The following is a 70,612-nucleotide window of genomic DNA, read 5'->3' as shown; positions in this document are numbered from 1 at the left end:
CAACTATTTTTTGGTTTTGCATATAATACATAAAAGTTCTGTTTTTAAGGCCTCTAAATAGTTTGTTAAGAGTGTTTTAAGCTTTGGGGTTGTTTGACCCCTCTTAAGCCTTGTTTGGCCCTTGTTTTGTGCTATTTTGTGTGAGCTCCAGGACTTTGGTGTTTGGGCCTCCTCACCACTGAAATCTTGAGGGATTTCAGTGGTAAGGATGGTGCCTTGAGGTCCCAAGAAGAAGAGGGCCACCCCCTCTCCTTGTTGTCCTTCAAAAGGACCATTTTTGCCTCTTGAGGGAGCACCTAGCTTAGGCTCTTGTTGACCATGCCTTAGCTGTCATTTATGCTTATTTTGCCATGAAATAGCATTGTTTTAAGTTGGTTTTGGTACACCATGCTTGCTTAGCATACGTGCCTTGTAATGCCATTTTGTTGCCTTAACATGCCTTAGGTTGTAAACCATTGTTCTAGCATGTTTTAGGCTTGGCTTTGTGAAGCTTTCATGTTTATTTTGCCATGATTAAGGTCTGTCCTTAGTTGTTTGGGTCAACTTTGGCATGTATTGTATAGCCCCTTTGCATTTTGGCTTGTTGGCCTTAAGGGTGTGAGTGTATAACATGCATTACTTGCTTTAATTTAGTGGGTTGGGACCATTTTCCATGTTATTTCAGTCCACTTAGTATGCTCGTATGCTTGCATTTCATGGTCTCTTTGATGTGTCAAAGGCTTGTGTTGCATGCTCCATGTTTTGGTCATTGTGCATGCTTTTGAATTCAAGTTGTTTAGATGCTATCTAAGTAATCTTTTGGGCTTTGTTTTATGTGCTAAAACTCTATTTTGGGTCATTGAATTCATGCAATATTTGGTCTTGTTAAGCGTGGTTCAATACCCCTTTAGCTTGCTTTGAATCTCGGACTTTGCTTGCATACCTTGATTGCATTGTTTGGGTTGGTTTGGCACCATGTTCTTGCATGATTTTCAAAGCTTAATTTACATGCTAATTGTCCATGTTATGCCTCTTTCAAGTGTGCTTGAGAGTGGCCCTTTTGTGCTTAAGTATTAGCCCTTTAACATGGGCATGTGTGTGCGTGTGTTGGCCTCCATGTTTGAGCACTTTGGCCACTGATTTAGGCTTGTTTGAGAATTGTCTAATCATGTTTAAGTCCATCTCTTTGCTTGTTTGCATACTCATCTCGCATGGTTGCTTGCATACTTGCATGTACACATTGCATTGCCATGTTGCATCCTTAGCTCGCACGCCTAGGTTGCATTGCATTGTGCATGCATTGCCTCACCTCTTGAAGTGAGTCATGATGGAGGTAGAAGCCCCTTGGTTTGACTATGTGTATTGCATTACATTTGAAATGAAAAATGCACAACTTGGTCTCTTGGGTTATCACGCATTGAAATGCGCGCTTGATGGTCCGAGAACCAAGGACCATGTCCCTTTGAGTCATAAACATGATAAGGGATATGGTTAGTGCATACATTGCTTGAATTGCATTACCATGCAAAGTCCTGTCCTCTGCTGCTGTTAAACAGATTCTGCAGGAACTTTTTGCCGATCAACTGCATAGAGTGCTGACCAGCAATCCATATGTGGCCGATGGATTCATTTTTGGCCGATCGACACCAAATCACAGCCGATGATGATCCCCCCCCCCCAGCCGGTGGCATTCCCCAACACCTAGTGAGCACATCTTGAGACTTTGGCAGTTTTCAGAGGGGTAGAGCAAGGAAAACAGAGGCAGCTTGTGCATGGCAGTGGACTTCCGAGCAAGACCCGAGCACGCGTGCATTGAGCCCTCTTCCCGAGGCCCTTTTTCTTGCTTTTTTAAATCAATTAGTTTGTTTAATTAATTTAGTTGGTCTGTAATAATTAATTAGCTAGGATAGTTAATTCATTATTTGAATTATATTATTCTTTGGTCCCTCCGAGCGAGGGCGAATTTGTAATAAGTGTGGGTGAGTGTGTGCATGTCTTCCAACCTCCACTTCTTTCTCCCTTTTACTTACCCGCTTTGATGGTTAGTAATAGGTCATGTTTAATTTAGCATACCTTATGCTATGCATGCGTGCATTATTCATCAGTATTGCATGCACCGGGCTCGGCGCATCATGCTAACTGCATTAGTATTTCAAATCTAACTTGAATAGATGCTACTTGTGCATTTTCACATGTCATTCATAGACTAGCCGAGCCTACTCTAGTGACATTCCGTATGCGTTGCATTAGACATTTAAACATGGACTTGGATCATGCACTGATTGCGAACGAGTTCTTTGTTTTGGCATGGAGTTCGATGTAAGTATTTATGCTTTAGCATCCTTGTATGCGTGTGAGTGTTGCCATGATAACATGATTACCATGAGGCTAGCTGCTTATGTGATTTAACTGCTTGAATGCCTGTGGGTGAAGGTTGGATTGTCTGAGTTGAAATAGCTCATTGAAATCCGTGTTTTAGCCTACTTGCGAATGGCAAATTCCAAAACATTTTTTCAAAACAAACGGATATGCAATGCTTATTCCCAAATTAGGCAACCTAGTCTATACTTTTCTACTGTGCACATAACATAGTAATTCTAGGCTAATAATCGGGATAAGAACACATAGCGTTTTCAAAAACGGATATCACGGTTAACAGAGGCCGATCTTCGGATCGGGCGAGAGGGGGTGCTCATAGCTAACCTTCCCCAATCGTACCCTAGCTCCCAAGTCGAGACAACTTTGGTGATGACAGGCACGTGGCCTTTGGCACCGAGTCAGGGTTTCCTAAATTCCCCCTTAAAAAATATTTAGGTGGCGACTCTGTATCTGGAAAAGTAGTCCATGTTTGGCACTTCTTTTCAAAAATCTGTTTCTCAAAACGATTTGCTGGATTTGGACTCTTTGGTTCAGATTAAGAACCGTGACACAAATCGAGTCCGAACTGTAGCGGGGTCCCTCGCGGACGTGCTACACTTATCAATTGACCCATTAGCCTTCATCTTTCTTCTAAAGATTTACTTACTTCCCAAGGCCTTATTGCCTGGGGGTTGATCAACCAACTCCTAAGTATGGTTCTGTAAGATGTAGTCAATTTCACTCTTAATAGCTTCTTTCCATAAGGGACTTTCAGGTGAAGTCACGGCTTCATGGAAAGTCCGAGGTTCTCCTTCTAACATATAAGACAAGAAGTTCGAGCCAAAAGACTTTGCAGTCCTAGCCCTCTTACTCCTTCTTGGCTCATCTACATCCTTAGCTTGATCATCAACTTGATCATCTAAGTGATCATCTGTTTGATCAGCTATGTGATCATTGTCACTTTCAACCTCTTTCATAGAACTTAGAATACATTTTCAAAGAAAGATGTATTTCTTGATTCCATGATAGCATTCTTGTGTATATCTGGAATAGCAGACTTAACCACAAGAAATTGACATGCACTGCTATATTGTGCATAACCGTTGAATACAAAATTAATGGATTTTTAGGCTCATCCTAACCCTCTTGGGTTTAGGTATTCCCATTTTTTGCATGACTCCCTCACATTTGTAGAATTTATACAAAGGCTTTTGGCCTTTTTCGAAAATTCATACAGAGTCTTTAAACAATTTCTTGTGTCACAATGATTATGAAACTCTCAAAATCATACCACTAGAATATCCTCAACCGAATTAGGCACTCAGACATATTTGGTCCAACCTATCATTTTGAAGCCAATAGTCTTACTATTAGGAAACACAAATCCAGTGTTCAATAGTTTACTATTCGGAACTTCATAACATGGCCAATAGTCTTATTACTAGGAATCACTAATTTCTCAGCATGTGGTCAGTAGACTTTGTACTACTAAGAATCACAATGTCTTAACCTGTGATCAGTATTCACTTTACTACTAGGAATCACAACGTCCTAACAAAGGATCAATAGACTCTCATTATTTGGAATCATCATGCCTTGACATATGATCAGTAGCCTCTCTACTACTAGGAACCATCATATCTTGACATGTGATCAGTAATCTGTTCAATACTAGGAACCACAATCTCATAACTATGTAGCCAATGGTCTAACACTTCCTAGGAACCACCAATTTTCTATCTCTGCGATCAGTGATCTTGTATTGACTAGGAGCCACCAAATTAAGAATATATTTGGAATTTAAAAATTCAAAAATATATTCACCCACCCTAACGAGTTGCCTCATCTTTGCTTTCAAGCAAAGTTACATAGCAATCATATATGCTATTGTTAGACTTATTTATTTTGATGATTTATTTAATTATATTTTAATTTATTTGAAAAAGAAAAATAGAATCCAAAATTTATTTTGATGATTTATTTAATTATATTTTAATAGAATCCAAAATTTGTTTTGATAATTTATTTAATTATGTTTTAATTTATTTGAAAGAGAAAAATAGAATCAAAATTTATTTTGTCCCATTATTTCTCACCTAAACTTTTATCCTAAATATTGTTTGAATGTATTTAATATTTGCTTAAATCAAGAATTCATTTCAACCCAAAAATAATGCCCAAACTAGAGGTTCAAACAGCTCAAAACAAAGGTTCAAATAGCCTAGCACAACAGCAGGCCAAAAGGTTCAAACAACCCAACACAACAGCAGACCAAAAGGTTCAAATAGCCTAGCACAACAGCAGGCCAAAAGGTTTAAGTGAAAGATATTCAAATTAGTAATGATAGAGTGGAAGATATTCAAATGAATACAATGGCTATAAACTCCTATAAATTCAAATGAACATAATGGCTATAAACGGCTATGAGTTTCATTATATATACTAAAGCCTCTAATGTAAACAAGTTACAAAAAATCAGAAAATATTCTTTGATCTATAATCACTCACATCTATTCTCTGAAAAATTCTGAGAAGTGTTTTTCAATTTTTGTTTATGTCCTCTTTCAAAAATTATACACTGATACGTATAGCTTTAAGCACATCTTTCCTGTGTGAGGTTTACAGAAAAACCAGAGCTTCATTTTTATATCTATCTTTGAGAGATAATTCTTGTAACTTTCTGTGAAAGTAAAAACACATTCTTTTCAACCTTGTAAGAGTGTAGTACACTCAATGTTTTTGATTTAGAAAATCTGTGTAAAATTCGTGGAGGATTGCTCCATCTGTGAAAAGGTTGCTAGCAGCTTGTGAAGCTAGAGAATAGTGAAAAATCTCAAGTGAAACTTGAGGAGTGGACGTAGGCCGAGTTGAAGCTGAACTACTATAAATTTGTTTAGCTCTCTCTTCCTTATCTCTTTATTTTATTTAAATTGTCATAGCTATATTTCATATTTTTATTGTGCTAAAATCATTAATTGACATAATTGTTAGAACACTTGTTTTAATTATTTTTATTTCATCAACTATATTTATTTATTGTGCTAGCCATAATTTTTATTAGGATATTATTATTTTTATTTGTAAAAACCTAATTCAGCCCCCTCTTAGGTTGTTTTTTGGGTAACAATTGATATCAGAGCCTAGACGCTTGTTTTAGATTTAACCATCTGGGAGTTTCGATCCATGGCAACCTTAGCTGAAGGACAAGCCACAAATAGGCCACCATTGTTTAACGGAAACAACTATAGTCATTGGAAGGATAAGATGACCTTATACCTACAAGCCACTAATTATGCCATATGGATTATTGTCACCAAAGGTCTAAAAATTCCTACCAAATTAGTAGACAATATTAGTGTACCTAAAACTGAAGATGAATGTGATAAGACGGATCATAAATTATTGCAAGTCAATGCTAAAGCCAAACTCACCTTTGTTTGTGGATTAGATTCTAAAGAGCATAATAGAATTTCAAGTTATGATTCGGCAAAATAAATTTGGGACAAACTTAAGGTAACGTATAAAGGTACAAACCAAGTGAAGGAATCTCGTATTGATATGCTTGTTCATAGTTATGGATTGTTTAAAATGAACTCTGATGAATCTATTTCAAGTATGTTTACTAGATTTACTGAAATTGTAAACTCTTTGAAATCTCTTAGCAAAACTTATACTAACAATGAGTTGGTGAGAAAAATTCTTAGGTGTTTACCAAAGAATTGGGAAGCAAAGGTCACGGCCATTATAAAAGCCAAAAATCTCTCTATACTTGGATTGGATGAGCTTATGGGTTCCTTTATGACTCATGAGATCACCATGAAAGGACATGAGGATGTTGAAAATAAAAAGAAAAGTGGAATTGCATTCAAAGCCTCATCAAATGAAGAAGAAGATGAAAACTCCAGTGAGGATGAAAGCTATACCATGTTTAGTAGAAATCTCAAAAAGCACTTCAAGAAAAACAATTATGGAGGAATAAGACCTTTCAAGAAAGAGTACGACAAAAATAACAAGAAAGAGCCTATTATTTGCTATGAGTGCAAAAATCCTGAACATATGAAGATGGATTGTCCAAAATTGAAGAATCATGGAAAAGATTACAAAAGAAACAAAAAGGCTATGGTAGCAGCTTGAGGAGAAAATGAAGATGAAAGCTTAAGTGATGAAATTGAAAATGAAGTAGCCAACTTATGTCTCATGACTCTTGAAGATGAAGACTCTACTGAAGATGAGGTAGCTACTCTTTATGAAGAACTTGAAAGTGCATTCCATGAACTACAAGATGAATTTAGAAAAGTTTGTGCCAAAAATAATGTGTTGAAGAAATCTGTTGCATCTTTATCTATTAATGTAGAAGAATTAAAGAAAGAAAAAATTGTTTTAAAAAATAATTTTGATACTATCTCTAATGAGAAAATTACTTTAAAAAACAATATTGATGATTTAACAAAAACACTTGAAAATTTTGTAAAAGGTAGAAATAATCTCAACATACTTCTTGGAAATCAAAGATGTGTTTTCGATAAATCGGGTATTGGATATGACCCTATTAAAAAATAAAAGAATCTCAATATAATTTTTGAAAAGGCACCTCTTATGACTCACCCTTATATTACTTGTTATTATTGAAGAAAGAAAGGCCATTATATATCTTTTTGTCTATTCAAAAATAATATAAACATAGGAATTAAAAGATTTGGATTGTTAAGGGATCTAACAAAACTAACCAAGAAAGACTCAAGAAACTATGGGTACCAAAAACCAACACTTGATTGTCATCTTGTAGGTTTGCTTTAAGTCGAAAGCTAAAAAAGGGAAGTGGTACCTTGATAGTGAATGTTCCAGACACATGACCAGAGATAAATCATTCTTTACTAAACTATCATCGAAAGATGGAGGATTTGTTACTTTTGGAGACAACAAGAAATGAAAAATCATTGGTATTGGTAGCATCGGTATTTCTCCTAACCCTTCTATTGAAAATATTTTACTTGTTGATGGACTTAAGCATAACCTACTTAGTATTAGTCAATTATGTGATAAAGATAATCAAGTTATTTTTGATAAATCACATTGCACAATTAAAAGCACAAATGATCATAAAACTTTATTCGTTGGTAATTGCCATGATAATGTTTATATTTTTTTATCTTAATGATCTCTATGCTAGTGATGTTAAATGTTTATATGTTAATAATGAAAATAGTTGGTTATGGCATAGAAGACTTGGTCATGCTCATACGGATTTAATTGCTAAACTTTTGAGAAAGGATTTGGTCATTGGACTTCCAAAGATTAAATTTGAAAAAGATCATCTTTGCATTGCTTGTCAACAAGGAAAACAAACTAAAACATCATTTAAATCAAAATATCATATTTCTACAACTAGACCTTTACAACTATTGCATATGGATTTATTTGGTCCCTCAAGGACATCTAGTCTAGGTGTAACAACCCTCATACTGTTTACTGATTAAGGACTGATTGATTACCGATAATCACCGATTACTGCTAAACGGAACTGATGATGACTGATAACTGACTGATAATTGAACTGATTAAAGTACTGAACTGACTGACTGAAATTGGAAACTGAATTGACCGAGTATATGTTAGTTAATTGCATTCTATTTGTTTGATTGTCTGATTATCTGTTCATGTTTATATGTTTAAACTGCTATTTGAAGGCCTTATCGGCGGCCGAATCTGAAACCGATTAGTGTTCTGTGACCCTCGTAATTTACGTGATTTTATTGTACAATTATCTGAAAATTGATTAGGTATGATTAAATTAGATTAAATAAGCTAATTAAAGAGTTGGATTTAATTACAACCTTGCCACTAAGTGGGCCACTCACACACACACACACATGAGCCTTGTAAACACTCCACGTATTGATTAAACCCACACTTCTTCTCACATTTTGAGCCTCAACCGACCCTAGAGAGAGAGAGGCTTGAGGAGTTGGTTTTCATCTTGAATTGCTTGGAATTGCTTGAGAAATTGTTGAAGTGATTGCATATTTGAGCTCCCTTCTTGAAATACAAGACTTAAGGTAGCTCCATTGTCTTCTTATTCATGTTTTAAGTTGAATCTTGCATGATTTATGTCATATTGAAGGAGTGTAGAGCCAAACATGGTTTAGATGGCGAATTGTAGCTTAATTGTTGCATGCATGTACATATATTGAAGTTTTGAGGTTGTAGTTCATAATGCCTCACATGCATGTCCATCTTTTGGTCATACTCCATGAGTTCATCTTGTTTTTGAAGGTTTGAGCTCTTTTGAAACAGCATTGAAGCTTTAAAAAGGATTTAAGATCATGCATGTCATGTTTGAGGAAATGGTTTGAAAATGGGTTTGAATATGGTTTTAATTGACTCACCTTTGGGGCTTGAATTCATGAATTGAGCTTTGAATCTTGTTATACATTGAATTTAGTGGTGTTTTCCAGAATTTGGGCCCAAGAGGTCGAGTTTGGAGTGGTTGAATGCTTGGTTTGAGCTTGGGAGGCAAATCTGGAAATTTCAGATTTGGCTTCCTCGCTCGAGCGAAGGATTCCCCGCTCGAGCGAGCACCTTTGTCCAGGGCTCCGCTCGAGCGACCATCGAGCGACCATCGCACGTAAAATTTCAGCATCCAGTACTTTTACTGTTTTGCAGACCGCTCGAGCGAAGGATTCCTCGCTCGAGCGAAGCCTTTGATTTTGGACTTACGCTCGAGCGTAGAAGGTCTCGCTCGAGCGAAGCTCCTATTTTCAGCAAACTTTGCGAAATGTTTTCTAAGTGTATTTTTGCATCCTCATCCCATCCTAGGCATTCTTAGGCCTAGTTTAAGGCACCTTAATGAGGATATCATTGTAGAACACACCAAGGCAAATTAGGGATTAAGTTATGAGATTTCCCAACTGTGTAGCTTAGTGTGTTCAACCTGTGAACTGTGTAGGGTTGGCAACTGGGGAGACACGCTCTAGCATACTGTAGCCCAGAACTCTGTGAGTAACAATTGTGTAAAGATATGTTCAACTGATTATCTTCTGAATACTGAACTGAACTGTTTACTGAACTGGTATTATTTACTGAATGAATGTATGTCCTTTATTTCTGAACTGTACTGTGGCATCCTTAGTATCTACGGTTTACTGTTACTGTTACTGTCACAGAGATCTCTGTCGGTTTCCTTGTGGAACCACTACTGTTTACTGACTGATGGCCATCATTACTGTTCGGTCTTTTAAGACCTACTGTTACTGTTATGCTAATGGATGTACCACATATGACTGTTTACTGTACTGAGCAACTGAATTACTGATTGAAATGAACTGTTTTCATTACTGTAAGGACATTCATTCTAAACCCCTTTACGCTTTATGTTATTCACTGGGCTTTAGCTCACTGCTCATATATATATGTAGGTGTACAGGCACCAGACCGCAGCTAGAGGCGTCAGGGTTACTCCAGTTTTGTCAAGCCAGCCTTTGTGCCTCACTGTGAGGTTCCGAGTTGCCATGCTATGGCTTGGGGGTGTTTTGTCTGTTTTTCCCCCTTCTGTACTGTTTTACTGTTTTGTATAGACCGTACTGTTTTGTACAGACGGAATGTTTTCTGTACTGTTCTGTAGGGTTGAGTCCCTAGTTGAATGGATGTGAATATTGTGTATACTGTTCTGTACTGTTTATGTATAAATGTGTGAAAAGCCTTTTTGCATACAGACTGTCACAGCTCAATGGACACTATTTATTTACTGCATTGGCTTCCGCCAGGCCCTGTACTCTGTTTTACTGTATTACTGTTCTGCAGGCCTTCGGTAATCTCGGATTACTGGCCGGTTACGGTACTAAACCCATAGGGCCGGGTTTGGGTCGTGACACTAGGTGATAAACATTATTGTCTTGTTATTATTGATGATTATTCAAGATTTACATGGGTTATGTTTTTAGCATACAAAGATGAAACATTTTCTTCTTTCACAAAACTCTGTCGCAGAATTCAAAATGAAAAAGGCTTTCTTATTACTAATATTTGAACCGACTATGGTAGAGAACTTGAAAATGAGAAATTTGAATTGTTTTGTGATGAGCATGGTATTGGACATAATTTTTCAGCACCTAGAACTCCTCAACAAAACGGTGTAGTAGAAAGGAAGAAAAGAACTTTAGAAGAGATGAGTAGAACAATCCTTTGCGAAAATAATCTTTCTAAATATTTTTGGGCCGAAGCCGTTTATACCGCATGCTATATTTTAAATCGTGCATTAATTAGACCTATTCTCAAAAAGACTCTTTATGAACTTTGGCATGATAGAAAGCCCAACATTAGTCACTTGCATATTTTTGGTTGTAAATGTTTTGGGCATAATAATGGTAAGGATAACTTAAGTAAATTTGATTCAAAATCTGATGAAGCAATTTTTCTTGGTTGTTCCTTAGCTAGCAAAGCTTATCGTGTTTTTAATAAAAGAACTCTTGTTGTGGAAGAATCTATAAATGTGGCATTTGATGAAACTAACATCTTTGTTCAAAAGCAAATTGTTAGTGATAATATAGATTTGAAACCAAATGTGAAAGATTCAAGTATCTACAAAGAAGAGAACCAACCATGTAAGTTGAACAAAGAGATTGAACAACCCATTCTCTCACCTCAAGAAGAAGGAGGAAACAATGATGATTTGCCAAAAGAATGGAAGTTTGTTCATAATCACCCTAAGGATTTAATCCTAGGTGACCCTACAAAAGGTATTGAAACTCGCTTTTCACTTAGAAACATTTGTAGTAACTTGGCTTTTCTCTCACAGATAGAGCCTAAAAACTTTCAAGAAGCCGAATTCGATGAACATTGGATGATAGCTATGCATGAAGAGCTTAACCAATTTGAGAGAAACAAAGTGCGGGAACTTGTACCAAAACCTAAAGATCATACCATTATCGATACCAAATGGATATTTCGAAACAAGCTTGATGGATCCGACATAATTATAAGAAACAAGGCTAGACTTATTGCACAAGGATACAATCAAGAAGAAGGTATTGATTTCGATGAAACCTTTGCTCCGGTTGCTAGATTAGAAGCCATTCACATGTTACTTGCATTTGCATGTTTTAGAGATTTCAAACTTTATCAAATGGATGTAAAAAGTGTCTTTCTTAATGGTTTTATAAATGAAGAAGTTTATGTTAAACAACCCCCAGGTTTTGAAGATCATGCTTTTCCAAATCATGTTTTTAAACTATCAAAAGCTTTATATGGTTTGAAACAAGCACCTTGTACATGGTATGAGCGATTAAGTAAATTTTTGATTGAAAATAATTTTTCTAGAGGTACGATTGACACAACACTTCTTGTTAAAACTAAAAATGATGATTTACTTATTGTGCAAATATATGTGGATGATATTATATTTGGTGCTACTAATAAAACCTTGTGTAAGGAATTTGCTAAGTGTATACAAGGTAAGTTTGAGATGAGCATGATGGGGGAGCTAAATTATTTCCCTGGGCTTTAAATCAAACAATGTAAGGAAGGAATTTTTATCAACCAAGCGAAGTACACAAAAGAAATACTCAAAAAGTTTGGTATGTATGACTCAAAAATAGCTGGAACATCTATGAGCACATCCATTAAGCTAGACAAGGATGAAAAAGGTAAGTCCATTGATCAAACAAAATATCGAGGTATGATCGGTTGTCACGACCCAAACCCGCCCTTATGGGTTTAGCACCGTAACCGGCCAGTAATCTGTGATTACCGAAGGCCTGCTTAACAGTAAAACAGTAATACAAAGTACAGGGGCTGGCAGAAGCCAAAACAGTAATTAAAAGATGTCTAATGAGCTGTGACAGTCTGTATGCAAAAAGACTTTTCATAACATATTCACATTCGAAACAAAACAGTATGTACATACATCATATACAGATATTCAGGTTAGGGACTAAATCCCTACCATAACAGTACAGTACAGGTACACATATCATTCAGTCTATACAGTGTTACAAAACCAGATACAAAGGGAAAAACTAAAACACCCCAAAAAGCCCTAGCTTGAAGGACTTGGAACCTCGCAGTGAGGCACGGTGGTTGGCTTGACAAAACAAGAGCTAATCCGACGCTACTAACTCCGGTCTGGTGTCTGAACACATACATATATATATAAACAGCAAGCTAAAGCCCAGTGAATAACATATGCGTAAAGAGGTTAAGAATGAATGTCTTTTTAGTATTGAAAACAGTCGTTTATCAGTATATCAGTCATTCAGTTTGTGGCTCATAATTCATGCCATAACAGTCATTCAGAAACTATAATAGTCATATGTGGTATATCCAATAGCAAAACAGTACAGTAGGTCTTAACAGACCGAGTAGTCAATGATGGCCATCATATCAGTAAACAGTAGTGGTTCCAAATATGGGAACCGACAGAGATCTCTGTAACAGTAGCAGTAACAGTTCAGTAACAGTAAATTGCTATGGATACCACGAATACAGTTCACAAATAGGACAAACATTCATTCAGTAAACAGTGTCATTTCATAAAGCAGTACAGTTATTTGTTCAGAAAATAATCTCAATTGAACATATCTTTACAACATTGTTACTCACAGAGCACTGGGCTAAGCAGCTAAAGCGTCCTCGGATGCCAACCGTACACAGTTACAGAATGAACACATACTAAGCTACACAGTTGGGAAATAATAACTTAATTCCTAAATTGCCTCGGTGTGGTTCTACATCAATAACCTCATTAAGATGCCTTAAACTAGGCCTAAGAATGCCTAAGATGGAATGAGAATGCAAAGATGCACTTTAAAACACTTTTCAGAAATTTCAAAAAACAGGGGTCTCGTTCGTGCGTGGCTTTCTACGCTCGAGCGTGACTTTTTACGCTCGAGCGGACATGCAGACAAATGAGCTCCGCTCGAGCGTGACTTCCGTCGCTCGAGCGGACTGTAAGCTACAGTAAAAGTACTGGATGCACAAAAATCACACTCGACGGGCGCTCGATCCACGCTCGAGCGTGAGACACAAGTCCTCGCTCGAGCGTGAACTCTCTCGCTCGAGCGGACTGTAAACACATGCAAAGTACTGGATACACGAATTTCACGCTAGAGCGTCACTTTCTACGCTCGAGCGGACTTCATGTATTCAGAGTGTATGCTCGAGCGTGAAGTTCCTCGCTCGAGCGTGGGTCCAAAATCTGGAAATTCCAGATTTGAACCTTAAGCTCAAAACTCAACTTTAAATCATCAAATTCAATCCTCTTGGGCTAATTTTCTGAAAAACACTTGCAAACTCATAATATGACATGTTTCAAAGATCAATTTGAGAAATCAAAGCCCAAGGGTAGTTCAATTAAGCACAATTTTCAAATAAACTTCAAGAACATGACGAACAATGCAAATTCAACACATGCATGGGTTCCTTGAAATTCCAATGCTCTAAAACAAGATCAAATGCAAGATTTAACTTCAAAACATGGTGAGTTCAAAGACTATAACAAAAATGTGGACATGCATGCAAGAATTTCTTTGAAAACAACCTTAAACTTCATGATATACACATGCATGCATGATATAAGCTTCAATTCAACAATCTTAAACCAATTTATGACCTAGATCACTAAAATTCCATGAATCAAGCAAGACACAACTTCAATTCACAAATGAGAGGATGAAATTTCTACCTTATGTCTTGAATTCAAGATGTAGAAGCTCAAATATGTAAATGCTCTTCAATTCCTTTAGATTCAAGCAAGACTTGTAGGAATCAACTTAATCTCCTACTCTCCCTCTCTCAGTCGGTTTGGTCTCAAGAATGAATGAGGAAAAGGTGCTAAGACAATACAAAGGGTGAGAGAATGAGTGGTCTAGCACAACCCACTAAGTGGCAAAATGGAAATAAAGGCAAACTAATGTGATACAACTCTAATTAATCCAATTTAATCATACCAAATCACATTTCAATTAAACATGCCACAAAATCACATAAATTCTAATTAGCACAAAACACTAATCAATTTTAGATTCGACCGCCGATAAGGCCTTCAATTTGCAATTTAAACATAATACATGAACAGATAATTTAACAGTCAAACCGATAAACACGCATTTAAACTAACACACTCAATCAATTCAATTACTTATCATGATCAGTCTCAGTTTAGCAGTAATCAGTAGTGTTATCAGTAAATAGTAGTGAGGGTTGTCACATCAGCTCACTTCTTTATTTAACTGCAAGTAGACCCAATATTATGTTTAGTGTTTGTATGTGTGCTAGATATTAATCAAATCCTAAGAAATCACATCTCAGTGTTGTTAAAAGAACTTTTAGATATCTTGTTGGCACTCAAAATTTGGGACTGTTTTATCCTAGAGGTGTTGCATTTGATTTAATTAGTTACTTGGATGTCGACTTTGCCGAATGCAAAATTGATAGAAAAAGCACCAGTGGCACTTGTCACTTTCTTGGTAACTCATTAGCATCTTGATTTAGCAAAAAGTAAAATTCTGTTGCTTTATCAACGACCGAAGCTGAATATATAGCTTCCGGAAGTAGTTGTGCCCAAATACTTTGGATAAAACAATAATTGGAGGACTTTGATTTGCATTATGATCATATCCCTATTTAATGTGATAATACTAGTGCCATTAATTTAAGCAAAAATCCGGTTCAACACTCATGAACAAAACATATTGAAATTCAACATCATTTTTTAAGACATCATGTTCAAAAAGGGGATATTGTACTTGAATTTGTAAACACCGACAAGCAATTGGCGGATATTTTCACAAAACCCCTAAGCGAGGATCGCTTCAATTTTATTCGTGATGAGCTTGGAATGTCGATTTCTACTTAAAAAGTTTTGTTATGACTGTGAAACTTGAATTTTTGTTAAAATGATATATGTGTATTACTACATTGATATGGAAACGTTTATATCAGTTGAATGCTCTCAAGTCCTTCATAAATTTATTCTCCTTAACAGTTTGCTATTCTCAACTATGTAATTTTTTTGGGGTTCTGTATCTTGAGGTAAAATTAACTTTGCATACATTGATTTTTTTTTTAAACCTTCATGGTATTTTTTTTTGCATTACCATTCCAGCAACACCAACGTCCCATTAAGTTTAATTTCTGCTGGTATTATTTTATTTTAATTAATTTAATTTATTTTATTTTGCTATTAAGCGTAATTTCTTTTATTTTTATTTTTTTTCTCATTATTATTTTTTGTTTGGGCTTAATTTTTTTTTTCTTCTACTTTTTAATTTCATTTTTCAGAACTTAAACATAAAAACAAAAACAAAATACAATTATTTACATTAAAAAAAAAACACCCATCATTTTTTTTTACGGCCATACGCCGATCAAAATAAACATATTTACATAAATAAAAAAAAACCCTTCATTTTTTTTACGGCCATACGCCGATCTTACTTACTCGCTTCTTCCATCATTTTCTTCATCTTTTTATCACATTGGGAGGCCCTTGAAGGCCCTGCCCCCGTGCTTTCGTTGAGAGCGAGCACTCCCCGCCGACTATCAGAAGCCAAGAACGACGCTGCTCCAAATCGAGCCATGGAGGTGGTCTTCCGTTTAAGCTCTTTATTTTCGGCCTTCAGTGCGCCAATCTCTGCTCACGCATCCTTGTACATGCGTTGGAGCAGAGAGAGTTGGGCGTTGACCTGGTGGAGCTTACTCGTTCTGTTTTGTAGTTGATGTGCCAATTTTATGACTGCAGTCACCATCTCCATACAGGACATCAGTATGAAATGATTGGCTTCAATGTCTGATTGAGCTGCCATTATTTGCTCAATCGACATCATAGGAAGGTTGGGAAGAGTAGGAGTCGGGGCACTTGGCCCAACAGCACTTACAGGATCATTCAAGTCCGGAAAGAGAGTAAGGGGACGGGACGAGGCCATGTAATAGGAGAGAGAGATGTAATCGAAAGGAGGGTCATTTTTGGCAGCCTTTTTGCTCTGCTCAGTCTCTTTGTTCTATCTCTCTCACGCATAAGAAGAAAGAGATGGAAGCTCATGAGGAAGAAGAAGGCAAAGAGAGTGATTAAGACGAAGATAGAGGAGAAGAAGACAAGAGGGAGAGAGAGCCGAGGCAGCTGATTGACTCGTCTCGCTTTTGTCGGTCGGCTGATGCAAAAGTGAGGCCGCGTGTCCGACGTGATTTTCGATGGAAAAGAGAGACGTGGGCGAATCATATATATATATATATATGTATATATATGTTTTGATTATCTATTTTTTTATGCCATTTATCACTATCATTTTCCTCCTCCTCTTCATCCTCCAGATTCTGACCCATGCTTTCCTTTTGATAATGTCATAGGGGGAGAAAACTTATGATGTTATGATGTTATGTATTATAGTATTATTTTCAAATTATGGTATTATTTGAAAACTAATCTAATGATTATGTATTTATAGTTTGATATCTAAGTCTCATATCATGTCTCTAATTAAACCTTATTTATTACACATGTGCTAACCTATGTATTTAGAAATGAATTCAGGGAGCATGACTTGAGAGTGAGCTTTTCTTACTCCCAAATCAAATCAAAACATCATTGCGTGCCATCATAAAAAAGGATAAATTGTTAGACTTATTTATTTTGATGATTTATTTAATTATATTTTAATTTATTTGAAAAGAAAAATAGAATCCAAAATTTATTTTGATGATTTATTTAATTATGTTTTAATTTATTTGAAAGAGAAAAATAGAATCAAAATTTATTTTGTCCCATTATTTCTCACTTAAACTTTTATCCTAAATATTGTTTGAATGTATTTAATATTTGCTTAAATCAAGAATTCATTTCAACCCAAAAATAATGCCCAAACCAGAGGTTCAAACAGCCCAAAACAAAGGTTCAAACAGCCCAGTACAACAGCAGGCCAAAAGGTTCAAATAGTCCAACACAACAGCAGACCAAAATGTTCAAACAGCCCAGCGCAACAGCATGCCAAAAGGTTCAAGTAGAAGATATTCAAATTAGTAATGATGGAGTGGAAGATATTCAAATGAATACAACGGCTCTAAACGGCTATAAATTCAAATGAATACAACGACTATAAGTTTCATTATATATACTAAAGCCTCTAATGTAAACAAGTTACAAAAAACCAAAAAATATTCTTTGATCTATAATCATTCACATCTATTCTCTGAAAAATTCTCTGAGAAGTGTTCTTCAATTTTTGTTTACATCATCTTTCAAAAATTATACACTGGGACGTATAGCTTTAAGCCCATCTTTCTTGTGTAAGGTTTATAGAAAAACCAGAGCTTCATTTTTATATCTATCTTTGAGAGATAATTCTTGCAACTTTCTGTGAAAGCAAAAACACCTACTTTTCAACCTTGTAAGAGTGTAATACATTTAATGTTCTTGACTTAGAAAGTCTGTGTAAAATCTGTAGAGGATTGCTCCATCTGTAAAAAGGTTGTTAGCACCCTGTGAAGCTAGAAAATAGTGAAGAATCTCAAGTGAAGCTTGAGGAGTGGACGTAGGCCGAGTTGAAACCGAACCACTATAAATTTGTTTGCATCTCTCTCCCTTATCTGTTTATTTTATTGAAATTGTCATATCTATATTTTATATTTTTATTGTGCTAAAATCATTAATTGACATAGTTGTTAGAACACTTGTTTTAATTATTTTTATTTCATCAACTATGTTTATCTATTGTGCTAGTCATAATTTTTATTAGGGTATTATTATTTTTATTTGTAAAATCCTAATTCAACCCCCCTCTTAGGTTGTCTTTTAGGTAACAACTATAATTGACACAAGGATAATATACTAATTGTCTCTGATTAATTTAGAGATATTATCATGCAATCTTATGATTTCCTTTAATCACACTCGATCTCTCTAAATCTTCTTTTAAGAATCTCGCAAGGCTTAAGGTTGTCAGTTGGAACAACATTATTGTTGTCACCTCTTGAAGCAATTTCTGAAAAATCACAACAGAATTTCATTATTCTGTTTTTCTAGAAACTAAACTTAACACTAGAAAATCCACAGTTAGAAATTTAATTGAAAATTAGTCTCACCACTTAACCTAGAATCGAACATGATCAAGAATGTTCTCAGGAAAACTGGAGGGGTCACATCAGTCCCACTTAAAACCCAGTTAACCTTTTGACAAAACTTTCAAGAGCATGTTGACTCCTAGTCTATGGGAAACAAATTTAAAATTAATTTTTCTAGGAGATAAACCAGGTTATAACAAATCAATTATCGAGCAAATAAAATTTGCTACCAGAATTATACCACTCATAAAAGTTAACCGGTACTCTCGGAACTAAGTCCATTATTTTTGAATAAAATCAAAAATATTTTAGCTAATGCTAAAATTTGGTTTCTTTTTTCAAACCAAAACACTTTGAAAATAATCAGATTATAACCAAAAATTTACTTCAAACTTGGTTTTCCAATACTTTGAGAATAAAATAATTAAACCCAAAGACTTCCTCAAACCCTAAAGGTTTGAAACCAAATCCGTCTTAGTTGTCATTTCTAAACAAATAAGAACTACTCTTTAGCCAAGGCTAAACACTTTGGTTTCTATTCCAGAAAACCAAACAAAGTTCCAAACTTACAAGCAATTTTAAATTGCTAACCAAATTACAAGCAATGTTAAAAATTGCTACAACCAAATACACGCATATAAAATTCTTCTAACAATACAAGTAAATAAAACTTACTACTACAAATTGTTTTAAAAATTTACTGTTGTTAAAAATGTACAATTAAACAAAATAAATAGATTCATGATTTGTTAAATTAAATAATAGAACACCAAATAAATCCATATTACATTGTAGAGCATAATACAAAAATACATATCATATAATTTACTGAAAGACGAGGAATCAAACCAAATTTTGTGTGGTACCATAATGTCCTTAAAACAGATTAGCCGTCTTACCGTGAGTGTGGGAGGAACGTCTTCTTCTGTCTTCCAGAATAAGATGGCTTAAATCGACTAACTTAGAAGCACCTTCTGTTAGCTTGGTGAACCAACAATGGAAACACTCTCTTTCACATAGGAAGGATTTTATAAGAGCAAGCAAACTGACTATATGATTGGAAGGCAAAATATTCTGTACCAAACCAAGGGAGATGAGTCTTCTCTTATACACAATGGGGTCTCCAGCCATTAAGGCTGGCCACTAATGGCGGCCATTATTCCTGCAAAATTGTTAGAATAATGCACAAAACTGATGGGAATTTAAAATGTGAGTTACACACAATAAACACATATGTATATATACATTTCTGCAACAGATTTGGGCCTGCTGCAATAGACCTAGCCCAAAAAGAATAAGTTGGTAGACCACCAATCTGGCGCAGCCCAAACCTAACCCATTCCCTCAAGCCCAAACACACAATATATGTGTATATACATTTCTGTAATAGACTTGGGCTTGCTGCAATATACCTAGCCCAAAAAGAACAAGTTGGTGGACCACCAATCCCAGCCCAAACCTAACCCATTTCCCAAGCCCAAGATCCATGGACTCGGATCTGGCCCGGTCTAGGTCGGGCAGGCAGCATGTGGCAATTTTGCCATAACTAACTTGGACCATAGTCATGGCCCAAGCCCATCCTTAAAGCATCCATGCCTCCTTTCCTTCGAAAAATTTGGATGCCCCAAAGGGCTCATGCCTTTCTCATAATCTTAAGGCTTAAATACCCATCAAAGTTTTTCTCTACAATCAATGTGGAATTGGCAGTTATACACAATTCCCAATACCTCATTTATAAGGCCATATTTATGAGACAATTTCTTATTTAATTCTCAATGGTTTTTAGTCATTCTTTATGTGGTGTAAAGATCTTATTACAAAGAATTTAAACCCATTTAATTCCACCTCAACCAATAGTTGGGACCACTTTAATTTTATACTAAAGTTTACCAAAACCCATTTTTTTCCAACATTTACATTGGTAAGCACCTTCTCTTCCGGTCTAAAACTTAAATATTGAGTAATGAGTTCATAGCACCCCTCTTAACCAAAAATCTACTAATCATATATATATGACCTCCTGCTGCCTAATTAAATTAATAACTGAAATAGCCGAAGAAGCGCTTTATGTATCATGTCATCACCACAGCAGTAGTTATTAAGTTTGACGCCACCTGGGAATTTGAACCATTCTTCTTCTTTAAAAGGAGTCCCCTTTTGTTTGTTTTCCTCCCACTGCTTACCATTCCTTTTTCCAGTTGTAACTTTTTCAATATTAGCATGGAATGCATTTTAATTTTGATTTTGAGCTTGGCCATCAATATAATAAACCAGTAATTATTATTAACTCATTAAAACAGAGAGCCTCCAAACACTGCGTTGTGTTATTAATTAGTAATTAATGGCTATATTAGTTTGTTTGTTTGCCTCCCACATTGCAACCTCAAAGGACGTGGCACATTTAATCTAATAATATGATAATAAGAGTGGTACAACATAACATTGATACCATACATACAACACATCACACACATGTATATGTCCAAAAAGTTACTACAATAGATAGAAGAAGATCAAAACATCAATGAGCTTTGTTTGAGCTGTTATCTTGCTATTCAAAATATTCATTCAGATGAAAGAAGTCATCTAACCATTACCAAATGCAGAAACCAGAATATTTTTTTTTCCTTTTTTTGACAGACATTTCACCAATCTTTTATCCCAAAGATCAAAGTCAACCTAAGAAACAAAATAAAAAAAAAGGTTGGAAAATAGTATTTATATCAAAGCTGAAGCCAAAAAACCATGAAAAGAAAGAAAGAAAGGGGAGAGAGAGAGAGAGAGAGAGAGAGAGAGAGGGAGGGAGGTCTAGACGAGTGTGGTTTGGCTAGGATGAAGAGGTCATGTGAAGTGCTACCAAGGAGGCGTAAAAACCATCAGTGATGTTGATGAGAGTCTCATGCCTTCCCTTCTCTACGATCACACCATTCTTCACCACCGCTATTACATCTGCATTCTTGATTGTGGACAATCTATGTGTCACTACCACTGTTGTCCTATTCACCACCACTCTGTCTAATGCATCTTGAACCACCCTCTCCGACTCTGCATCCAGCGCACTTGTTGCCTCATCTAGCAGTAGTATTTTCGGACTTTTCACCATTGCCCGAGCTATGGCCACCCGTTGCTTCTGCCCCCCTGACAATTGCACTCCTCTCTCTCCTACTACCGTCTCATACCCCTGCCCAAAAAATTAACACCACAAAAAAAATCATACATTACATGTTTAATATATATATAGGAAATAGGATTGAATGATGAAATCAATTCCATCTGTTTGCTTGACGGTGTCTCCTAACCTGTTGTAACCCGCTAATGAACTTGTGGGCATTTGCCATTTCTGATGCAGCTAAAATTTCTGCCTCTGATGCAATTCCATCCTTTCCGTATGCAATGTTTGCACGTATTGTGTCGTTAAACAGGACAGGTTCCTGGCTCACCAGACCCATCTGCTGCCTGAGCCATTTCAATTTCAACCTTTGAATCTCAATTCCGTCTAGAGTAATATGACCTGAATCAGGATCGTAAAATCTTTGCAACAATGCTATCACTGTTGATTTCCCGCATCCACTTTCTCCCACCAGAGCTACCGTCTGATAAGATTAGATTCACAACACAACAATAACACAATTTGGAGCTGAAATTGTACGAATGCCCCCTTCTAAAATAGAGCTTTTAAAAAAATATACATATGGAAAGATAGAATTTCACCTTGCCACTATGAATGGTCAAATTGAGGTCACAGAAAATCTGAACATATGGAAAGATAGAATTTTACCTTGCCACTATGAATAGTCAAATTGAGGTCACAGAAAATCTGAACATCTGGCCTAGTTGAGTACTTGAAGCTTATGTGCCGAAGCTCAATTTCTCCCTTTACACTCTCTAAAGTCATCCCGGACTCATCATTTGGGTCTATCTTAGACTTCCTGTCAAGAATAGCAAATATTGAAGCAGCAGCAGTCTTGGCTTTAGTAGAATCAGGGGCTAAGGAACTTGATTGAGAAATTCCAATGGCTGCCATGGTCAGAGCAAAGAAAACCTACGAGAGAGGCAACCTCACAACAATTGAATCAAAACTATCATTTAATTTCGTCATGTTTAGCTTTTGGATAATTATGGAATTGCAGTGTGTATACTCACGCGGAAAACATCTGAGAATGTTGTTTTACCATCCTCAACTAGCCGTGCTCCAGCATAGAAACTGACTGCGTAGGCACAAAACAGCAAGGCAAAAGACAGCCCAAAACCAATCCCACTAATCAATCCTTGCCTTATCCCTGTCTTCATAGGTCCTTCACATTTCTTTTTGTACAATTCCATCACTTTTTCTTCCGCACAGAAAGAAGCAACTGTTCTTATGCTTCCAACAGCATCATTGGCAACTTGGCTTGCTTCTTCATACATCATCTACAACCATTTACATCGAACTCTATGAATTATTAGGGAACAAAATCTCAAGAAAGCCTTCTTTTAAAAAAATTAATTAATAGATCAATGAAAAACATGGCAAAATTGAAACATCTTTTGCCAGAATGGCTGCCGTCAGTGTGCAAGAGAGAAATTCTCTTTCAAATGGTAACTTCAAATTTTTAGAAGGTGGGGACACCTTATATACTCACGGCAGCCCTCAATCTTAAGTAATATTTATGGTGATAGCCTTTTCTTTCAAATTAGAAAATTCGACAGAATGTCGCAATTGTGAAACGTATGATAATGAGTTTAAAAGCAAACCTTTGCATCTGCACTGAACCCTGTCATGAACTTCAGTTGAACAAAACCATTCAATCCTATCAGAGGTATCAAAGCAAGGATAATTAGCGCCAGCTGCCAACTTGCTTGAAAAGCAATGGCCAATCCTGCAACTGCTGTTGCAGAGTCCTGAACAAGCTGACCAAGTGTATCTCCAACTAAAGCCCGTACAGTAGCTGCATCTGCAGAGAGCCTTGCTCCAATCGCTCCAGTTGAGTGCTCGACCTCATCAAACCAACCGATCTCCATGTGAACCACCTTTTCAAAACACATTGATCTGATCTTTTTTATCAACTTACAACCAGCCACAGAAAAGAAGAACGTCTGCATTGGATATACCAATAATGATACAAGTCCAAGGACAACAAACATGAGTGCCCAAAAATTTGAATTTTTCCTTAATTCATGAGGTGGCTCATAAAACGTTTTAATCACAGTTGAAAGAAGTAGACCAAAAATTGGAAATATTGAGCCATTAACAATTGCAGCTATAGTTCCTGCTATAAGCACAGGAACCTCTGGTTTGTTGAGATAGGCAAGTCGTCGCAGTGGGACTTTCGGAGGCTTGTCTGACGGTTGTAGATACGAGGCTTCAGCTTCTGTTAATGCAGTTTCAGGAACATTGAAACCTGTAGGTAGACCAAATGAAACTGAATGGTGGCGGCTGCTATTTCCTGCCCCAGAGGATCCACGACTTATGGAACGTAGGAATGACATCCGTTGACTTGACTGCCTACTCGATTCGATAATAGATTCTGATTTGTCTTGGTCCACTACAACTTGTTTAGAATCTTTGTTCGCTTCCTGTAATCTTATAAGCTGATAGTATGCTCCTTCTGGATCCTTGAGTAGTTCTGAGTGTGAGCCTGATCAATTAACACATACGATACTAAACATAATGAATATTTCTTTATCACAACTATGACACATATTTTGAAGGAAGGAAATAAGGAGTTTTGATTCAGAAACTAAATTATTGCCTAGAAATTTCTAAACTGTGGGAATTATAAGGAAAACATTATGAATAAGGTAAAAAAATATTGAGTGACTTTACGTTGGAAAAGTTTTAACCATGTTTACATCAGAATTATTTTGGCGTTTGGAAATTTTTTCAAAATTTCACAATAAGCAGGAGGAGAAAGTATGAAAGAAGCAATTTGTTTTTATGAGAAATACATTTTATGGTGTTTTTTTACTCTTCAATTTGTCAACAAATTAGCAATGATACTGATAAGATTACCCTTTTCAACTATCTGCCCTTGCTGAATCACTGCAATCATGTTGGCATTCCTCACTGTGCTCAAGCGATGGGCAACAATGACAGTAGCTCTGTTGACCATTATCCTGTCTAATGCTTCTTGGACAATCTTCTCAGATTCTGCATCTAGTGCACTTGTTGCTTCATCTAGGAGTAGAATTCGCGGGTCTTTTAGTATAGCTCTGGCTATGGCAACTCTCTGCTTCTGTCCACCAGACAATTGAGTCCCATGCTCACCTACCATGGTGTCCAGTCCCTAAATCCAATATTTAAAATACAAAGGGAAAATAAAGAATTAACAAGCTTATGAAAGTGAATAGATAGTGTTAGGTTTTATTCTTGGCAATCCCGTTTGACAAAACTCCTTTAAGTTGTATTTGTTTTCGCACCTTTTATTTCAGTGAGGCTCTGCGTTCATTAGATGCGAATCCAACCCGAATCGTGCCTTTGCCAATTTCCATGGATCAAAACCGAGGTTGTAATAGGATCAAGTTTTCCTGATTTTCCAATTTTGGTCGTCCCGCTCGAGCGGGGATTGCAAGCTCACAGCATCTCTGTTTCGCCTGAAAAGTACTGGATGGTGTGATTCGACGCTCGAGCGTGGAAACTTCCACTCGAGCGTGAAGCCTATATGAATCACACAATTTTGAAGCCTCTGCTCGAGCGGAAATTCCCACGCTCGAGCGGACCGCACGAACACAGATTCTTGGATTTCTATAAGGAATTGGTTTTCTTCCAAAATTAGGATTACTTTGGTTTTCTATAAGTAGTTGGGTTTCTCCCAAAACTTGGATAAGTCCTCTAGATCTTCTTTTTGGGTTCTAAGGTTTATATCTGGGGATATTTTGCTAGTTTACTTTGATGTTTTGATTGAGTATTCAACTCCTGGTTTTAGAAGTTTACATCAAAGGATAGTTTGTTTAATTCCATACAAAAGAGAGAGTTGTTCTTCGGTGGATTCTGAAGAATTCGAGCCTGAAGCTTTGGTGGATTCCGGAGTGGCTCATCGTCAAGACAATTCCGAGGTGAAGACGGGGTTGGAAGAGACACATAGAGGTTGGTTCAATTCGGGCGTGGATTCGCTAGGTAATTGAGAGTATACCTGTGTAATTCTTTTATGTCTTCTTAGTGGATTGTTTTGTGGCTGTTGCCCATGGTTTTTTATCACAATTGGAGTTGTCCAATTGTGGTTTTTCCACGTTAAATCGTTGTGTCGATTTGTCTTGATTATTTGATTGGGATTGTTACATACTGCTTAAAATTGATAAATAATCACAAATCAACATCTAGGAGATTTTTAGATTTTTCAATTGGTATCAGAGCGGGTTGCTCGTTTGTTTTTTTAAAACTTTTGAGCCAGATCTTGTTTGATTTGTGATAATGGATTCAATTCGCGAGGAAAATTCTATGGTTCGACCACCCCTACTTGACGGATCCAATTATTCTTTTTGAAAAGCTCGGATGAGATTGTTTTTGAAATCTATAGATGAAAAAGTTTGGCAATCTATCATGAATGGGTGGACCGGACCAACAATTACCGTTGATGGAGTAACTTTCCCCAAACCAATTGAAAAGTGGGACACAATTGATTACCAAAATAGTAGCTGGAATAGTAAAACTATCAATTCTCTCTTTTGCGCTGTCACACCTGAAGAGTTTAGTCGTATTTGTAATTGTGAAGTCGCAAAAGAGGCTTGGGATATCTTACAAACCATTTATAAGGGCACTCCTTCTGTTAAACGCTTAAAACTTCAAAGGCTCACGTCTAGTTTCGAAAACCTTTCAATGAAAGATAGTGAGACATTTGATGAATTTTATGCGAAATTGAGTGACATTGTAAATTCCTGCTTCAATTTAGGTGAAAAAAATACCAGAATCCAAAGTTGTGGGAAAAATTTTGAGATCCTTGCCCGATCGGTTCCAACCAAAAGTTACGGCTATTGAGGAGGTTCAAGATGTTGACAACCTCAAGCTAGATCAGTTGGTTGGAAATTTCCAAACTTATGAGGCACGTAGGAATTTCAAAAAGAAACAAAAAGATATTGCTTTTAGTAGTGCTCATAGAGTTGGAGAGGATTCTGATGAGGATTGTGAGATAAATTCCAAGATTACAGCTGCTTTTGTTAAACAATTAAAAAAATCTTTTTTGAAAAAGAATCCAAATCTTTTGGAATCTACTCATACTCATAAATCTAAAGGCAAAGATAAACTCAAAATTAATTCTATAGCCAAGAAGGAGAAAGGAAAGATACAAGGGAACTCTGAAAGAGTCCAATGCTATGAATGCCAAGGAGTTGGCCACTTTGCTTCAGAATGCCCTACTCGTTTGAGGAAGAAGAATGCCCTCGCTATCACTTGGGATGATGAATCAGAATCTGATGAAGATAAAAGTGACAATGAAGATCAAGGCGAAGAGGGACATAAACAATTCCTTACTTTCATAGTGGCTTCCGAAACTGAAGGATGAATAGAGTATCCGAAGAGGTCAGTTGAGAATGCCACTGATGATGAATCCTTGGAGAGTGAGGATGAAGAGCTTGAGTAAGCTTATGAAAAGTTGTATAAGGAGTCTCTTAAGTTATCCAAATTGAATGACAAACTCACTATGAAACTCACAGCATGTGAAAGTGAGAATGTCAAACTAAAGGAGGAGATTTCTGAGGCTAGGATTGATGCCATCAAGATAGCTAATGATCGACAAGCTCTTTGTGCAAAACTCTTGACTTGTGAGACAGAGAGGAATGAGCTACAACAGATTTATGCAACATATGAAGAAAAAATTGAAACTCTCGAGATGTCTCAAGTTGCTTTGAAAGAACTAATGATCAAGAAAGAGGAATAACTCAAGTGTGCTATGGCTACCATTGTTCTTTGGAACAGAGGATCAAAGACTTTGGACAATATCATTGGGTCTTAACAAATTTGTACTGACAAGAGTGGCATTGGCTTTGGTGATAACAAAGAGCAAAAACAGAGTGCATCTACATCTCATGATACAAGAACTCAAAGAAAGGGAGAACAAAAAATTCAACGTAAGGATGGACTTTTCAGACTTCCTAGAGTTGGTAAGGTAAAAGAAAAGAAGGTACACCCTGTTTTTATTTGGCATCATTGTGGTATGTATGGTCATATTCGCCCTTATTGTTATAAGTTGCATGGGAGAGTGTATTTGCCTAGACCTAGAAATAAGAAGTTGGAAACCATGTCGAGATAGGTCCTCATTGAAAGGGAAGAGAACCACAATGTCAAGACACCACCGAAGAACCGCAATTCTTACAACTTTGTTCATACTAAAGTGGTTTGGGTGAGAAAACTTGACTTGTGTTAATTTGTTTATTCTTTTTAGTTTTTGAGTTTCTGTGTTTTTTTTGTCATTACATGTGTGTTTGTTCATTTTTTTTTTGTCTTGCTTTTTTTTTTTTGAAAAAAAAAAAAAAATCCCCAAAAGATTTTCTTAGTTTGGTTTTGCAAGCTTGAAATTTTTGTGTGGTCCTTGGTGCATATTGGAATTGATGAGAATATCCATTACATGTTAATATATGTGTGCTTTATGTGGTCATTACTCATTTTGGAGTGTGAGTTTTTTTGATTAGTATGTCTCATTCTGTACACACTCTTGAATTAGCAAATTTTGGAGTCTTCCGCCTTAGTGATTATTTTTTTCTATGGACTTCTAGCATTGTATCTTTTGCTTTTCTAGAGGAATTGACCTATACTAGCATATCATGGGTGATGTTGAGTCTCTTAACTACCTTCCATCTTTTTGCACCTCCACGGCTTTCCCCTCAATTCTTTGCAATCTAGCCATGAGGAAAAGGCTACCTCAGAGTCACTAACCAGGCCATCTTTATTGTATCCATACTTCTCTGGTTCGGTTTCCATACTCTTAAGTGTGTCAACCGCCAATGATTGTGCAAAAGAAAAAGAAAAAGAAAAAGAAAAAAAAAAGAAAAAATATGCAAAAGAAAGAAAGAAAAAAAAAGAAAAGATTCATTGATTGAGGGAGAGCCTTCGCCTTTACTCACCAAATACCCCTTGATTCCTAGTGGTTTGACTTTCCTTTGTTGTGCTTAGATTCTCTTGTCGGAGGTCCAGCTTTCATATCACTATTAGGATTGAATCTAGTGTTTGTTGAACTCCAAGAGTCGCACACACACTTTTCTCATGGGATCTATGCTTTTCACATAATACATCACTTTCTTTCATGAGGAATTTTCTATAGACTGTGCACATTGTGTTTACTAGTAATTGTGTTTCTTGGATAATCTTGTGTGTTTTAAGGTACAAATCTGAAATTCCTTGCTTGCTCCACCATATTATTTTTGTCGTTTTCTTCTTGTTCACTGTTTTCAGTGTTTGTGGTTGCTTTTAGTGAGAGGGAGTTTGGTTCATCTTGACTTAGGTTGGTTTATGATCTTGCTTTTATTGTTTGAGAGTTGTTTTTCATGAGTCTTAGTTTTCATCTATTCATGTTTTCCATCTCATGTTTTAAGATAATTGTGTCATATGTCTATTGCTTTTTCATATACTCTTGTGGGACTAATAGTTGTTTTGGAGATTGTGGCACTAATAACTGTTTTACAGATCATGACCTTGAGGAAGAAGTTGGCTTTTGTTGGCTGTAATGGGTTGGGGTGTTTAGGATTTTATTTGTTAGGTGTGTTTTGTCACGGCATTGCCAAAGGGGGAGATTGTTAGGTTTTATTCTTGGCAACGCCGTTTGACAAAACTCCTTTCAGTTGTATTTGTTTTCGCACCTTTTATTTCAGTGAGGCTATACGTTTATTAGATGTGAATCCAACCCGAATCGTGCCTTTGTCAATTTCCATGGATCAAAACCGAGGTTGTAATAGGATTAAGTTTTCCTGATTTTCCAATTTTGGTCGTCCCGCTCGAGCGGGAAAGTGACGCTCGAGCGGGGATTGCAAGCTCACAGCATCTCTGTTTCGCCTGAAAAGTACTGGATGGTGTGATTCGACGCTCGAGCGTGGAAACTTCCGCTCGAGCGTGAAGCCTATATGAATCACACAATTTTGAAGCCTCTGCTCGAGCGGAAATTCCCACGCTCGAGCGGACCGCGCGAACACAGATTCTTGGATTTCTATAAGGAATTGGTTTTCTTCCAAAACTAGGATTACTTTGGTTTTCTATAAGTAGTTGGGTTTCTTCCAAAACTTGGATAAGTCCTCCAGATCTTCTTTTTGGATTCTAAGATTTATATCTGGGGATATTTTACTAGTTTACTTTGATGTTTTGATTGAGTATTCAACTCATGGTTTTAGAAGTTTACATCAAAGGATAGTTTGTTTAATTCCATACGAAAGAGAGAGTTGTTCTTCGGTGGATTCTGAAGAATTTGAGCCAGAAACTTTGGTGGATTCCGGAGTGATTCATCGTCAAGACAATTCCGAGGTGAAGACAGGGTTGGAAGAGACACATAGAGGTTGGTTCAATTCGGGCGTGGATTCGCTACGTAATTGAGTATACCTGTGTAATTCCTTTATGTCTTATTAGTGGATTGTTTTGTGGCTGTTGTCTGTGGTTTTTTTATCACAATTGGAGTTGTCCAATTGTGGTTTTTCCACGTTAAATCGTTGTGTCGATTTATCTTGATTGTTTGATTGGGATTGTTATATACTGCTTAAAATTGATACATAATCACAAATCAACATCTAGGGGACTTCTAGATTTTTCAGATAGCGTACATAAGAAAGAAAGTAATCAAGGGTAAAGAACTTCAAACCTGAGGCAGTTTATCAATGAATTTAGCAGCATTGGCTAGCTCAGCTGCTGCTTTAATCTCTTCAGTGGTTGCACCATGCTTCCCATAGGCAATATTGTCCTTGATGCTGCACGTAAACAACACAGGCTCTTGGCTTACCAGACCAATTTTCCCCCTAATCCAGTTTAGCTGGAACTCTTTGAGATTAATACCATCTATAAGAACTTCACCAGCTTGTGGATCATAAAATCTCTCTATCAGACTGATTACTGTTGACTTTCCGCTTCCACTCTGTCCAACCAAAGCTGTTGTTGTGCCACTAGGGATGAAAAGTGAAAATCCACTGAATATTTGCTCATCTGGCCTAGCTGGATAACTAAAATACACATTCCTTAGCTCTATATCCCCACGAATGTCATCTACTTGTTTTCCACTAGTGTCATATGCATCTATCTCTGGCTTCCTAGCTATAGTCTCAAACATCTTGAATGCTGCAGCTTGACCTGCGGCAAATGCACTCATACAAGGTGATGCTTGCCCAAGTGACCTGAAACAGACATTACAAAAAAAAGCTGATTGTATAAATGAATGAATTTATAACATTTTCCTATTTAGTTTGAGAGAAAGTTACTAGGAAAATGGTTTACAAGTAAGCAGAACCCACATGGAACCACTCAACACAGCGACAATTACATTTAGCACTTCACCTCCGGTATATCCCTTTTCCAAAATCATCTTTGCACCAAACCATATAGCCAAAGAATAAGTGCTGAATGCGACAAACATAACTGCTCCGAAACCAAATCCAGCAGCCAAGCCTTCTTGAACACCTGACTTGTAAGCATGTACAAGAGATTTGTTGTAATTAATTACAGCTTGCCTCTCCCCAGTAAATGATGCAACCTAAGATACAGGAAACACAAAGGTGAACATAACCGATTGTAGAAAGCAAAACAAACAAAACAAATTAATAAACGTGTCTAAGTTTATGAATCGAGATGCATGGATTAGTTAGTGACATACAGTTCTAATTGAGCCAATAGTCTGTTCAACTACAGTTGCGGCTTTGGCATAAGCATGTTGTGCATGGGATGCCATTTTGGATACAATGATAGCGGTGGCTCCACCAGCTATTACAAGTGCAGGAATACTGGATAACAGGACAAGTGTAAGAAGCCACCCCTTGATTAATGCTATCACAAACCCTCCCAAAAATGTGGACAACAGTTGTGTAAATTTTCCAACCTGCAATTCATCAAAACAAAAGATGCAAGAGAATCTTTATACGTGTGTGTGTTTGTTGTTTGAGTTGAGTTGGTGGTGGTACCTTCTCACCCATAGCATCCTGAATGAGAACAGTGTCACCTGACATCCGACCGACAACTTCACCAGTATTGGTTTCCTTGTCAAAGAAAGCAACATCTTGTCTCATTATAGTTTTCAAATAAAGACTCCTTATTCTTGCTGCCTGTCGCTCTCCCGTTACCATCCAGCAAGCCACCTCTATCAAAAACAATTAACAACACACACAAAAACAGTTTTACAGTTTTTTGTTTCAAAAATATTAGTGGTGAATGGCAATATCACAATAATAATAATACTCCTTAAGGAGATTGGATTTGGATGCACTTACGGAGAAATGATGCCACACCGGCCCCCAATGCTAAATAGACAAATTTCAGTGATACCTACGATGTAATCAAGTTATTAACTAACTACTTAATGACATTTTGCATTCCACTATATCAGGAAAAATGAGAGAGAGAGAGAGAGAGAGAGAGAGAGAGAGAGAGAGGAGATATTTCTCAAATTACTAAGAAATATTAACTTCACATTAAAATTTAAATCAATTAGCAATCAAGCTTCCTTAAATAAAAGTGTGCTACTGGAGTAGAAGATTGAAAAGTACACAATATAGAAAACTGTTAATTTCAATTGCGAATTTTTCCCATGATAGCTGGCTTAGCAATGAAGTGAAATAAAACATAAATGAGAGAGAAAAATGGAGTGAATTTTGTATTGTATTGTATTGTATTGTATTTTTGTTTGTTGTTACCTGAGAAACAACTCGAACCACTTGTTTGTTGTTTTGGTTTTGTCCAAAAGAATCAATTAATTGACCCAAAAGAACAGTCATGAGGGGCATGCATATACCATTCCCAACAGCACCAATTGTACCAAAGAGCATCAACACAACATCTGCAGAGTCTGCAAAAGCGAAGAGCTTGAAAAAAGGAACAGTGTTCGCGTTTGCGTTTGTGTTCGTGTTGGTGTTGGTGCTGCCGGAACTTGATGGTGTGCCGGCGTCAGTGGTGGCCTCTGCCTCTGTTTCAACTGTAAGGCTTCTTGATGTGATGGCCTCTTCCTTCCCCTTCCTCTTCCCCTTCCCCTCCGCCGCCTCCTGCAATTCCAACCCATTCTCCCCTGCCATATTACCAACAACTTCTTCTTCTTCTTCAATCAAATTCAATACTATATTTTACATTCTGAAAAATTAATTTTTAGTACAAAATTTCAGTCGCAGTCAGAAGGAATATTGATGCTGGGATGTCCTTGATTAGCTGCAAATAAGGAGCAAGCTGAAAAGAGTCGGACCAGTGAGGAGGGACGTTGAATAATAATAATAAAAGATCCAATAACAGCAGAAAAAACAACAAAAAACAATAAAAGATTCAATAGACCGATGAGATATTTGATTCTCTCAAGATCAAAATGTGTGAGAGTGTGTGAGTGACAGATGGGTACGAAAAAAAAAAAAAAAAAAGCTGAAAATGGAATGAACGATGAGACGCCTGGCAAGCATAAACTTAACCTTGTCGGTTGGTTTCTCGATATCTGATAAAAATGTGTTTTTTTCCCACGCTTTTCTCTCTCTTTTTGGGATGGGACTGGGACTGGGACTGGAGAGCGGGTGGGATCTGAGATTTTCTTATGTAGAAAGAAGCAATTGTTTGTTGTGGTAGTATATGTATGTATCATGTATGTATGTACGTACAACTAACTCCTTTCCTCAAGATTCAGTTCTGTACAATATTGCTAATATTAGTCTGCAAGTATTTATAGATAGGGACAATATACTTTGGGAATAGTAAATAAATACATCCCCATGTGAGTTTTCTTGAAGAGCAAGGCCACGAATTTCCGTGATTTTTTAATGCTGTGTTTGGTTGGGAGTTTGAGGAGGAATTTGAAAAGAGAAATGAAAAAGGTAGGTGAAATGTGAATAAAACATGTTTATATTTCATCTATTTTCACACACATTTTTCCTTTTCCTTTCCAAATTCCTTTCCAAATTCCCTAACCAGTATTAAAGAATAACAAAAAAATGCTATGAATTCGTTCTTATTCCTTCATAATTTATCTTAAATGTATTTATGTGGTAAGAATTAAATTTATAAAGTATGACTTCATGAGTAAAATAAATTTAAATCATTCACTGTATTTAGTTTTAATTTTTTAAAAATTAAGTTTTTTAATTTTTTTAATTTTAGTGAATATTTTTAAAATTTTAAATAAATTTTTTTTTTACTTTTTTAGATACACCTTACTTAAATATATTCAAAAAGTAAAATATTTATAAAAAAATCAATAAATACACAAGAATATGAAAAATGTATTGAATTCTCGCAATTTTTTTTTTATATTTTTTATATTTAGTGAATTTTTTAAAGATTTTTTTCACAAATATTATACTTTTTAAGTATATTTATGTTAGGTGCATCTAAAAATTAAAAAATACTTTGAATATTAAAAAATTTAGTAAAAATAAAAAAATATGAAAAATAAAAAATTTTAATTTTCTAAAAAATAAATCTTGAAAAATCAAACCAAACAAATTGAGTAATTTTATTTTAAAATAAATTCTGAATTTATAAGCCTCTGTTTGGGAAGAGGCTTTTTGGGCTTTTTTTGACTAAAATAGCCACAAAAGACAAAATATGCTATTTTAGCCGCAACAAACAAAATATCATATCCAACCCATAATCATTACTCTTTTCTCAGAAAAAAAGTCAAAAAAAGTAAAAAAACTCTTTCTAAATCAAACTTTTTAACCTAGACTAAAATAATTAAAAAAGTCAAAAAAATAAAAAATTAACCCACTTCCAAACGAAACCTAAATATGTCTGAATTTGTAATGTCGTTGAAAGAATAGGAAAATGCTCCGTAGCTCGAGAAAGTGAGGCTCGAATGGCGCGAATAGTACGAAAAATATTATCTTACCGGTAAGAGAATAAAAAAACATCCTAAAACGACGTCGTTTTGGGATTTCGAGCCACTCGAGCCACGAAAAATTCGAGCTACGAATCGGAACCGGAAAGAATAATGAATCAACCCACTCCACGCTACCACCCACTCGTCTCGTCTCCTATACTAAAAAGTCAAAACGCCTCCTCCATCTATTCCTTCACTTTCACACAATATTATACACCCACTCTTTTCAATTTCTTTCATTTCTTTCTTCTTTAGTATTGCTTTCTGGGTTTAATTTTAATTTTTTAGATTTAATTTTTTAAAAATTAAATTTTTTTTAGTGAATATTTTTTAAATTTTAAGTAATTTTTTTATTTTTTTAGATACATATTACTTAGATATATTTAAAAAGTAAAATATATATATAAAAATATTTTAAAAAATCAATAAATATATAAGAATACGAAAATATATTAAATTTTCATATTTGTTTTTATATTTTTGGTATTTAATGAATTCTTTAAAGAATTTTTTCATAAATATTATAATTTTTAAGTATATTTATGTTAAATGTATCTAAAAATTAAAAAAATTACTTAAAATATTAAAAAAATTCTGTGAAAATAAAAAAATATGAAAAAAAAATTTTAATTTTTAAAAGTATAAATCCTAGAAAATGAAACCAAAGAAGTTAGTGTTTTGGAAAGTTAGTAAAAAATTAATTTTTTGACATTTTTAATGATTTTTTTGACAAAAAAGTTAGTTTTTTTTTTAACTAAAAAAGCTGATTTTTTTGTGTAACTTTAAAGAGTCAAAAAAATAGACTTTTTTAACTTGTTGCCAAAAGACCCCAACTATTTTGCCATTTGCAATTAAAATAACACTTCTTATGCTGTGTTTGGTTGGGGAGTTTGAGAAAGGATTTGGAAAAAAAAATAAAAAAGAATTGTGAAATGTGAATAAAATATACTTATATTTCACTTAATTTCACATACTATTTTTCTTTCTCTTTTTAAATCTCTCTAAATCTTCCAACCAAACACAACGTTAGTTTGAGTTCCAAACTGTCAACCAATTTTTTAATTTGTTGTTTACATCATCCATCATAATGCTACTTTATTCGTATATACAGCAATCTAAGCTAAGCAATGTGGAAACTTTCATGATGGAGCGCCGCTGCTTCATCATCCTAATGATGATGCTTTATTAGTGGGGAGTGTATTTTCAGTGGTTAACATCTTAGAATATTTTTATGTTTTTAAGGTTTATTTTGTGTTTTTGTTTTGACAATTTAAATTATTTATATTAAATATAAAAATTTATATTTATTTGATAATTATAAGCATATGATTTTATTTTAAAAAATGTTTACCCTCAATAAAATTTTTATAATTTTACTCATAATGATATTAAATATTAGAGTGAACTAATAGAGGTCAATTTTTAATTTGTCACATACTCAATTATGAGAGATTTTATTTCTTACCATATTATTATAGGTGTATTTGGAGATCTTAAATGTAGATCTCTAATATTACTCTTTTATTTTATTATGATTATTAATTTATATGTAGTTTTTGCCAGAAATCTAGTACCAAATTATATGAAAAATATAATTTAAAAATATATAAACGCTTTTTTTAGGCAAAACAAAAAATGAAATAAATTGACAAAATAACGTAACAAAACTTACAGTACATAAATAGATAAAACCTGATCGAGTCGAGTGTGTGACACTCTTTCTTTAAGATAGATTTGTCCTCCTACCGGTGCTTAGGATTCAATGGACGTTTGTCTCCTAGGATACAACGATCAATGTCTTGCACTAGCAGTACTACTATTGCAAGCCTAGCAAACTTCGCTGTACAAGTACTCTCTTTATAGGAAAATTAGACGTAGGAAATATGAAGAATAAATGCAAAGTGAATAAGAAATGACAATTCTCTATATCAATTGAAGTGAGGGGAATAGAATTTATAGATTCCTTCATGGCTCTTCAGAAAAGTTGTGACCCTTTAAAAAGACACACCCTTTCCATCTCAAGAGACACAACCATTGGAGTAAATTCTAATTCAAATTTTCCAACAATCCCCCGCATGAATAAAATTTACAGAAAGGACATGCAACAACATGCAGACAAAGAGAGGGTATATTAAGGAAATACTCTGCATCGGGATGGGTAGCTTTTGGCTTTGAACCTTTCCTAGTGAAAGCCTATCGGACTAACTAGCTAATCAGTGGACGTGATGTCTTGAATTGTTCAGCCGTTTGTGTAAGCCAAGACAATAAAATTTACACAGAATATCTCTAGACACAGTTTAATTCTCACGGTTGTGCCCGTTTTGGCCTTGGGCATCTTCTGGTATTTTATGAGTGCTTTAGAAAATTTAGCCTTATGAATTCTCATAGAAGCGGCCCCTTAACACTCATATAGGTGATCTTTATTTCGAGTCTCTTAAATACTCCTATTGAAAGATACCCCTCTAGGGTTTTCAAGATATAAGTGATTATTAAAAGCATAGCTTACCCTAAGACCCCTACATACAACACATGTTGCAGATATTACTCTCATCATAGAAATGGATAGAGATGGACTCCTTTAGTGTTTTCTGGTGAGCCACACATAACTTAGTTGTCCCTTTGAACTTAGTTCTTGGGATCTCCAATCATCTAAGTAGGGTTGCCATTATGACGACTCTAATATAATAGGCTTTAATCACATTCCCATCGATGAACTTTCCCTCATTTGCTCTCTGGTCAAACCTTTTGTTTAGCGGCCGCTATTTTTCATTTAACCTTCTCAGTTATATATCTTTGAGTAATTTATGGATCCATTATATTATCCTTAGACAATATTCACAACTGAAAGTAAATGTCCCACGGTATTAAGTCTTTGATTAAATCGAGACTTACCGTTACTTTATGTCACTCCCATTTTCAAATTTAAATAATAAACATAAAGTTGTTCTTTAGGAGTTAATGAAACCATTTTTTGCTTCTACTCTAACTTTGTCTTGCATAAAGAATTAAGATTCTTTATGGAACTATAATTGAAACCGTTACTTTGGTAAAATCCTCCAAGCACCCCCACATTTTAAGCATTCTAAGGAAACTTAATTTCTCTTGCTGATGTATGATTACACAAAAATATTAATACACCCCCACAATTCTGAGGTAAATCAGAATATATCATTATTGGCGTGCTTGAACCAAATAACCAGATGTAAATTGCTTTGTGAATATAATCCCAATACTAATTTTTCTAAAATACAATTAGGCTTCATAACTTGCTTTTGCAGTACAAAGAAGAAATGACTAATACCGGTTGTGACCACAACACTTTGTCAAATAACATTTCTTTAGCTATGCATTATTTCTTTTTGTTTACTGCAACCCTTAATTCCAATCTCAACATGGAATATAGATATCACTGTATAATTATATTTACATCTTATTTGTCTTATTCAGTATTGGTGACTTCGCCGACAATTACCAAAGCGTCTTTCACCCATGAAATATTTTAACTAATATAATATTTCATTACGTAGTTATTGGTCACCACACCAATTTCAGTCATTATTCCAAAGAATAATTAGAATTCCTCTTATGTCAAAACACGTAAGCTCACATTTTTATCAACACTTTGATAAATGATTGACATCTGTGGGGATATGGTTTGGAAATACTCTTTTGACCCACTGGGACGCTCGAGATCCTCAACTGACAACCTGAAAAGGAATAAACACTCTGATCGGGGGTACCGGAATTAGCACTCCGACGATTAAGTCAATGTATGCTCTCTTAGTTACCTGTATCTTAAGTTAAGCGTAATAATTCTCACATACCTCTCTCTGGATGATGTTTTTCTATTTATATCTTTTCTTTCTTGGACTTCAGGGCTGGGCCCACCTTCAATTTGTCGTACAATAATTTACTCGGCTCCTTTTGTTGCAAACTGCTCTTCACTCGGCCTCTTACTCAACTGGTTATTTGGCCGAATAGGGTACCTCTGGAATTGTGTATAAAACGGGACCGAATGCGATATATGAATTTTGACTCTCCAGGTCTAACTATTCGGCCTCTTTACGTCTCCCGATATTCGGCCCCCACAATTGCCCCCCAGACACTCCACTAACAACAGTTAGCTGGTGTGTTTGGTTTCGAACTCGAAAAGTCAGAGCCGAAATTCGGCGACTAACCTCATTCCAACGCGGATGTCAGAGCACACGCCTTTCGGTCATCATTTCAACTTCTCACCCCTTCGTACACTTCTGTCACGACCCAAACCCGCCCCTATGGGTTTAGCACCGTAACCGGCCAATAATCTGTGATTACCGAAGGCTGCTTAACAGTAATAACAGTAATACAGAGTACAGGGATTGGCGGAAGCCAAAACAGAAACCAAAGATGTCCAATGAGCTGTGACAGTCTATATGCAAAAAGACTTTTCATACATAATCACATTCAGACACAATACAGTACATACATACATATACAATCATTCAGGTTAGGGATCAAATCCCTACCATAATAGTACAATACAAGTCTATACAGTATTACAAAACAGAGACAGAAGGGTGAACTGAGACACCCCAAAAAGCCTAAGCTTGAACACACTTGGAACCTCGCAGTGAAGCAAGTTGGTTGGCTTGACAAAAAGGGAGTTTAACCCAACGCTTCTAGCTCCGATCCAGTGCTTGGACACCTACATATATATATAAACAGTAAGCTAAAGCCCAGTGAATAACATATGCGTAAAGAGGTTAAGAATGAATGTCCTTTCAGTATTTAAAACAGTCATTTGAACAGTATAGCAGTTATTCGATCATAGTAGTCATAAGTGGTACATCCAATAGCAAACAGTACAGTAGGTCTTAATAGACCGAACAGTTAGTTGATGACCATCATATCAGTAAACAGTAGTGGTTCCAAACATAGGAACCGACAGAGATCTCTGTGACAGTGGCAGTACAGTACAGTAATAGTAAATTGCTATGGATGCCACGAATACAGTTCGCAAATAGGACAAGCATTTATTCAGTAAGAAATATCATTTCAGAAAGCAGTACAATTGATCATTCAGAAAATATTCATGATTGAATATATCTTTACAACATTGTTACTCACAAAGCACTGGGCTACAGATAAGCTAGAGCATCATTGGATGCCAACCTACACAGTTACAGAATGAACACACACTAAGTTACACACTTGGAATCAATGACTTAGTCCCTAACTTGACTCGGTGTGGTTCTACATCAATATCCTCATTAAGATGCCTTAAACTAGGCCTAGGAATGCCTAGGATAGAGTGAGGATGCAAAGATGTACTTTAAAACACTTTTCAGAATTTTTAGAAAACAGGGGTCTCGCTCGAGCGTGGCTTTCTACGCTCAAGTGGACATGCAGACAAAGGAGCTCCGCTCGAGCGTGACTTTCCTCGCTCGAGTGGATTGCAAAAGTACTGGATGCATGAAATTCACGCTCGACCCCCGCTCGAGTGTGAGACACAAGTCCTCGCTCAAGTGTGTATTCCCTTGCTCAAGCGGACTGTAAACACATGCAAAGTACTGGATACACGCATTTCACGCTCGAGCGTTACTTTCCCCGCTCGAGCGGACTGTATGAACTTAGAGTGTACGCTCGAGCATGGAGTTCCCCGCTTGAGAGTGGATCCAAAATCTGGAATTTCCAGATTTGTCTCCAAGCATGAAACTCAACATTTAAAGCAACAAATTCGATCCTTTTGGGCTAATTTTTTGGAAAACACCTTAAAACTCATAATATGACATGTTTCAAAGATTAATTTGCAAAATCAAAGCCCAAAGGTAGTTCAATTGAACACCATTTTTAAATAAACTTCAAGAACAAGCTCAAACATAACATGCATGTATTCAATTGAATTCAAAGCTTCCAATACATAATCAAATGAGTCAAAACTTTGAAAAACATGATGAATTCATGAACTATAGTCAAGATATGGACATGCATGTGGAAATTCGTGAAGAACAATCTCAAAATGCAAGAATATGTACATACATACATGATCTAGCTCTCAATTCAACATATTAAGCTAATTCATGCCTTAAATCACTATCCTTACCATGAATCATGTAAGAACAACTCAAACTCACAATCAAAAGGGTGAGTCTCCTACCTCAAGTCCTCAATTCAAGATGTAGAAGCTCAAATATGCAATCCTCTCTTCAATTCTTCTAATTTTCCAAGCAAATCTTGAAGAACTCTATTTTCTCATATCTCTCTTTCTCTCTAGTCGGTTTTGACTCCAGGGATGAACAAGAATGATGCACCAAAGGCTTCAAGACAATGTTGTAGATAGTGGCCCACTAATGGCAAAAGGGTAATTAAGGCAACTAATGTGATTTAGCTTATTTAATCCAATTTAATCATACCAAATCAAATTTCAATTAAATATGCCATAAAATCACATTAATTCTAATTAACACAAAACACTAATCAGTTCCAAATTTGGCCACCGATAAGGCCTTCAATTTACAGTTCGAAACTTAAAACATGAACAGATAAATCAATGAGAAACAGATAGAAATGCATTTAACATAATACGTTCATGCAATCAGTTTAGAATTTCATCCTAATCAGTTGCTTATCATGTTCAGTCACAGTTTAGCAGTAATCAGTGGTGACTGTTGTCACAGTCTCCCCTTCTTACAAAGAGTTTGGTCCTCCAAACTCGAATTACCTTCATTTTGGAAGAACACTGGATCCAGAGGGAACAGTTCGGGAAATCTCTTGATCATATCGTCTTCCCTTTCCCAAGTGGCATATACGCCACCATGGTTTTGCCAATCAACTTTCACTAACGGAATTTCTTTGTTCCTTAACTTCTTGCTCCGTCGGTTTACAATCTGAATAGGCCGTTCTTCATAAGTGTAGTCATCACTTAGCACTACACGGGTAGGCTCAATCACATGGAAGGGATCCCGGAGGTAATCCCTCAACATTGAAATATGGAACACGTTATGCATATGCTCCATTTCAGGAGGAAGCGCTACTTGATATGCCACCGGTTTAATCTTTTCAATAATCTCGTACGGTCCGACATATTTCGGCGCTAACTTGCCTTTAACCCCAAAACGGGTCTGCCCTTTCATCGATGACACTTTGACAAAAACGTGATCACCTACTTCATATTCTCTGTCTCGCCTTTGGACATCTGCATAACTTTTCTGTCGCCTTTGTGCGGTTTTCAATCTTTGCTGAATCAGTTTCACATTTTCTGTGGTTTCTTGTACAATCTCGGGCCCAAGCAAAGGCCCATCTCCAACTTCTGCCCAGCAAATCGGAGATCGACATTTCCTGCCGTACAAAGCCTCGAAAGGCGCCATACCAATGCTTGAATGAAAATTGTTGTTGTAGGCGAATCCAGCCAACGGTAAGTGGCTTTCCCAATTTCCCTGAAAATCAAGGACACACATTCTCAATAAATCCTCCAGAGTCTGGATGGTTCTTTCTGACTGGCCATCTGTCTGAGGATGGTATGCACTACTCAGTCTCAGTTCAGTACCCAATGCTATCTGTAGGCTTTGCCAGAATCTCGATGTAAACTTTGAGTCCCTATCAGAAACAATGGACACAGGCACTCCATGCAATCTAACAATCTCATCGATATAGAGTATAGCTAATTTGTCCGCATTATAAATTATTTTGACAAGTAAGAAGTGAGTAGATTTAGTCAGTCTATCAACAATAACCCAAATTGAATCCATACCTTTACTTGAGCGAGGTAAACCAACAATGAAATCCATAGTGATATGTTCCCATTTCTACTCCTGTATGGGTAAGGGTTACAGTAAGCCTGCAGGTCGTTGATGTTCAGCTTTAACTTGTTGGCAATGAAGACATTTCGATACAAAGTCAGCAATCTCTTTCTTCATTCCCGGCCACCATAAATTCAGTTTCAAGTCTTGGTACATTTTCGTATTTCCTGGATGGATAGACAATTTTGAATTGTGGCCCTCTTGCAGAATTCTTCTTTTCAGTTTAGAATCACTCGGAACACATAACCTTCCCTGAAATTTCAGTACATTGTTTTCAAATTTGAAACCCGGCCTCGGTCTAGATTCCCGTTCATCGATGATCTTCTTCAAGAAGTCATCCTGTTGCTGTTTCTCTTTAATCTTTTCAGTAAGTGCCGGTTGAGCAGAAATAGCAGCTACTGTTCCACCTTGTTCACACAAAACAATCTCAACTTCAAATTTTTCAAGGTCACAAAGCAATTCTTTCTGCCCGGTGAGTAAACAGGCTAAATTTCCGATCGATTTCCGACTCAATGCATCGACAACGGTGTTAGCTTTCCCCGGATGGTACAAAATTTGCAAATCATAATCCTTTATCAATTCTAACCATCTCCGCTGCCTCATGTTTAGTTCTTTCTATGTGAAGAAGTATTTCAAACTCTTATGGTCTATATATACCTCACATGTTGCCCCATAAAGGTAGTGACGCCAGATTTTTAGTGCAAACACTACGGCAGCAAGTTCTAAATCATGGGTCGGGTAGTTCTTTTCGTGCGGTCTCAGTTGTCGGGAAGCATGCGTAATCACTTTACCATTCTGCATTAAAACACATCCCAGACCCTTATAAGAAGCATCACTAAATATAGTATAACCATCCGTACCTGAGGGTAAGGTAAGAATCGGTGCAGACACAAGTCGAGTTTTTAACTCTTGAAAAGCTGATTCTCTCTGGTCAGTCTAGTCAAATGATATCCCCTTTCGAGTCAATTGAGTCAGTGGTAGGGCAATTTTGGAGAAGTCTTTGAGAAACCTTCTGTACTACCCGGCTAAGCCTAGAAAACTTCGGACTTCGGTAACATTTGTCGGTCTACGCCAATTCACTACTGCTTCAATTTTTTGCAGGTCAACTGTAATACCATCTTTACTGATCACATGCCCTCAAAACATTACATTATCAAGCCAAAATTCACATTTTGTCAGTTTAGCATACAATTTCTGTTCTCTTAGGGTTTGCAAGGCAATTCTCAAATGATGTTCACGTTCTTCCGTGCTTTTGGAATAAATCAAAATGTCATCTATGAAAACAATTACAAATTCATCTAGGAATGGTTTGAAAATTCTGTTCATAAGATCCATAAATGCAGCAGGTGCATTGGTAACTCCAAAAGGCATAACTAAGAATTCATAATGTCCATACCTCGTTCGAAAGGTAGTCTTTTCAATATCCCCTGTCTTGACTTTCAACTGGTGGTATCCAGATCTAAGGTCAATTTTGGAGAACACTTGGGCACCCTGTAACTGGTCAAAAAAATCAACAATACGAGGCAATGGATATTTATTTTTCACTGTTACCTTGTTCAGTTCACGGTAGTCAATGCAAAGTCTCAGTAAGCCGTCTTTCTTCTTTATAAATAAAACTGGAGCGCCCCATGGCGAAGTACTGGGCCTGATGAACTTCTTATCTAACAACTCTTGTAGCTGAACTTTCAGTTCTTTCAATTCAGTCGGTACCATTTTGTAAGGAGCTTTAGATACTGGCTGTGTACCCGGAATCACATCAATGGTGAACTCAATCTCCCTATTAATCAAATCCCCTGGAAAATCATCTGGAAAAACATCTGGGAATTCTCTAACTATAGGAATACTGTTCACACCAGTTTTAGCATCAGTAGGTACAGTCAATACACAACACAGATACCCTTTACACCCATTTTTAATCAGTTTAAAAGCTTTCATAGACGAAATCAGATATGGGAGAGGTACTACTCCAATTCCATTAAACACAAATTTAGGCAGTCCAGGTGGACGGAAAACAACTTGTTTTGTTACACAGTCTATGGTAGCATGATATTTTGTTAACCAGTCCATTCCCAATATCACATCAAAGTGATCAATATTTAGAGGCAGTAAATCAATATACAAATGAACATCCCCAACAATAATTTCACATGCAGGGTACATATAAGGACAAGTCATAGATCCCCCAACAGGTGAAGACACAGCTAACAGATAGTTCATAAGTTCTAGTGGTCTATTTAATTTTCGCGAAAAAGCATGCGATACATATGAATATGTAGATCCCGAATCAATCAGAACATATGCATTTTGAGCACAAATTGAGAGTATACCTGACACAATGGTCTCGGTATTCTGCACATCTCCCGGTACGAGTGCGAACACTCGGCCTTGCCTCATAGGCTCTTTTTCAGTAGCTTTGGGATTAGGTTTTGGTGCAACAGTTGATGCTGCGTCGCTGGCTGCAGCTTTACTATTGCCCTGAGGAGCAGAAGGGCAATCTTTGACCATGTGGCCCACCTTGCCAAGCACCTGAAATTTTATAGCAAACCCCTTTATGTTTCTTACCACATTCAGAACAGGGTGGTATGGAACCACTCCCCTGACTGGAACTGGTTGTTGACCCTGTATTTTGCTTTTTATTCAATGAACTATTCCGGCCTTTCTTAAACTTAATGTCTCGTCTCTTACCACACCAATCGGTCGTTGGTGTTTCAGTCTGTTTCAGTGCCTCGATGTTCGACTCAGCCATTATTGCTCGGTCAAGAATATTTACATATTTCAGTAACTTCAGAACATTGATTCTGTCAAGGATTTCAATATTAAGGCCGCCTTCAAACTTCCTGGCCTTTTTATAATTGGTATCCACCATGTGTGGTGCATATCTGGCGAGTTCAGTGAATTTCGATTCGTACTCTGCTACAGACATAGTGCCTTGTTTTAGTTGTTCAAATTCAGTCACTTTTCTGTCCCTGACACACTGTGGAAAGTATTTCTCAAAGAAGGCTTCCTTAAACTGAGCCCAAGTCATAGCAATATTGGTGTCGCGGACCAGCATCCACCACCTTCTGGCCTCCTCTTGCAAAGTGAAGGTAGCCAGTAGCACTTTGTGTGCTTCAGAACACGAAAAAACTTCAAACAATTTCTCGGTCTCTAGGACCCATGCTTTGGCCTTTAGCGGTTCGAGGCCTCCTTGGAATGACGGTGGTTTCATTTTACTGAACTTCTGCGTTAGAGCAATTATATCATCATTCACATTCGGTTCCGGCTGTACCGGAGGGGGTAGGGGCTGTTGGTTCTGTTGTTGCCTAAAGGCCTCAGTTAGCAGTACAACTATTCTTTCGAGCCTTGCCATTCTGGCCTCAGATGATTTAGGTTTATCAGCATTTCTTGCGTTATCCATTTCACTATAGGAAATTATGGCAATTATAAACATAGACAGTTGCATACTTAACATATTAACACATTAGAACATATATTCATGTCATGACCACACACTCTTTTTTTTCAATGCTCATGCAATGCCCTATTCACTTTTCTAGGACATCCTATAGCTTATTTGGACACGTGTGTGCGGTATAACTCGTGGTTTAGTATTGCTCTGATACCACTCTGTCACGACCCAAACCCGCCCCTATGGGTTTAGCACCGTAACCGGCCAGTAATCCGTGATTACCGAAGGCCTGCTTAACAGTAATAACAGTAATACAGAGTACAGGGGCTGGCGGAAGCCAAAACAGTAATCAAAGATGTCCAATGAGCTGTGACAGTCTGTATGCAAAAAGATTTTTCATACATAATCACATTCAGAAACAAAACAGTATATACATACATATACAATCATTCAGGTTAGGGACCAAATTCCTACCATAACAGTACAATACAAGTCTATACAGTATTACAAAACAGAGACAGAAGGGTGAACTGAGACACCCTAAAAAGCCTAAGCTTGAACACACTTGGAACCTCGCAATGAGGCACGTTGGTTGGCTTGACAAAAAGGGAGTTTAACCCAACGCTCCTAGCTCCGATCCGGTGCCTGGACACCTACATATATATATAAACAGTAAGCTAAAGCCCAGTGAATAACATATATGTAAAGAGGTTAAGAATGAATGTCCTTTCAGTATTTAAAACAGTCATTTGAATAGTATATCAGTTATTCGATCATAGTAGTCATAAGTGGTACATCCAATAGCAAACAGTACAGTAGGTCTTAACAGACCGAACAGTCAGTTGATGGCCATCATATCAGTAAACAGTAGTGGTTCCAAACATGGGAACCGACAGCGATCTCTGTGACAATAGCAGTACAGTACAGTAACTGTTACGACCCGAACCCGCCCCTATGGGTTAAGGCCATAACCGGCCAGTAATCATGAGATTACCTACGGCTTCAAACCAAATAAAGAAAAACTCATCAGAGTAAAGGGGCCAAACGGAAGCAATTTAAAACTTTGTCCATAGAGCTGTGCTTACATGCACACCATAACATTCCAAACATTTATATGTTAATAACTCACATCAAAATATGTACTAACACAGAACATTGTACATACAGGATCATGCAAGTTCAAGTCAGTCGAACCCAAGACTTATATACAAAAGTAGTCCAATGCTTTCGCCAACATAACAAAAACTATGAATAAAGGACAAAACCAAAGACCGTCTCGTGCGTGAGACGTTTGGGTTGACTCCTCAAAACTCTGACTGTTTCTCACAATTTCATCGAGGCTGGTTCTGGATGTCCCTTGGCTCACCTACATGTACATGAATGAGCGTCAGCAAAAGCTCAGTGAATAATATCAAATAAGGTAGATACATAAACAATCTTTGAAACAGTTATAGCAGACGACCTTTGGCCCAATCACTCGGATCAATCGGCCTTCGGCCCAATCATTTATGTCCATCGGCCTTCGGCCCAAACATTCATGTCCATCGGCCTTTGACCCAATCATTCATATCAATCGGCCGTTGGCCCAGTCATTCGTATCAATCGGCCTTCGGCCCAATCATTCATGTCCATCGGCCTTTGGCCCAATCATTCATATCAATCGGCCTTTGGCCCAATCATTCGTATCAATCGGCTTTCGGCCCAATCATTCGTATCAATCGTTATCCTTCATTCAAATTGATGAACTTACAAAACTTACATAGAAGTAAACAATTGGACAACAGTATATTTCAAATATCTTGTTAAGATATTACTCACAGTGATCGGCTTGTGGATTTGCCCTGGAGTTTAACCCTACATATCACATAACACATATAGGTCACAAATAATTCAATCCGTTCTTTAATTCACATATTCCTCTTTAGGCTTCATTCTTATCTCTTTAACTCAATTACAATGCTCAATGCATGCCTAAGAGTACTTAGAAGTGAAAGAGAACGGAAAACGAAACTCAGAATGCATAAACAAAATTTCAGAAAACAGGGTCCCGGCTCGAGCGTGGGCTTCCCCGCTCGAGTGGACCCATGAGGTTTGCAAAAGTACTGGTTATGTCATTTTTACGCTCGAGCATGGAACTTGGACGCTCGAGCGGAAGTCCATCCTACATAGCTCCCCGCTCGAGCCTGGACTTCCCCGCTCGAGCAGATATCATGGTCTGTAGAAAATACTAGGAGCACGAAATTCACGCTCGAGCGGTGGTTTCCCCGCTCGAGCGAACATCAAATTTCTGGGTTTTCCAGAATGTGTTCTTTAGCTCAAAACGACCTCCAAAGGTTCCAAACTCATAATTTCAGCTCAAACTTCACATATTCATGTACTAACATGGTACAAACACTAAATTACAACATGATGGAGCTCAATTTCACAAAATGATCACATGCATGGCTCAAATTACACCAAACTCATTTTCATCATAACACATTCATGTATTCAAAGCTCCTATCCTCATAAATTGTACATGTATGTGATGTATTACTCTCATTCTCAACTTAGATGACACAAATGGTGGTCATAACATGAGTTTTAACCAAAACTCTACATGAATCATGTATTTCAAGCTCAAACATGCAAATTCAAAACAATTTCTTACATGCATGCACATATTGGCTCTCAATTCAACAAAACCAATTCAATTACATCATGCTCAATCACATTCATGTTCTTGACCATTATTCCAATTTAAATTCACAAAATCACAACTAATATTCACAAATTCACTCACCTAAGAGCTTCAAACACCCAAGCTCTAGTCAATTCTTGAGTTAAATCTTCAAATCCCCAAGCTTGAGCCAAAAATTGCACAAGTCTCTCCCTTTCTCTCTCTAACAGCCGGCCTTCTCTCTTTCTAGAGAGTTGATTAGCCCAAATGAAGATAAAAGGAGGAAATTGAGTGCATAATGCCTTTTACATAAATTCCCACTAGCCACAATTTAATAATAAGAAATAATTGGGCACTAATTCTCTAATTTAATCAACTTAATCTAGTCCGAATCAATTTTTCAATTAAACTTCACCGTAGGCTTTAAAAATTATGCCAATCACAATGGCGCAATCAATTTTGGTTTCGGTGGCCGATAAGGCCTTCAATTTAATTTCAGAAGCAGATAATCAAACAGATATTCCTACGGTAAGCAGATAGAAATTCAAAACCACATATTTTCACATACTTTCACACAAAATCATATTAAACACATAATCATACTCATTTTAAGGACCAATTAACACATTACGGAACAGAGATATCACAGTAACAGTAAATTGCTATGGATGCCACGAATACAGTTCGCAAATAGGACAAGCATTCATTCAGTAAGAAATATCATTTCAGAAAGCAGTACAGTTGATCATTCAGAAAATATTCATGATTGAATATACCCTTACAACATTGTTACTCACAGAGCACTGGGCTACAGATAGGCTAGAGCGTCCTCCGATGCCAACCTATACAGTTACAGAATGAACACACACTAAGTTACACACTTGGGAATCAATGACTTAGTCCCTAACTTGACTCGGTGTGGTTCTACATCAATATCCTCATTAAGATGCCTTAAACTAGGCCTAGGAATGCCTAGGATGGAGTGAGGATGCAAAGATGCACTTTAAAACACTTTTCAGAATTTTCAGAAAATAGAGGTCTCGTTCGAGCGTGGCTTTCTACGCTCGAGCGGACATGCAGACAAAGGAGCTCCGCTCGAGCATGACTTTCCTCGCTCGAGCGGACCGCAAAAGTACTGGATGCATGAAATTCACACTCGACGGGCGCTCGACCCCCGCTCGAGCGTGCATTCCCTCGCTCAAGCGGACTGTAAACACATGCAAAGTACTGGATACACGCATTTCACGCTCGAGCGTTACTTTCCCCGCTCGAGTGGACTGCATGAACTCAGAGTGTACGCTCGAGCGTGGAGTTCCTCGCTCGAGCGTGGATCAAAAATCTGGAATTTCTAGATTTGTCTCCAAGCATGAAACTCAACATTTAAAGCAACAAATTCGATCCTTTTGGGCTAATTTTCTGGAAAACACCTTAAAACTCATAATATGACATGTTTCAAAGATTAATTTGCAAAATCAAAGCCCAAAGGTAGTTCAATTGAACACCATTTTAAAATAAACTTCAAGAACAAGCTCAAACATAACATGCATGTATTCAATTGAATTCAAAGCTTCCAATACATAATCAAATGAGTCAAAACTTTGAAAAACATGATGAATTCATGAACTATAGTCAAGATATGGACATGCATGTGGAAATTCATGAAGAACAATCTCAAAATGCAAGAATATGTACATGCATGCATGATCTAGCTCTCAATTCAACATATTAAGCTAATTCATGCCTTAAATCACTATCCTTACCATGAATCATGCAAGAACAACTCAAACTCACAATCAAAAGGGTGAGTCTCCTACCTCAAGTCCTCAATTCAAGATGTAGAAGCTCAAATATGCAATCCTCTCTTCAAGTCTTCTAATTTTCCAAGAAAATCTTGAAGAACTCTATTTTCTCCTATCTCTCTTTCTCTCTAGTCGGTTTTGACTCCAGGGATGAACAAGAATGATGCACCAAAGGCTTTAAGACAATGTTGTAGATAGTGGCCCACTAATGGCAAAAGGGTAATTAAGGCAACTAATGTGATTTAGCTTATTTAATCCAATTTAATTATACCAAATCAAATTTCAATTAAACATGCCATAAAATCACATTAATTCTAATTAACACAAAACACTAATCAGTTCCGGATTCAGCTGCTGTCACGCCCCGAATTTTAATTACACGAAAACATTACCAAAGCCTGTAAATTTAGGTCCATATTTTTTTTTTCTACATATACAAATATCTATTACACTTAAGTAACAGAAATACGATAATACATCTTCTCTCTCTTAATGAATACAACAACAATAATATATGCCAATGCTTCTGCCGCGAAGCTACAAATAAATGAATACAAATACAAATCCACTTCTTTTACAACTACCATGAAGTTATACAAATGACTCAAGAACTCCGTACATCTTCAATCAAATAATCCAAACATTCTTCCTGTAAAAAGATACAACAACAACGAGGTGAGCACTAATGCCCAGCAGGAATCTCACAGTTCTAAATAAATAATTAACACACAGATAAAAATAATCATGCATACTGGGTGATACCATATAGTAGGGTGACATTTCATAATCTCAAAATATCATAAGTAAGGTATCTTTTTCTCAAAAACAATTTAAACACTTGTAAGAAAAACCTTCATCCATTAAAAATGATCCCTTAACTTTAGGAAAAACATAGATCCTTGTGAAACAACCGTATTTAAGAAACAACATCATTTAAAGGTTAATAACCCATTTCCCAAAATATTTCTCATTTAACTTCCATTTTTAATGTTCCTCTTTTCCTTTCATTCTACTCTTTTACTCTTCATTTTTAACTTAAAACCCCATAACTTCAAGTTCAAGTTCCTTTTTGATTTGCCAACAATTCTCGTATACTCAATTTACCCCGTTAATTACACCCGTAAAGTTTCATTTCAAGATAACACAATGTTAATAAACCCTTCCAAGCCAATCCTTTATTTAATTAAGGAACAACTCTCACAATTTACTTTTATTAACACAACTACTTCGTTAAGTTTCTCATCATAATCTATAATCCTCATATCTATTTTTTTGGTTCCCATTATTTACAAATAATGCCCATGCACATTTCCTCTTTAAACCAAATTATACATCAATATGAAATTTCACAAATTCATCACAAGCAAAAAAAAAAAAAAAAATCATCAACTCAACTTACCTCTCAACACATAGCTCAACATAACCCACCTTTTGCCGGCTTACTACGGCGGGATGTGAACTCCCAAAAACCATTTTCGAAAACCAACCATTCTTTTAAAATAAATTTCTAAGTTCTGTAGAGTATTCTCACAAAGTATGTACATAGTTATGCTTTTTCCTCAACACAAAAGTAAATGTAAATGCAATGCTATGCCAAGATAAATCAATGAGGAAAAACATCCGTTCCAATGCATTGTTTCAAAATCACCATGTTCTCAATGTCATCATATGATCTCATCAATTTCAAACTTCCATCATTACTTTAAAAGGGGCGGTAAATACGACACTGGTAATCCCTAGGCTGGTGTCTGCAAGTAGGCTCAACAAGCACTACCAAACTGTCATTTTTTACCGGTGCTAACCGGAAGGCTTGACACCTATCCGCGCGGCTTTCGGGTCTTTCACCCTGGACACTCATGGCCAACTTATCAAATCAACTACACCCCCTATCCGGACTTACCACGTATTTACCCCATTCACATTTCCATATTTCTTATCCAAATCATTTTCTATCATGAATGCAAATCTCTTGGATTTAAAACCACAATGCACAATGATAAATGATATGATATGCAAATGCAAAAATCTCCATGATTCATAACATTCCTTCTCAAATCAACCGTATACCATCAACTTTCTCATTTCACAAGTCAAAGCAACATGGTCCCACCAAGGACTACACATGAAGTTTTCAAAACCATTTCTCCAACTCAATAAATTTAAAAGATTACCAATCTTGCAAAACACATTATGAAATTTACACCCATTCATCTTCTATTCAAAGAAAGAAAGGAGTTTTATGAACATTTTCATGTTCCCCAAAAATCTCTAAATTTCTAGTGTTTTCACCAAAAACCAAACATTTCCATCCCCATAAAGAAACCCCATTAAATCATCCACTTGATTTTCAAAATAATTAAGCAAACCCACTAGGAATTTAATAAAATAATTTGAGATTAAACCCATTTTGGAAACTCTACATTTTAGATCACAAAAACAAAAATCAACATGATTCAACTCAACACCATTAAATATAATTCAACATATTTCAAGAGAAATTCTTAAATCCCATTTCAACATTTCATGACCGAGTTTATGTCATTTATATCATTAATAAATCTTTTCCCCCAATTTCCTTTTCATTAAAACATGATTTACAATGCTCTTAACAAAGTTCATTCGCAAATTTTAAACATAATTTTCAAGTAGAACCAAATTCCAATTAAACTTGTACATATATAATTCAATCTACCAATTTCATGATTCAACTTTCAATTTGGGCCAAATCATTGACTATCATCATAAATCAACCTAGGATTTCAAGGAAAATCTAGAAATTTCAAGAAAAATCCAAATTTCTTAACCCATTACTTTTTGTTCCAATCTTTCCATTTATTATACGCCCTAGGTCGATAATCCATAAACCATAATCTAAACCCCATAATAGAACCCCAACATTTCAAACCCTAACCCCAAAATTTCATGATTTACACTATATGCCCAAAATATAGATTTTGCATTTATATATTCCAAAATACCACAAATCTATCTATCAATGTAAGCATTGAAGGAGAACTAGGACCCCTACCTCAAGATTCAAGCAAGAAAAGCAAGCTTTGAGAAGAATCCTCAAATTCAAATTTCAATCGGTTGAAAAATGTTGATCCTCTCTTGTTCTCCATCCTTGATGCAAGATCCATGGTGGATTTGTTGATAAAAGTGGAGGAAATCAAGGTTTTGGGAGCTAGGGTTTCGGACATGGAGGAGGGGAGAAGAAGAGAGGAAAAGAAAATATAAGAAATGACCCAAAAATCACGTTTTTGAGCTGCTATCCCGCACAGCCCGCACGTGCGGTCCTGCTTCCAGCACAGATATGAAAACTTCAAACATACGTAACTCTCTCATTCGGACTCCGTTTTAGGTCATTCTTGTGTCCAAATTGAAGCCCCGAAAAAGGGCTTTCCAATGGTTCTAACCTCACATCCAAATTCAAAGTGTGAAAAAAGAAAAGGGCAAAAGAGTGACGGCTAATCGTAGGCGAATTATTCGAATTAAAGTTTTTGGTCCAATCTTACTTTACCATCATATTACCACCTCAATCAATACCCCAAAATAAAATAAGGAGGTTCCAAATACACTAATAAAAATGCCAAAAACGAATCCACGTGCCTCAGAAATTCAAACTCAACTAGGCGACCCACTCGAGCGTCTAACCTTGTGCTCGAGCGCTCAGACCAACAAAGCCGTCCGCTCGAGCGGAAGGAAAAATTTCTAGATCGTTACAGCCGCCGATAAGGCCTTCAATTTACAGTTCGAAACTTAAAACATGAATAGATAAATCAATGACAAACAGATAGAAATGCATTTAACATAACACGTTCATGCAATCAGTTTAGGATTTCATCCTAATCAGTTACTTATCATGTTCAGTCACAGTTTAGTAGTAATTAGTGGTGAGGGTTGTCACTGCTTTTATTTATTATGATTTAAAATTTTGTCGTCTTTTCGAATACATACATATTTTTGGATGCTTGAAGTTTTTGGACTGCCTTTTGACTCACTTCTGTAACTTCCTTTTATCCTTCATTGTCCTCTCTGTCTCTTGTAAGTTCTTTTCCTCTCTGCTTTGAATCCCTTTTCTTGGTTTGTTTTTTGTTTAGCATACTCCTATAGGCTGACGAAAATGGCAATGGATTTGAAAGACCTCCTCTTCACGGATTGAGTCTCTGGCTTTCGACGCCATTTTTCTATCCCTGATGACGTTCGTCTGTCACTTGTGACAGACGGCACCCTTGATATGGAGAGGGCTGATGAAAGCACAATTGTCTTCCCTCTCTTATCAATTGCAGAGGGCAGAGTCCGTTTCCCGCTTCACCCATCCCTTAGGGGTGTCCTTCGCCATTGGGGTCTAATCCCTTCCCAACCCAATGTCAAATTTTTTAGAATCGTAATGAGGATTATAGAGTTAAACCGTCGCCTAAGGATTAACCTTGGCATACCTGTTATTTGGCACTGTTATGCCTTGGCCAAGACTTCTAGTCGGCATGGACGCTATTTCCTTAGGGCCAAGGACACCGACCATCAATTAGTGACTATGCTTTCCAGCTCTGGCAAGCGAGTCGATGATGTCATGGTCGTTGTCTGAGGTAACTGAGAATTCGGCGAAGGTGAGGACCGCCTAGATCCTATTCCTAGACGAAGGGGCGAACAAGGTGGCCATATAGTTCCTTGCGTTTATTTTTCTTATATTTACAGGGCTTTATTTTTGCGGTCTCATGGTTTTGCTTGCGTAGGAAACGATTTGAAGAAAGTTTTGATTTCAACCGACGACGTTGTTCTTACGGAAATTAAAGTCGCGCTCAAATACTTCGGCTGTCCAAGCCTTCAGAAACAAGGGAGGGTGGCCCACATTCTCCTTCGATACGAGCCGACGTATACGACGTTTTCGGAGGCAGAAAACATCCCAATTCTGAGGGGTGAAGAGTTTCTTACGGCTCTTGTTTTAACCAACTTCAAAAACTTGTGGCAAGTTGGTTTCAACGGATCCGACTCGGAGCGGGCAGAAGTAGCTGAGGAGATCGCAGAAGAGTCAGACTAGTCCGAAGCGGAAGTAGACGAGGCTTTGAAGTTGGCCTTTGAGGAAGTCGGTCTCAATTCAGCTAACCCTCCGTCCACTTCGGATCGAAGGGACCTTCCCTTTGACGACATTTTTACCGGTTTAGAAGACCTTCTCGGTGCGTACCCCGAAGACATGGCCGGGTTGTCACTCACACAACTTGCCAAAAAGAAAACGCGGAAAGAATGGTCGCGCGGCGGAGAGCAGGGGCCATTCGATCTGAATTGCCACCTTCCACTGAAGCTGAGCCCTCCCTGCCTGTTATCGAGGAGGAGACGGCTTAAATCGAAATTCCGAGTCGGAGACGGTTGTGCAGGCGAATCAGGAAGCTGAGCGAAGGGTAGAGAAACGTCCTGCCGAGGTCGAGGCCGGCTCTGAAGAAAACCCCGCTGACAAACGGCCGTGTTTAGAGGAGTCAGATGCGGTTGTGCCCTTTGTCATTCAACCAAAGATAAAAAACATGCCGATCTCCTCTAACGCGTCGGCTATGAAAGACCCAACCGTGGCGTTGAGCATGGCTTTGTCGGTCTCATTGCCAGCTGACAAGGTGGCTTTCCGGGCGAAGCCGGATCTGTTGGCAATAACATTAGCCACTCAATCGGCTCTTCTGGTATATACCTTGATCTTGTCTTTCCCTTTTATGCATATATTGTTTTGGTTTTAATTTCCTATTTTGCAGACGGTCGGAAGGATAGCCGAGATAGGCCGCCGCCAGCATGACGCCATCGAACGAATTGGCCGTTTACAATCGAAAGTTGAAGGCCAGAGGAGCAGGGCCGAGTTCGAAGCAGCGAGGGTGAAGATGGAAGGTGCAAGGGTCGAGGCCGAGATGGAAAGGGCGAGAAATTCAGACCAACTCAAATTGGCCGACGAGAAGAGGGCAAACGTGAGCGAAAATGCGCTCAAGTTAGCCCGAGAGGCGATTGCCAAACTGGAGACTGACTTGGAAGAATCGAAGAAGGCGAAGGAAGTAGCCGACTCCGAGGCTTCCAAGGTGTACGAGGCTGGGCAAAGCGCTGTCCTCGCAAATTATGTGGAAGAAGTCCCCAAATTTGAAAATCGGGGATTCAAACACGGCTGGCTCAAAGCCCTTGCTACTTCTAATGTGACATTGGCTATGCCGATTCCATACGAGCAAGTGGACGTTGAGCCGCTGGAGTCTGACTTCGAGGATTGATTAGGTCGACATTTTAGTTGTTTTTGTTTAAGGATTTTGAATATATTGTTGCAATTTTTCGTTTAGTAGTTTTTATGTGTAAAATGACTACAATTTTTAATTTTTTGCTAGGCATTTCCATGCAAACTTGTAGCTTTTTGTTTAGTAGTTTTCATATGTAAAATCGCTACAGTTTGTGGCCAATTTACTAATGAAAATTTTCTTTGTACTTTGCTATTATTTGTGCTTAATTTTGCTGTTGATGAATGATATTGCTTTTTGCTACTTTGGATAAAACATTTGTTTACACTTGCCGATTAGTAATTTAGATATTTGGCCGATCAGATTAATAAATCTACCCTTGCCCCAGCCAATGTATGAACTCCGAAAGCCGAATATCATTAGTTCATGGAGTGGCTGCGGCACAGATCGATCGACATCGGACTTAGATATTTGGTCGATCAGATTAATAAATATGCCCTTACCCCAGCCAGTATATGAACTTTGAAAGCCGAATATCATTAGTTCATGGAGTGGCTGCTGCACAGATCGATCGGCGTCAGGCTTAGATATTTGGCCGATCAGATTAATAAATCTGTCCTTGCCCCAGCGTATATGAACTCCGAAAGTCGAATATCATTAGTTCATGGAATGGCTGCGACACAGATCGATCGACATCGGGCTTAGATATTTGGCCGATCAGGTTAATAAATCTGCCCTTGCCCCAGCCAGTGTATGAACTCCGAAAGTCGAATATCATTAGTTCGTGGCGTGCTGTGGCTGCGGCGCACGTCGACCGACATCGGGCTTTTGGAGTTTAGCATTAATGAAATCGCCTCGGGGGTGCTATATGCGTTAGGAATAAATGGGGTGGGTTCTTCGCGCCTGTAATTCCACTTATTGTGTTCAGACTCAATTTAAACCAATTTGTTGCTGAAGGTTAGATTAGTGCGAATGTCAAATAGACTGTTCTTCAACAGCAGAGGAGAAGGGTAGACAATGGCTGAGCTTGACACTGAAATGAATCGCAGCAGCGAGCCCACACGCACGGGAAGTAGGACGTCCAGGGAACGGGAAAAACGTCAGCCCCCAAGTCGTCGAAGCAGATCACCCTGAAGGGAAAAACATCAACGGGGCAGCTCCTTTCGATCGCGACCGAGAAATGAGTCCGATGCGACGCTGCGATCGTTGAGTTTTGCGGTTTTTGTGTGGAATAAACTGATGACAGAAGCGGATTCTATTGTTAACGACCTAGGTATAACAGTCGAGTTCGCTCGACAGATTTTTTCACTAGAAGTCCAGCAGTCGATGGTTGGTTGACAGGATTTCGAAGTGTTTCAAGAGGGGATCTATGGAGTAGTGAGAGGGCTGTATATCGCCTATGAAGTTGGCATGTGTCTGCGCGCCACGCTGCGGGAGATAGAGAAGAAGGACGAACGAATTCGAAACTTGGAGGGTCGTGCGGAGAAGGCCGTGCGTGAGCTAAGGAAGGCCCAAACTGCCGAGCCGCGTGCGGCCAGTCAATCTAACCCGGTTGTGGAAGAAAGAGTGACCCAACGGCTAATAAGTCATGCGATTGCTGATTGAGATACGACAAGCATGTTTGCAGTAGAGACTGCAAGGTCCGTGGGTTATGAAAAAGGCTTCCACGACGGCCGAAAAGTCGGGATAGAGAAGACCAAGGAGAAACTCGCAGAGGAGGTATGCCGATGCGAGAATCGGGGCTTTAGGCACGGGTGGATTAAGGCTTTCCAAGTTGCAGAGGCTCTCTAAGAAGCAGGAGTTGAATCGGCATCGCTATTATACCAACGTCATCACTTTTCTTTTGGCGCTTTCAAAATTGAGAAGAGCGATGACGAGGGTGACGCCGAATAGAATTGAACAGATTGTAAACGCTCCAACACAGATTGGGCGTCAGCTATGTATTTATTGGTTAATTTAATAAAATACTCTGTTTTAAATGTTTGCGTGCTTCAACTTGTTTATACGGTTTGTGCCGGCTCAACTTAATTAAGCATTTCATTTTGAATGTTTGCATGCTTTAATTTGTGTATACGGTTTTTTGCCGCCTCAACTTAATGAAACATTTCATTTTGAATGTTTGCATGCTTTAATTTGTGTATACGGTTTTTGCCGACTCAACTCAATGAAGCATTTCATTTTGAATGTTTATGCTTTAATTTTCGCCGTTAAGGGCGCTCCGAATCTGGAGTCTTATTCGACCCAAACGTGATTTGCATGGATGGGGCTCCGGATTTGGAGGCTTTTTTACTTGGCCAATCGTGATATCCACGAAGGGCACTCCGAATCCGGAGTCTTATTCGGCCCAAACGTGACCTGCACGGATGGGGCTTTGAATTCGGAGACTTTTCTTAGCCAATCGCGACACGAAGGGCATTCCGAATCCGGAGACTTAATCGGCCCATAAGTGTCATGCACTAATGGGGCTTCGAATCCGGAGGCTTGGCCAATCATGATACACGATGGGCGCTCCGAATCCGGAGGCTTAATCTGCCCAAAAGTGTCATGCACTAATGGGGCTCCGAATTCGGAGACTTGGCCAATCGTGATACACAAAGGGCGCTCCGAATCTGGAGGCTTAATCTGCCCAAAAGTGTCATGCGCAGATGGGGCTCCGAATCCGGAGACTTTTTGGCCAATCGTGACACGAAGGGCGCTCTGAATCCGGAGGCTTAATCGGCCTATAAGTGTATGCACTAATGGGGCTCCGAATCCGGAGACTTGGCCAATCGTGATACACGAAGGGCGCTCCGAATTCGGAGGCTTAATCGGCCCAAAAGTGTCATGCACTAATGGAGCTCCGAATCTGGAGACTTTTCTTGGCCAATCGTGATACACGAAGGGCGCTCCGAATCCGGAGGCTTAATCGGCCCAAAAGTGTCATGCACTAATGGGGCTCCGAATCAGGAGACTTTTCTTGGCCAATCGTGATACACGAAGAGTGCTCCGAATCCTGAGGCTTAATCGGCCCAAAAGTGTCATGCACCAATGGGGCTCCGAATCTGGAGACTTTTGAACTGAATTGCGAAATGAGAAAACGGGAAACTTTGCATTGCAAAACTGAAATATGTACATTGTGAACCATTCAAAACATGTATCATGCCCCACAAGCCGGGTCAATGATAGAATTTATGCAAATGCGTGGAATTCCAAGGCCGTGGCAGATTTCTCCCAGACATGCCTTTGAGCCGATATGCCCCTACTCCCGCGACTGAGTCGATTTGATAAGGGCTGTCCTAGTTAGGACCCAATTTTCCGTCGACCGGATTCTTGGCAGCTAGAAGCACTTTCTTCAGGACCAACTCTCCTGGTGTGTAGCGGCATAGTTGAACACGCTGATTATATGACTTAGCAAGTTGCTGCTGGTACCGTGCCATGGATGCAAGGGCACGGTCTCTCCGTTCTTCAATCAGAATCAAATCCAAGGCCAATATCATGTCGTTTCGGCCCAAATCAAAAACTCTTGATTTCAAGGTTGGGAGGCCGATCTCCAAGGGGATGATTGCCTGTGTTCCGAAGCACAAAGTGAACGGCGTCTCCCCAGTGGACCGCCTCGGAGTAGTGTAATGAGCCCATAATACACTTGGCAACTATTCGACCCATCTTTCTTTAGTTTTCTCCAGCCTCTTCTTGATACTGTCTAAAATAGATTTGTTGGAGGCTTCAGTTTGGCCATTACTGTTTGGATAAGCCGGGGAGGAATAATAGGGCCGAATACCATACTTGCTGTATAGTTCCCTATAGACACCGCAATCAAATTGGGTGCCGTTATTTGAAATAAGTGCTCTTGGAATGCCGAATCCTGTTATGATATTTCTCCATACAAAACGCTTCACGTCGGTATCTCGGATGTGCGTTAGTGCCTCCGCTTCTACCCATTTTGTGAAATAATCTGTCACGACAATCAAAAATCGCTTGTTACCCGGGGCACGAGGCAGTGGTCCGACGATGTCAAGTCCCCATTGGACGAATGGCCAAGGACTGGTTATAGAGCTTAACTCTTCAACAGGCAGGTGGGTCAAAGGAGAAAACTTCTGGCACTGTTCACACTTTTTCACGTAATATTCGGCATCGACTCTCATTGTTGGCCAGTAATACCCCTATGTCACAGCTCGATAAGCCAAAGAGCGCCCGCCAGAATGGGCGCCACAGCTGCCTTCATGTATTTCGGTAAAAAATTCTTCGACTTTGTCCGGATGAACGCATTCCAGGTATGGACCAGAAAGGGATTTTTTATAAAGTTTTCCTTGCGGATCCAAGTAGTATCGCAGGGCTTTGTTTCGCAGCTTGTGCGCTTCTTTCTTGTCCGCTGGGAGCTGTTCAGAAGACATGAGTGCAGCAATGAAGTCCATCAAACTCGGTCCTGACTCTATGACATCGACCTGGACTTCCTCAGAAGGGCCAATGCTCGGCTCTGGGATGAAACCTACTTCAATGTTTCGTTTAATCTCTGAGTTGATGGTGAAGGCTAGGCAAGCCAGGGCATCTGCATGTGTGTTCTGGTCGTGGGTCATTTGGTTCAATTCGTGATGGTCAAATTTTGCCAGCAAGGAATTTGCTGTTTTCATATAAGCTGCCATACGGTCGTTTTTGGCCGTGTACTCCCCTTCAGCTGATTGATCACCAATTTTGAATCGCAAAATACAAACAAACGACGAGCACCCAGAAGGTGTGCATTCCGCAAACTGGCTAGTAGGGCTTCGTATTCGGCCTCATTATTCGATGCTTCGAAGCCAAGTTTGACGGCCTGCTTAATTATTGCGCCGTCGGGAGCCATGATTACTACTCCGTCTCCACTGCCCCGTTGGTTGGATGATCCGTCACAGTACAACTGCCAAATGTCCCCAACATAAATTCTCCAATTCAGCTTGGGTTGAATTTGTTCAGACTTGAAGTTGGCAAGACCCTCTGTGAATTCGGCCACAAAATCAGCTAGTACTTGCCCCTTGATTGAGGTTCTAGGCAAGAATTGAATATCGTGCTGGTCGAGTTCGAGAGCCCACTTTGAAACGCGCCCTGATGCTTCTATACTACGTAGTACTGACCGGAGAGGGCAATCTGTTAGTACCCCAATGCTATGCCCCTAGAAGTAATGCATCAGTTTTCTTGCTGCCATGACGAGGGCTATGATCAGTTTTTCCAACGGAAGGTAACATGTTTCGGCGTCAACCATTGCTTTGCTCACATAATACACTGGTCGCTGCTCCCCAAGCACTTCCTTTAACAGTACGGCGCTGACGGCCCGATCGGAGACGGCCAGGTATAAAATAAGTGGGTCGCCTGCCGATGGTGTTGTCAATAGTGGAACTGATCGGAGATAAGTCTTCAGACCGTTGAAAGCGGCTTCGTACTCAGAGGTCCATTCAAAAGCTTTACCCTGCTGTAAAGTATGAAAGAATTGTCGGCAGCGGTCCGTGGAATGACTGATGAACCTGTTGAGTACAGCGGCCATCCCCATTAACTTCTGAACTTCCTTGACCGATCGAGGGGAGCTGAGTTCCAGAATTGCTGTGATTTGCCTGGGGTTAGCTTCGATTCCTTGGTGGTTGACACTGTAACCCAAGAATTTGCCAGAGCCGATCCCAAATGCACATTTGGAAGCGTTAAGCTTCATTTTGTATTTGCGTAAAATGCCGAATATCTCTTCCAGATCGGCTAGATGAGTTTGCTCTTCTTTGGACTTGACCACCCTATCGTCAATGTACACTTCCATAGTGTGGTCGAGTTGCTCCTTGAACATGGCTGTGACTAGTCTTTGGTAAGTTGCCCCTGCATTCTTTAGCCCAAAAGGCATAACCTTATAGAAATAGGTTCCTCTTGGGGTGAGGAATGAAGTTTTGTCTTGGTCCTCCGGATGCATGGCAATTTGATGCTAGTCTCTATAAGCATCGAGGAAGCTCATACGCTGATGACGTGCCGTCGCATCTACAAGTTAGTCTATTTTGGGGAGGGGAAAACAATCTTTGGGGCAGGCTTTGTTTAGGTCCGTGAAATCAACACAGACTCGCCAAGTCCCATTTTTCTTCTTCACAACCACAATATTCAAGAGCCATGTGGGGTAGGTCACTTCCCTGATTACCCCGGCGTCAAGTAACCGGTCAACCTCTTCAACAATGGCGGCAGTGTGCTCTGCGGCTGACCGCCGATTTTTCTGAATAATCGACTTGCATTTAGGGTCAACGTTTAAACGGTGCTGCGAAACAGACGGATCTACACCCGGCATCTCACATGGTGTCCACGTAAATACATTAAGGTTGCCGAGCAAGAAGGAAATTAGCTGCTGTCTGTTTGTTTCATTCAGGGAGGCACCGACCATGAAGAACCTGTCTGGGTTTCCGTCAATTTCAACTCGATCTAGGGCTTCCGTGGCCTTTTCACTTGGGAGCCACCCAACATCGTCGAGGCTCTCTCGATCCGGCACCTCAATAGAATTCACTTGCAACTCTTTTGGTGTCTTTCCAACAAGGAGATAACATGTTTGTGCTGATTTTTGGGAGCCACGGATTTGCTCAATGCCGCGTTCTGTCGGGAAGCGGAGAAGTTGATGATAGGTGCTTGGCACGGCCTGCATAGTATGCAACCAAGTTCGCTCCATGATGATATTATACAGCGCAGGCAACTTGACGACCGAGAATTCCACATCCACTGTTCGGGAGCTCGCTCGAACTGGTAGTGTGATTTTGCCCAACGGGTATTCTGGATTAGCGTTGAAGTCGAATAATGGATAAAGAGCTGGAGAAAGATCCGATTCGAAGAAGTCGGGTTTAGCGAATGTCTTGTAATACATAACTTCCGATGTGCTCCCCGGATCAATGAGTACGCGCTCAACGGTGAATCAGTTTACGCGTAACTCGATTACCAAGGGATCGATGTGAGGAAGTGTCACTCCGGCCAAATCTGAATCATCAAAAACAATGCTCGTAGCTTCATGGGGCCGTTTAGCCGGAGTGAGTTGATTTTGAGGGTCGGGATTCGACTGAATCGTATGCACCGCGGATGACATTGGCAGGCTGTATATCATGTGGATCACGCTGAGTGGAGGTGAATCCTACTGTAAGGCTATTGCTTTGGTTGAGTTGCCTTTTCGGACGTACTGTTGTAGCCGACCATCTTGTACCAATTCCTCTAGGTGATCCTTCAATGCAAAACAACTCTCAGTATCATGGCCGTGGTCCTTGTGATACTCGCACCCCCTATCCCGTCTTCTCGTGTCGGGAGGTCCCACCATTTTGGGCAGTCATTTGAAGAACGGAAGGTGTTGGACTTTGGACATAACCGCGCTGATTGGCTCTGACAACTCCGTATATTTCTTGTCTGCGCCTTGTGCGCTTGCTATCTTCTTGAAGTTGTTTATTAGCTCAGTGGGAGCATTGGTCATTTGATCGGCGAGAATCCCGTCTCTTGTCTCGTTTAGCCTGATGCCGTGGTTCAGGGCCCTGAGGTGGAATAGAATTTACCAGCTGAGCAATTTTAGAAGGGGTCGTCTTGTTGGCCATGTTTCCGGCTTTAACTCGTAAGGCGTCATCTTCCATTTCGCAGTATTCCTCGACTTTCTTCATCAATGACCAGACTGTTTTGGGGGGTCTTCTAGTCAAGGAACAGCGGAGAGCACTATCAGGATGCAAACCCATTTTAAAGGCGGTAATGGCCATGGAGTCATTGCAAGCATCATCGACAAGATAAAGCATTCCCAATAGTGTGCTGAATACGCTCGTAAGGTTTCTCCCGGCTGGATCTGCATTGCCCAGAGAGAGTTGGCTTGCTTCGGTTGGACCTCGTTGGTGATGAATCTTGCCCTGAAGGATTTCTGTAGTTGATGGAAACTCTTAATCGACGTCGGCTCCAACTTATAATACCATTTGACGGCCAATGGCCCCAAACTGCTCGGAAATATTCTGCACATGAGAGCCTCATCGTCTGCATGTAGCGTCATGGCTTGCTTATAATGACGGATATGATCAGTGGGGTCCGATTTCTCGTCGTACAGGGTGAATGACAGGGCTTTGAACTTCCTGGGTAGTACTGCGTTTGCGATTTGTCACACGAAGGGATCGTGATGGTCTTCTTCGTCCGAACCATTTCGTCTTCGCTTATGCCTTACACGTGGACTCTCTTTAGAGGAGCTGGTAGTTTCGAGTCGTCCCTTCTTTTTGGGCTCTGGGGATAATGAGTCAGAGTCGCTGTCACTATATTGCCTCCAAACTTGAGGTCTTCGACCACCCGCTCTCAGAGGTCATCCCGGATCTTGGCGTGTAGCTTGATTGGATTTTGCTACTTCCAAGGCCAAGTCCTGACGGAGGTGCTCGCTCTCAGCAATCATGTTTTCCAGCCTCTATTCATTTTGCTTCGCCTGTTCCATGATCGCTTGCATTGTCTCATGTGCTGAAGTCGAGGGTGAGTTCTGGGCAAGTGAGTCGAAGTTCAAGGCACGTCTTGCGGCGATAGTCTCCGGTCCAAGCATGTTTGTTGGGGTGAGGTAGTCTCTCTGTGTGGTTTCATCAGTGACTATCGGAGGGTCTTCCGTTACGCCCGCCATGGATGTAGTTGAGTATTCCCACAGACGGCGCCAATTGTGGGAATATGGTTTGGAAATACTCATTTGATCCACTGGGACGCTCGAGATCCTCAGCTGACAACCTGAAAAGGAATAAACACTCTGGTCGGGGGTGCCGGAATTAGCACTCCGACGGTTAAGTCAGTGTATGCTCTCTTAGTTACTTGTATCTTAAGTTAAGTGTAATAATTCTCACATACCTTTCTCTAGATGATGTTCTTCTATTTATATCTTTTCTTTCTTAGGCTTCAGGGCTGGGCCCACCTTCAATTCGTCATACAGCTATTTACTTGGCTCCTTTTGTTGCAAACCGCTTTTAACTCGGCTCCTTACTCAACTGGTTATTTGACCGAATAGGGTACCTTTGGATTTGTGTATAAAACGGGGCCAAATGCGATATATGAATTTTGACTCTCCAGGTCCAACTATTCGGCCTTTTTAAGTCTCCCGATATTCGGCCCCCATAACATCCATTTATAATACATCACATACCAAATCGATATATCAAATATATTAATGAATGCCATCATATGCATAAGAATCATCAGCATCTCCTATACCATTTCCACTCAGGAATCGGCAAAGGTTGAAGAAGTCCTGCTGGCCTTTGATGTTCTGCTTTCACTTGTTGACAATACAGGCATTAGGACACGAACTCAGCTATTTCTCCTTTCATATTCGGCCACCAAAACGTCTACTTCACATCCTGATACATCTTGGTGTTTCCTGGATGAACCGCAAACTTGGAACCATGAGCTTCCTGCAAAATTTTTCTTTTCAACTCTTAGGACGTCGGCCACACACAATCTTCCTTCAAACTTGAGCACTTGATTTTCTATGGTGTACCCTGATCTCGGCTTTGTGATAATCTCATCGGCTACCTTCTTGAAGAATTCATCCTCCATCTGTCTTGTCTTACTTCCTCAACAATAGTCGGCTCCACTGAGATCATGGTTAGACATGCCAAATTTCCAACCATCTTTCTGCTCAAAGCGTTGGCTACGGTATTAGCTTTACCTGGGTGATATTGAATTTGTATATCGTAGTCTTTCAACAACTCCAGCCATCTTCTCTGTCTCATATTCAATTCTTTCTGAGTGAACAAGTACTTTAAACTCTTATGATATGTAAAAACCTGACAAGAAGCTCCATACAAGTAGTGACGCCAAATCTTTAAAGTAAAAACTATGGCTGCTAGTTCTAAATCATGGGTAGGATAATTCTTTTCATGTGGCTTCAACTGACGAGATGCATATGCTATGACCTTACTCTTTTGCATTAATACACAACCCAAACCCTTATGCGAAGCATCACTATAAACTTGAAACTCTTCATTACTTGATGGCAGTACAAGAATTGGTGTCATGACTAACCTCGTCTTCAACTCCTGGAAAGCTGATTCCCTATCCTCAGTCCATTTGTAAGCCGCTCCCTTCTTAGTCAGTTGTGTTAATGGAATTGCAATCCTTGAGAAGTCCCTCACAAATTTTCTGTAATAACCTGCCAATCCCAGAAAACTACGAACATCGGATACATCAGCCGGCCTCGGCTAATTCACAACGGCTTTAATTTTACTAGGATCGACTGAAATACCCTCTTCATCAATCACATGGCCCAAAAATGAAATAGTGGAAAGTCAAAACTCACACTTGTTAAACTTAGCATACAATTTCCGATCTCTCAAAATCTGTAAGGTAAGTTTCAAATGATCCTTATGTTTAGCTTTACTCTTAGAGTAGATCAATATATCATCAATAAAGACAACCACAAACTCATCTAGATATGACTTAAAGACTCTGTTCATCAAATCCATAAATGCTGCAGGGGCATTGGTCACTCTAAAAGGCATTACTAAAAATTCGTAGTGGCCATACCTCGTCCGAAACGCAGTCTTCTCAACATCCTCGGCTTTAACCTTAAGCTGATGGTAACCCGACCTAAGGTCAATTTTGGAAAAGACTCGTGCTCCTTGCAACTGATCAAACAAATCATCTATCTTCGGTAATAGGTACTTATTCTTAATGGTTACCTTATTTAGTTCCCGATAATCGATACAAAGACGAAGTGTACCATCCTTCTTCTTAACAAACAAGACAGGTGCCCCCTAAGGTGAAGTGCTCGGCCTAACAAAACCCTTATCTAACAACTCTTGTAGTTGCAGTTTCAATTCTTTAAGCTCGGCAGGGGCCATCCTATAGGGTGCTTTAGAGATAGGCTGGGTTCCCGACATGACGTCAACAGTAAATTCTACCTCTCTATCAACTAAGTAACCAGGCAAATCATTTAGAAAGATGTCGGGGAATTCATTAACAACTGGGACGTCGGCTAACTCAACACTTCCATTCAAATTACCTAGTACACTACACAAATAACCTTGACACCCCTTTTGGATCAACTTATAGGCTTTCATGGATGAGATTAAGTAAGGTGGGGATATTACTCCTTTACCCTGAAACGTGACCTCGGCTAGGTTTGGGGGTTTTAACGTGACACTTTTAGAAACACAATTTATGGAGGTGTGATTTGCCACTAACCAATCCATCCCCAATATAACATCAAAATGAGTTATGTCCAATGGCATTAAATCAACTAACAATTCAACATTCCCAATCACAACAACACATGCTCTATAGATGGATGTGACAATCATAGATTTCCCAGATGGAGTAGACATAGATAACACATAATCAAGGGGCTCTAGTTTCCTATTAATCTTCTCGGAAAACTTAGCAGAAACGAATGAATGCGTAGAACGCGAATCAATTAATATATATGCATCTTGAGAGCAAATTGGGAGTATACCTGACACCACTGTCTCAGCATTCTGAGTGTCTCCTGGTACTAGTGCAAAAACTCTGCCCTGCCTCATGTGTCCTTTCTCATTGTTACCTTTCTGTACGGAACTTGAGGTGTTCTCATCTTTCTTACTATCATCAGCCTTTGTTTTAGGGCAGTCCCTCACATAATGACCTATTTCACCTCATTCATAACAAGCTCCAGACGCCCGACGACAAACCCCGAAATTTTGCTTCCCACAACTTGAACATGTCGGCTTAGTACCACTTTCTTGCCTTGGGTTGCTTGAACTGCCAACGTTCGCTTTCTTCTTGGTACAAATTGTGCTCGGCGATTATCATAATTCTGTCTCTTCCTCTGGCTCTCTCCTGAACTCTGGTATCTGTTCAAGTTAGCTTCGGCCAGAATGGCTTTGTCCAATACCCTGGCGTAAGTCGGCATGTTGAGCATGTTAACTCGGTCTTGTATCGGTCTACGAAGCCCACTTTCAAACTTCCTAGCCTTCATATATTCATCGTTAACCATGTGGGGTGCATACCTTGCCAACTCGGTAAAGGCACGGTCGTATTCAGCCACTATTCTATTGCCTTGCGTCAAAGTCTGGAATTCGGTAGTCTTACGATCTCGAACACTTAGGGGAAAATGCTTGTTGTAAAATAACTCTAAAAATCAGGTCCAGGTCAAGTCTGGATTGCCTTCTGGAATCATCATCTACCATCTGCGAGCGTCGTCATCTAGTGTAAAGGCTGCCAATGACACCTTCTGAGCGTCGGTGCTGGAGAAGATCTCGAACAGCTTTTCCATTTCCAAAACCCACACTTCGGCTTTCATCATTTTGGAGCTGAGGTCCATTGAAGCTTAGTTTGAGGTCTTAGGCTCTATATCCCCTTGGAATCTCGGTGGCTTCATTTTTTTGAACTCTCTGATCAAAGCTATCGTGCCGTCCCCATATAAAGCTGGCTGTGGGAGCACTTGTGGTACTGGAGGAGGTGGAGGTGGAGGTGGAGGCGGAACTGCATTTCGGCTGTTTGTCTGTTCGGCCTGAGTCGAAGTAGCACTAGCGTACTGCTGTCTTGTCTGCCTCAACTCGTGGGCCAAACCTTCAACTAACCTTTCCAGTCTGTCTAACCTGTCCTCGGGCTGATCTCGGCCAACTGGAGGTCTACCTTTCCTCATGATGCTATGAGTATGCAAAGTGTGACTTTAAAACAAAATGGGCAAATAAACACGTAGGCAAGTAACAATTAAGCATGCTGAGACGATGCACACCTTGTTCAAATAGCAAGCAATATGATGCAATCCTAACATCCTTCTAAGGGGAAATCCTATGCTCTTTAGGACTCAAAGTGTGTGAATAACGTATACTAAGGAACTTGTGCTCTGATACCATTCTGTCACGACCCCAAACCGCCCCTAGTAGGATGGTGCCGTGATGGCCAGTAATCTGGGATTACCAAAGGCCTCTTACAAAGATTCACACACAACAGAGTATACATAGGGGGCTTACAAATGCGGAAGCAATAAATTAAAATACAAGTAGTCCATAAGAGCCGTGCATAGACCAAATGAGATGGCATACATCTTAACATGGGCTACAACTTGGTTAGAAATAAGGTAAAGTACATGTTACATCTTGATCAAAAGGCTTCTCAAGCCGACGTATGCAAAATACAAGTATTACAAGTTGAGAAGCATAATCTTCAAGATTGCCGACATGAATACAAGTCAAGCCGACATAACAAGAATCCAAAACAAGCTTGCAAAACACATCTAGGCATCACCGCCTTCTTGCTCATCACCTACATATATATATGGAGAGGGTGAGCTTGGGCACTCAGTGAATGATATAAATAATAAAGGGCTTGCATGAATAATAACCGAAGTCTTTTCAAAACAAAACATATCAAACTTTACATAACAAGGGATGAACCACGTTCATCTAACAAATCTTCAAGCTTCAAGGGATGCTTACTAGCATCAACATATTTCAAATGATGACATTCTGGACAACAAACCCACGCGGTAAACCGTCAGTGGCAAAACAAGACAAGACAAGGGAGATATCTCAAACGATGGTGCAGTAGCATTATAGTCCCCTGACACTAAGGACTTTCCAAAACAAGATTTGCAGTTGCATTATAGTCCCCTAACACTAAGGACTTTTCCAAGACAAGATGTGCAGTTGCATTATAGTCCCCTGACACTAAGGACTTTTCCAAGAATGTCATCAAAACAAATGCATTTATTCGATACACCAAAAATAGGGATATTCATTCATGCTTGAACAAATACTTTTATCAAAACAAGGCAAAGCAAAGCTTTATCAAAACTTTATAACATAGCTTTATTAAAAATACTACCCACATAGTTCTTCAAACGCCGGGGTCAAGGCAAAAGTCCAAGTCCTACAAACACATGGCAAAGTCTATTGAATGCACTTTCAAATAAGCTTCACATGCAAACGGATGAATCTCGGCATTCTTCAAAACTAAGTTAAATCAAAACAAAACACTGCTTTTCATCTCGGAAAAGCATGCTGGGCACCAACCAGGTCTTGGTTGAGGTCCCACACCTTCTCGCCGAGGTGTGGTCCCGACGGCGACATTCGAAAGCGAAGTCGGGAAAACCTGGGTTTCCCTTTGAGGAACATGAAGAACATGAAGATGGAGAAGATGAAGAACATGCATGCTTAAATCATAACTTGTTATTACAAAGTTTGAGATTTCGTGCTATGAGTTTGAAAACATGGACCTGGGTACCCATACTTGAAGATCTTGTGAAAACAAACACAAAACACGATTCTTGATGCAAACTTTCGGATCAAAACAAGACTTTTCTTCAAGAACACATGAACACTATCTTCTCTTACTAAAACCAACTTTAAATCAATGCAGGGCATGCAGAACAGGTTTGATCATGCAATGCAGCTGGACGATCAATAAAAACAACAAGAGTAGATTAAGATTCTAACCTCAAAACTTGAATCTAACGGTTCAAACTCCCACGGTCAAGCTTGGAGGTCCACTCTCTCACTCAAAAGCTTCTCCTTCTCCTTCCTAGAGTCTCTCTCTCTA

The 70,612-nt window shown here is 38.6% G+C and overlaps 1 protein-coding gene across 2 annotated transcripts; it reads right to left on the bottom strand.

Annotated features, from left to right (window-relative positions):
* Nucleotides 1-20,866: 20,866 nt before the first annotated feature.
* LOC114299895 (ABC transporter B family member 11) lies at nt 20,867-33,184 on the bottom strand. Of its 2 annotated transcripts, none has more exons than XM_028244732.2 (13): nt 32,932-33,184; nt 32,176-32,680; nt 31,753-31,807; nt 31,447-31,622; nt 31,143-31,364; nt 30,784-31,022; nt 30,141-30,666; nt 24,380-24,653; nt 23,122-24,005; nt 22,531-22,797; nt 22,166-22,429; nt 21,687-21,980; nt 20,867-21,568 (listed from the first exon to the last, which is right to left on the bottom strand). In XM_028244732.2, the coding sequence occupies exons 2-13, from the start codon at nt 32,548-32,550 to the stop codon at nt 21,215-21,217; spliced, it is 3,930 nt and encodes a 1,309-aa protein (XP_028100533.2). In that variant the 5' UTR covers nt 32,551-32,680; nt 32,932-33,184; the 3' UTR covers nt 20,867-21,214. The 2 variants fall into 2 exon arrangements, with proteins under 2 accessions (XP_028100533.2, XP_028100527.2); XM_028244726.2 differs by having other exon boundaries at nt 32,176-32,698; nt 32,932-33,148.
* Nucleotides 33,185-70,612: the final 37,428 nt, after the last annotated feature.

This window comes from Camellia sinensis, unplaced genomic scaffold (genome assembly GCF_055761805.1).
Source record: "Camellia sinensis isolate YWXY unplaced genomic scaffold, ASM5576180v1 Unanchor6, whole genome shotgun sequence".
Taxonomy (NCBI): Eukaryota; Viridiplantae; Streptophyta; class Magnoliopsida; order Ericales; family Theaceae; genus Camellia; species Camellia sinensis.
This window is presented reverse-complemented; position numbering and strand designations above follow the sequence as displayed.

Coding starts and splice junctions, on each gene's coding strand:
- LOC114299895 (XM_028244732.2), bottom strand. CDS start 32,550: ATGGCAGGGGAGAATGGGTTGGAATTGCAGGAGGCGGCGGAGGGGAAG. Junction 22,798..23,121: donor GGTTCAGTGCAGATGCAAAG/GTTTGCTTTTAA, acceptor AAATGGTTGTAG/ATGATGTATGAAGAAGCAAG. Junction 21,569..21,686: donor TCATTAGCGGGTTACAACAG/GTTAGGAGACAC, acceptor TTTTTTGGGCAG/GGGTATGAGACGGTAGTAGG.